We start from the raw sequence: 52,811 nt of genomic DNA on the forward strand, positions 1-52,811 counted from the left end.
TCAAAATTCCTACAGAAGGTTCAAGTGAGATATACAAATAGATGCCCCAGGAGCTACTCTCATAGCTTCACCAGGAGACTGACTGAGACGAAGACAGCTCATGATCAAAGATTGACTCAAGCCTTTAGAGTGGTTTTTGAACACATGGTTTTCACTGGGAGTTTGTGGCCTGTTTCTAAAGGATTTGTGAAAGGCAACGAGGAAAATCTGGACTACTATCAGTACGGGCTATACAAGAGGATCCATATCTTCCCTGAAAAGTGTTAATATATCAAAAAATCAGAATAATTGAAAAACCACTTCTCAGAAGAGCTCTGAGCTGTAACTGAAGCTCTAATGTACACACTTACCCCTGCTCTGCTTGCTTATGGTCTCACAGCAATCTGCGCTCTAAGAATGGTGATGACAGACTTACGCTCTGAACTCTGGAGATGCTGCATGCACAAGCAGCTTGGGAAAAGCGCTTTATACATGATCCAAGGCAGGTTCCTCTTAGCAGCTCCATTTTCACCAGGGTATCACATACGAAGGAATGGTGCAGTAAGCCCTGGGAGAGCTCTGGTCCCTGCTCTATTACATTCTCAGTAGCTATGAATTCAATCTCATCTCAGCTGCTCTCCTCTGTGCAAAAGAAATGGTACTTCATTACTGTCAGGAACAAAATGCTTAAATGCTGTAAGTAATCCACAGAAAATCTTTGATAGTGTACGCTTGCTTTGTTACAGATCTCTAAAAGATGCTTCATGCTAAACTTAAACATATGGCTGTGCTTTGCAAAAATCCACTTCAGTCACAAGGCTGAACCTCGATATCCATCAAAGGCATGCAGTTTAACAGTCTTGCCTTAGCTTTATGACACTGTATGTTCATATACAGTCATACAGGCTTTAGATTTGTAATGGTCTGCTAAACATCACTGCATACTCCTAACTGCAGTCTGTCTTCAAAGCAAATAAATTCTTTCTTTTGCCGGAGAACAATGGAGTCAAAGCCTTTACATTTCAAACTTTAATTCTCTCCAAAGCTTTCCCCAGATATGTTCCCTCTTCCAATTATGCTTTTGATAAAATACTTCTGTCCCTATACAAGGTCCCAAGGAATATGAGAAATCAGAATTTATAACTCTCAACCCTCTCTATCCAAGGTTCACTGTGGCTGCTTACGCTGCACTGTGGAATGCTTTCCCATTATTTATTTATTTATTTTCACTCCCATGTCAGATGCTGAACACAATTTGACTCCTAGCGCATTAATCACGTCAGCCTGCTTGTTATTCATATAGGTTACTGGGCAGAGTTATAATCATTTCAGCCAAGTAATTACAAAACTTCCATTTTCCTACCTGTGCCCTAGCTATGTGTTGATCCAGCCGGCATTCCTGCTCGGTCAGACAGGTGGGTCTGTAGGAGGCAAATTAATTTAATTGCAAGGGTTGCCAGAAACAGCAGAGGTATATTTTAAATCCCATGACTCTTGGCTGTTTTATGACTATTTTGAAGCGCATGGCTGTGATCACGATGACTCTGTCTACTGTCCTTTTTAAACATCTTCTCCTTTGACTAATTTGATTAGCCTCATTCTTGGCTGGCTTTCCATCAATAAAGCCCCATTCAAAAGATGGCCCCACCGCTTTTGCAGAATGCAGCCTAAAAGAGAACATTAACAAAAGGAAATGTAATATACAATGGAAAATTAAACAATGTTTACTTTACTCTTAATACTCTTTACTCATGTAACTCCTCCAATCGTTTACTAATGCTTGGTCTGTTTTAAACTACCTTTCCTCCAAAGACAGCTTGAGCAACAGTGAGTTCTCCTCATATTCAACTATTTTGAGACTAATTATAAGCAAAAGTTATGAGAGAACGTAGCTCTAGCAACAGAGCTGCACCTTCTTACACAAGGTCAAGTCTTTTGTACTATAAGACAAAGTCTGGTGTAGTTAAAGAACGACACAAAGCAAAGATATACTCCATAAAACATTAATATTTTAATGAAAAATCTTAGCTTCATGTTTCTATCCAAAGACACTCAAAACTAGTTTTTCTCCCCCCTTAATTTTGACCTATAATGGGACCAGTTTGGATAATTTTTTTTGTATTTTAGAACATTTTTTTTTTAAAGATTAAACAACCAGGCTAGCAAAAAGGTACCCAATACATACTTTTCTTATATCAAACAAGCTAGTATTTCAATACAATGTAACTATACAGAATATATACATTACACATATGATCACAAAGCAAACACTACAGGCTCAGAACAGATTTGAAAAAACATGATATTCACATTGATTACAATAACTCTAAAAATGATTGTAACGTTGAAACGGCACTTAGTTTACAAAAAAAGTCACAAAAATATATATAGCCACCAAGAACTATGGTTCCTGAAAAATACTAATAGCCAGATAGTATTATATAAAATGTGAAGTGTATTTAAACATCGTATACATTAAAAAACAAAACCAAAACCAAAAAACAATTCTGTTAAGTCAATAAACATGCCAAGTAATCTAGCTGTGGCCAGCATCAACAAGAGAAGCTGTACTGTGGATGAGATGACGACTGGATATACGGCTGGTGACCGGAGACTGGCACAGTTAAGGGGGTTTCACTGTTACTAAAATGCACAAAGAAGCCCAACAATAATTTATTTCACATTTTTCCTCCAGCTTTACTCTTTCCCTCTTCAGGGTTTCACCACAGGGCAGCACCTAGAGCGAAGGCACTGCAGGAACAGGGCAAAGAAGCTGTCCAAGAAATTTGTGTAGCCAGGGCTATAAGTCAGAATATCAAAAGCATGCATCAGCGAAATGAATGGTTAAACAAAATCACTCCTCTGGGGACTTCAGCAACCCTCAGGAAGACTGTAGGTACAGTAGCCACACAGGCTGGCAGCACCAGAAACTAATTCGGCTCTCCTTTTTTTTTTTTTTTTTTTAGTGCAACCAGATTTGTAGTTGAGACCTGTGGGGCACTGAATTACTGTGACAGCACACGTTGAGTTAACAAAAACCCAGAGCAGTTAAGTACTGTTGCATTAAAAAAATTTCACATTTGTTTTTTCATGGTACATTTCCTCAAATACTTTGAACCGACTCTCCTCACTAGGGACCTCTGATGTGGCTGAGGCGCAGTCTGGCCTTGAACCCTCTTATCTGTCATCAAGATGCTATGGAATTTATTATGTCCGTAATTGGAGATGAGAACCCTCCGAAGCTGGGTTTCACCTTGTACGCAAAATTCGAACTTAATCGAGCTGAATGAAAATTAGCTATTTTCCTTATTCTGATGGTGTGGAAGTTGCAATGGATCTAGGAGCAACAGGCGCTCCTACATCTGCATTTTCTCCATCCCTGCAGGGTGCACAAAGCTCCCGTTCTATTTGCATATAAAATGCTTCATGGTGCGTCTCAGAGAGAGACTGGCAATAGTCTCAGTGCTCTTATGTCCTGGGGCTGGAGGGGAAAGCCAGCAACCAAGAAGCAACTGAAGCCCTCATATAAAAACTTTAAACCATAGCTTAAAAACAATAAAATTTTATCCCGTAAGGGACATATAGGGATCATAGTCTTATAAAATATATTTTACTGCATTGGCAGCTAGTACTTTTTAAAAAAGTTTAAATTCACACCTTTTAGACTCAAGAAACATGTGAACCCAGAACCATTTTCAATAACCTAGTCTACTAATCTCTCAGTATGAGAGACTTGACTACACTATCTGCGAGCCTGACAACTGAACTCAAACTGTAGCAAGACAGACAAACCATCAGCAACACACATCTTTTTTTAATGTGGTGTAAGAAAAGTGACAAGCAGTTCTGACAGGGAGCTTAATTTGCTGAATGTGAAGGCATCCCCATGGATTTCCAGGGGAGTTGTGCTATATGTCTGCATCAAAAAAACAAAACAAACCCTTACGATTTGGCCAAATCTCCCACACAGCTAAAACAGCACTTCTTTTTTCTTCCACTTATTGTGGGGAAAGAGATAGCTTCTGAATGTTATCCCCTCTTCTGAAACACCACATTCAGTCAGAGAAAAAAAAAAACCACTTTCCCCTGCTTTCCCGTTGTTCTCATCAGACATACTGCACAATATGCAAGGGAGAAAGACCCCAATCAGACTCCAAGAACCCGGGACCCCAGCATACGGCAGAATCTTGCTAGTTCTGTGGTAGTGAAGGCACTCTACTTGCAAAATAAATGGGTGAGGAAAGGATTTTCCACTGAGTGCAAAGAATGGCACTGCATAGAAGGATACACAGAAGTAAAACACATTTGCGTCACTTGTGAATGAATGTGGAGACAACTCACTGGGGCAGAAACTGCCGCAATGGGTCTTACGTGTGGCTATTTGGAAGAAATTCTCGACCACTTAGAAGGGAAAGGAAGATGGTGAAGGGATCGGAGCATCTCGCGATACACGCTGGGAGAGCTGGGACTGTTTTGAACAGAAGGCTTGGGGGACCCTACCAACGTGTCTAACTAATGGATAGGAGGATGAAAAGAAGATGGAGCCAGACTTTTCTCAGTGGGCACAAGCTGAAGTACAAGAAATTCCATTTAAACACGAGAACATTTTTAAGGTAACGGTGGTCAAACAGTGGAATAGACTGCCCAGAGAAATCATGGAGTCTCCATCTCTGGAGATATTCAGAACCTGACTGGACAAGGTCCTGAGCAACCTGTCCTTGCTGACTGCTGCTTGAGCAGGGGGTCTGGACCAGACGATCTCTAGAGGTCCCTTCCAATCTTCCAATCTCAACTATTCTGTGATCCCAGTCACGCACACCTATAAATGCAAACCAAATAACTTAGGGTAGGTTTTTTTTGAGGGTGAGGGTAGGTGGGAGGGGGTGATATGAAAATGCAGTCCAGGGTTCAAAATGCTCTGATAATGTATTGAAAGAACCTTTAGGATTAATCCCAAGTGCAGTTTAAGGCAAGTTTCTTCTAGTTTAGTTAGATATCTATCTCACTCAAATTGGAATCCAAGTATTAGCAACAGAGCTTGTTTTATGATGTTTTATGTTTTTACATCTCTCCTGTGAAGAACACCAGCATTCCAAAGAACTGAACACTTCCAACAAGTTAGGGAGGAGAAATAAAAGGGTATTTGTATTTAATTTGTGGTAAGTTCTATGGAGAAAAGAGATATTAACAAGAAACAATTACAAACAGGAAAGTTAACAAATAAGCCTAACCCTAAAAAAAACAAACAAATAAACCCTCTAAGAACTCTACTGCCCCTGCAGTGAAATGAGACTGAAAAGTGAGAAAAAAAATTCAGATGTTACACAGAGATTACGGGGCTGAAAAGATAATGTGTAACACTGCAATGAAAAACAAAACCCAAGACTTGTCTTGTACCAAGGTGTTAACAGTTAATGATACTCATTTCTTCTCAAGGAAGAACAGATTAGAGCTACAAAGTTGTTTTTTGTTGTTCTTTTTTTTTTTTTTTTAACTTTTTAAATTTCTCTTTGGTATTCAGAAGGCAGTTTGCCTTCTGACACAAAATTTTAAGTCTTTTAAAAATGCAATATCCAGATATGTCTGTTCTGTATTTGCACATCTCCTCACCAACAAATTTCTTAGCAAAGTATCTAATGGGTGAAAATTATCATATTCTAATAGAAGATTATGCCCATCTACATCTGACCTTTGAATATTACACCTGTACATTCTGAAACTGTATTTCTGTGTAAGTACTTTTTGCTACAAGAATCACAAAGGATTCTTATATACCTGGAAAGACAAATAACACTTATCACAAAAAAGAAAACCCTATATTTGAGTTCAGTGTCATAGCCCTATAAGTCAAGAGAAAACTCAGAAAAAGGCATCTCCTTGTCTCACTGGCTTTTCAGTTACAGAAATCAGAAGTGGAAGAGAACTGGTCTTTAAGTTCAGCCCATCAAAAAGACACTGGACTGACTCACAGTACAGTATCCCTAAAAAACAATTTCTCTTTCAAGCCCTTTTAAGACGTACAAAAGGTAGACAGCAAGACTGAATTGTAGCAGAGAACTTCTTTGCAGCATGTTTATAAAACACCCTTCGAATCTGGTGGAGAAACTTCACTCCAGTAACTTGGAAAGGACTGAAATCCTGACTGTTTTCCCTCTATTTAACTAGTAAGTTTTGTACCTAAAACACAGCAGAGAAGAATTGTTAAAGTCACTGAAACCCTTTAAGCTCTTTCCAAAGGGCAATAAGCTTTTTTCTTTACAAAAGCTGGCTATTAGTAGAAACAACTCAGACCTACAGAGTATCAGAGCCACCTAAGCTAACTGAATACAAATTGATCTTGCAATATAATATGACTTTAGTGTCTTCTGTTTCTTCAAGAGCAACCTTTCTCTATCGGTTTCATTTCCTCCTCGTGTTTGCATAAAGCAAATCCAGATAGAAAACAGTAATTTAAAATCAAGATTCAAAACTAAGGGAGTATATCATGCCTTTGGAATACTAAGATCACGTAATACCTACTCTCTCAGCATGTCATCTGTAGGCTATAGGCATTTGGCATCAAACATCGAGTTAACTTCAGAAGCAGTTAAAAAAATCAAAAACCTCCTAATGTATTTCCTAATTCAGCTTTCAAAGCAGTACTATAGCCAAAACAGCCTCAACAAACAAGAATCACTGCTCTGAAAATCCCACACCCTAAATTTGAAGCTTTTTCTAAATATGGAAAAAATGAAATTGCAAATCTTTCAATTTATTGCTTACTTGAGCTGTGTATGTAGCTGGAGTAATGGCCTTTAATAAACTGAGTTGGCAAGGATTTAAAATGTTTTGAAACAGGAACAATTCATCACCACTATATAGGCTTTCTGTAAACAACCCCCTGTTGGGTTAGAAAGTTGGCCTCTGAAGAGAATAAATTGCTTGTTTTGTCCAAAAACAGACTAATAAAAATCTCAGAAACTATACATGCATATGTATAAACAAAAAATGTGCAATAATGCACAAAAGAGCTCATTTTTTTCCCCATCTGTAAACTCCCTCTAGTTAGCTTTTGGAGATCAGTAAAAATACAGTATTTATGACAGGGGGAAGTGACCAGAACTGCAAACAATCTGGCCAAGATTTAAGAATTTCACTTCGGGAAAACCTTCATTTTCATGCATGGTTTCCCTTCTACAGAAAGATACAGTCATGAGATATTTATCAGGCTTGTGTGGATATACACTTCTCTATCCTCCTCAGTTCATTATGCATCACTAGAATTTTCCTGGCCATAGTATGTCCATGCCTAACCTTAGACAGGCAAATCCAGACAGGCTATTTGATCAAGCAGTTTCTAAAAGGACTGGAATATAAGAAGTAGGAATACCTGGCATGATATCACTTGGTTTGTCAAAACTGATTTATCTGAGATGAAAAGGGACAATGTGTTTTTAAAAAGTGTGTGACTGTTAGTTTCAAAAATGCTTACCATTTCCGAGAAAAGGGTTACAGTAAGCGCTTTGAAAAACAGCAGGCACAGTGATAGGAAGTGTCATTTTTTATGCAGAAGATTAAAGCATCCACTCAAAACTAGTCAAAGATGTTCAATAATGATTTCCAATGCATCCTTTTGTTTGTCATTTTAAAAAGGTTTCCTCTGATTTCTTTCCCTTAACCAGAGGGTCTGCAGAAGCAAGAGAAACTTAATGAGCTGTTCTAACTGTGGAAGAAGAAATAGTTAAAGTGATCTGAATCAGTTGTTCTTCTTTAGAAGTGTATCACAGCTTCCATGATGTTCTGACAAGATCTTTTTGTGCATTCAGTCTTAAATATTTTCACAGAAGTGATCATTCAGTCATGAAAAATAATGTAACATCTGTTGCAGTTTTCTGTTTAAAGCGTAGCTTACAAAGTAAAAAAGGGAAAATCTCCCCAATTTTGTTTAAAAAAAATTAAATTAAAATGTACAGGACCAAACACAGGCACTTTCCAAAGAACAAAAATTAAACCAAACCATGAATTATTCAATAGTAATAGATGACAGCTCCGGTTTCGGAGGGTCACCTGCGGTTGCCTCAGCAGTGGCGTTAGTCTTTGGCTGCTCTGGCACATCTTCTTCCTTCTCTGCCAACCCACCCAGAGACCCCAAGGGGAAAGTGCTTTCACAATTCTGAGTTGACGAGACCTGTGAAATGACAGGCATTTGGACAGAAGAGTTGCTTTCAAAGCCATGCTCCCCTAGCTCATACTGCCCGAGGGTCTCTTCTTGTTCCTGGTTTAAGTAGTCCGGTACTAGGAAGTCACTAGAAGAGGGGCAAAGGACAGAAGAGAAATGTCACTTCTCACACAAACATTGGAGGTATCAGTTTCTTTGCATCAGTTACATCACACAAGCTACATACTGCATTTAATAGAGACCAAATACTCATTTCACACTGTTCTAAGATCATCACAGCATACTTCACTGGTTCTCATTAAAGCACACAGAAAATTTTATTCAACACCATCTATTTTGCATTGTTGTGCATCTGTATTTCCTACACGGTAACTTCTTATTTAGGTTGTATCACCTTGATGAGAATGAAAGTTAATGACTGGAACATCATATGGCACTAAAAAGATCACTGAAAAAAGGGAGCACTCAACCTTTAAAAATAGAAACAAAAATGAGTTCAGCACTGGCAAAGATGTGGGCCTTTTCCACCCCTGAGATAAGATCCACCCAAGAAACAGCAGTAGCGCTCAGAGTGGCCAGGCTGTAAACAAAAGCTTGAGGCAAGGAAGCATAGGTTCTGCTGCAAGTACAAGGAGGCTGCCAACTACAGTGGTGTTTTGTGACGTGGACACCTCATACTAGTGTGAAAAGAAATGAACTTCATTTCCTTCCCTGATCCACACCATTTTAGTTCTTTCTGGACAACAGTTCCCAAGCTTACTCTTACCAACTGTTGGTTGAGTGTATCCAAAGATAATCGACCAAACTCTTAAGTAGTATTTGCAGAGCATGAGCAGTAAGGACAATAAATTTTCTTTTCAAATGTTCAACACTAGAAATGTAAGTTTATCCCGAAGCAAGGTATTTTTTATATCTATATATGCATTTGTATGCTTTGCTTCCTTTTTGTAATCCATTTAAAAGCAGTAAACTTATTTCAGTGGCAGCAGCATTCACTGCTTCAAATCCAAATTAACAATCAACTATGCTAACTTGAGTGTTTGTAAATTCAAACTAAAGGCAGGCCTATAGACAACTAAAAATCATGTACTTCTCATCTGTTTGATGGCAGCAATAAAGTGCTTACCACAATCATGGCATCATCCCTTAAGAGTTTTCACTCTAGTTTTGGCGCAAGCCCTAAGAACAAGAACTGTGTAAACCCACAGAGTCAAAGCACTTGTACTTTTAAACAACACTGTGCTGGAAAAACACTGACTGGCTTTCCTGGTTTGTTTTGTAATTCTTTCATCTTCACATCACTTCTAAGATAACCAAATAGGAAAAAAATGCTGAAATGTTTTGTAGTAGAAAAAGCATAATGTTTGGAAATCATGAGGGATAGCCTTGTAGATGCTGTAACATTTACAATACATTTCCTTTGCGCTTCTGAAGACAGATGACTCACACACAAAGCTGCACCTTCTCTATAAATTTAAGGGCTATCTTGATCCAATTCCCTCATCCACTCTCGTGTTTTGCTATATCAAATTCCAATGGTTACAAACATTTATTTAAATAGGAGAGCACAATGCTAGCCTGGTATCACAGAACACACGTAGCACCTTTTAATAGTCCTTAGTGAAGTGCATTTATGAAACATGCCAAGTCTTCTGGGCCCTGATAAACAACAAATATATAATTGGCTTTTACTATTTCAAGACATCACACCCTGTTATTCCGTTCATTTAGCAATATGTTACCTAGAAAATGAAAAATATAAGAGACGGTATGGAGTCATGCAATCTTTCCACAATACCTACCATCAAACGAATACTTAAAATGAAGTCACAAGTCTATTTCTTACGTAAACAAACAGGCTGTGTACAAGACTTTGCATATTACATCATTTACAGAACTCCACAGATAGCAAAGTATAAAATACTGTGGCTTAACACCATTAACCTGTCCATAGATACTACTGAAAAGAGACATTAAGTAGCCTAGAAGCAGCTTCTGCATATCACTGGATTCTTCAATGCCCTCCCATAGAGTTTATACACTGTAAAACAGATCAGATATAACAGATAGTAGTGCAAGAAATAATTTGACTGGAATTAGCTGACAACCTGATGAGAAGCACAGCAGGCTGCCCTGAAAGCAGGAAAAGATGATTTAGGAAAAAAAGGAAAAAGAAAAAAAAAAAAAAAAAAAGCAAGTTTCCCTGTTAGGTTTTTGCTGTGCACCTCACCTGCTCTGGAAGTAGTTTGCTAGCTCTGACGCTTCATGGTTCAAGCTCCTCAGGTGAACGATTAAATTTCCAGAGTTGGTGAACATGGCGCCACATGTTTTGCACTCGTAAATCCGAGGCTTGCGGATAATATGCCGGGAAACCCGCATGTGGTGTTTATATTCCCCGAAGGAAGTGAAAGTGGCACTACATATCTGGCACCGGAAACAGCGTTTACCTTCGTGCTTCAGGCGATGCATCTTTAGCGAGTAAGCTCGGGTGAACTTTTTCCCACAGCGGTCACACTGAAATGGTTTAATGCCTGCAGAAGAGAGAGCAAAAAATGTTCACCTTTTGTAATGAGAGGTCACCGGCAAAATCCTTCCAGATTTCTAACAGCAAAAGGACAGCAACTGTGGCCAGTCACAAAGTAGTACTGATTTAGGAAGAAACACTCTGGTTAACTTTAAAATGACAAAACAATTAGCACATAGCTGCAATTTCTCGGAACCAGTTGCCAATATATTTCATAATACTGTAACCTGTCTTTAACGGTTACATTTCTTCTTTTTCACAGCTTAAAATGAACATAAACTTCCATGGTCTGAACTATGGCTAAGATCCTGAGCCGTAGCCAAAAAGTATCTGATGCAGCAGTCACCTCAAACCATCTTTGAACTCCTTTGATCTTGGGAGATTCTTGTGCCAGACTGGTTCCCAACAATGCAATTATCAGACTACCCTTAATTGCAACGTCTTTTTCTTGCTGCCTCTGGCCTCAGAGAAGTGTTCTGGCAGGGGGGACTTTGTGCACAGGGATGCCCCTGTAACGGTGATAAAAGGGTAAAGTAGCAGCCTTTATATTGTGTGGGAACCCTTATATACAAGAATTTTCAACAACTTTGCATGATAGAGAACTCTCTAAGATGGTTTAAGTTCATGCCTCACTTTTTTTTTCTTGTTTTAATTTAGACATTCTGATACTAGTTCACTTTTCACTTAGTATAGGCACTAATACAACCCTAAGCCATGAGCTCTGCAACATGCTGCTGTGCCAGAGAGTATGTAATCACACCCAAACAGAATTATTACAACGTAAGACTGAATCACCAAAAAGTTAAGTTTAATAAAAAGTCTGAACTCCAGAAAGTGTAGAAATCCAAACGTGAGGTCAAGAATCTGGAATATGGAGCTCTATTCATAATAGGGCTGTCAAGGAATAAAAAAGGTTGTTTCAAAGGGCTGAATGTGCATCAGTCCAGGCTGTTAATTCCACCGGTCTTTCACCCTGCTTTCCTTATGTTCAAAGTGGGAGCTGAACTTTTAATTGGGGCTTTTATACAGAGAAAGCTGTAGTTAAGGTTACACTGAAACTCCCTGTTAAGCATGTGAAAACAAGTTAATATTCTAGAATATCGTCTTGTGGAGCTAAAACTTTTCATGCTTTTATACTGTTCAAGGGCATCTATTTTCTCAGATAGTTTGAGGAAAATCTCTTCGGCCCTTTTGCTTATGTGAAAACACTTTTAATGCTTCCAAGGTCTGAGAGCTTCTTTCGCACACTAATTACTCTAAAACAGCTATTCAAATCTTTTCCAGCTTTGCGCAGGGGCTGCCAATTGACAGGTCAGCCAGAGATGCTTTGCTGAAGCAGTCTGCTGTCAATTATGACTTTAGCAACCTTCTTCAGATAATTTCACAACTGATATGCTCACACAGTTTGCTTTTTAAATATTAAATGCATATTATTACTGCTAGCCTAAACACAGTCTGGTCATTTTGCCTGAAGGCATTTGACAAATAACTACCAACAGTGAAAAGACTATGCCTTGACATTTGTGGTTGCTCTGCCCTAAAATGGTACAGCACCTGAGTGCAGGTAAGTGTCAATCTCAAACTAGGAGATGCTAAACTGTTTAGTGCAATAGCCCTTTGATATTCCTTTCATTCACTAAAACATCAATGTTCTTGATGGATACCGCTGAAAAGTCTTGAAAAATACTGATAGCAAAGACATTAAGTGTTCATACAAAAAGAATGCAACTGTTTGAGGATCAAAACTCAGAGGAGACATCCATATGCTACCTGCTACTACTATCTGTAGTAACTATATTGATTATCAAACCAATTCAATTGTCCTGCAATCCTTCCAAAAGTTCTGAGATCCAAAAGCATATGACATTCCTTCAATGCAAAGACATGAGATGGTTCATATTTTTAATGGCTGCAAGTCTCCTCTACAACACAGCAGACAATTATGACACCTAAGAGGAAAAATTTCAATCTACGTCACTGCTTTAGTATAATAAAAAAGCCAAGTACACTTTGAGATTTCACCTCAAATCTTTATAATGAGAATAACTTATTCTGATGACTTTCAGGCAATCAGATTTTTTTCAGTCCACACAAATGCTAATTATCCATGAGTGCAGCTATCAGTCAGATCAGATGTATCAAAACACGCATTCAATGAGACATACCTCTCTACCCAATCTTTCTGAAATCAATTCTCTAGCAGCTGGCAGGTGATTGAAAAAGAATTGCATTACTGTATTTGCTGCACAGAGAGCAAACCTCTGTGAGTCTGCAAATTAGCGATTCTTGCAAGCAGTAATATTTCTTACCTGAGTGGATAAGCATGTGTTGTTTTAAGTTCTGAATGCGAGTGAACCGGACCCCGCAGGTTGGACACTGAAAAGGTCTATCTGGACCATTTGGGCTGGGTCTCTCTGTGCTGCTGGTAGAAGGAGCAATGTAGAGTTGGTAGGGATACTGAACGTTCTCCAAACTACAAAGAAAAAATTCACTGATTTATAAGCAAGCTACAGAAAAAAGTAAGAACCCTTGTCCATGGAAATCTGAACCTTGAACATTTGAGAAGGAAAAAAAAAATTGTCCTTTTGTATTTCTGTGGAGATGGCTATTTACATCGGAAATCTCTTCCTCTATAGGTACATGTCTGACCTGCATCTTAAGTTTTATATTCACTGACTTTGGAAATCTGAACAGACACAGAATAACTTCTGTTTCTTTAGGCAACAGGTCTCAACAACAGCTGCAAACTGGATATAATTTTCCAGGCATGGGCATTTTATCACGCATATCGATGATTTACAAGAAGCCAACAGTCCCTGAGGAAGAATTTAAAGAACTGAGTAAATTGGAAAGAAAAGGATTATTTTGCAGTTTCAGTAATATTTACAAAGGAAATTAAAGCCGATTCATTTTTCATTTCAATTCAAGTTCCATGAACAAACATTAGTATCTACAATTACATATTTCTAAGTTTAAAATATTCATCTAATTAACCAATACGTGCTCCCTGTCTGATTCAATCAGCTCTATCAGAATAACTCAAGCGTGGTACTTAAAAAAAAAGAAAAAGCACACAGACTATATTAAAGGAACAATTTAACTTTCAAAGTAATTCATTTAAAACTGACTAATTGCTCCCACATAGCCTCTAGCTGCAAACTGTGTGTTATAACACAAGTCCTCTGGCAAGACACTTGGTTCACCAAAGGGCATAGAGAAATAGAAACAAATTGGCTGGTACAAACAGGATAACAATAGGAGTTTGTATTTACCTGGGATTCCCCTTTCCTGAGCTTTAAGGTCTCTATTTTCTGTCAAATAGACATTTCAGCTTGCTCACAGCCTGGTGGCAGATCAGACGTCACTGGCAGCAGGGATCTGCTCTGACCCTGAATCTTCCCTGCTGGTGACAGCCAGCATGGCCAGAACAATGCAATTTTACTCAACTCTAATGTCTTAAATGCGTGGTGAATAAAGAACAATGTCTCCCATTGAAGACAGGCAGAAGGTCTCCCTAGCTGAACTAATCCTTTGGGTGGTACTTCCATCTCGAGCCCACATCACTGGTTTCTAGACTCAGTTGAATTTGTGGACTTGTAACACATACAGGAACCAAGTGTGCAGTTTGCACAACTACATCTGCCTAGCTGCCACACAAAAATCCACAAGATCTAGACCTAGGATCCCTTCTTTAAAATCAACACCCTAACTGTATTTACTCTGGAAATAAGTGTCAATACAACCGCGAGAAACGGGTATCTGAATTCTGAGTACAAATGAGGGGTCCCAGCAGCAAAAGTTCCAGTTGTAAAATTTGTCTGGTGAGAGAGAGCATCAAGCATCTCTTGACATACACAAGATAAGAGCTTGTTGTGGAGTTTGGTAACAGTCTGTAAAACCAATGAGGATTTTTGGCCTTGCATGGAACTGGAGTAATATTCGCTCTGAAACTCGGTACCGGGGATTTTTACAGAATTTTCTCCACACGTGAGGAGAATATTACCCCAAAAGCTATATCTTATCCACAATAATGGAAAAACTGGTACCAGGGAGCACAAACCAGACACACCAGGTCACCTCATGTACGGCGAGGGCTGAGTAGGCCCCGCGAATGGGCCGAGCCATCTGGGCAGGCCCGGGCTGCACATACACAGCACATTTCTGCTCTAACACAGACTGCCCATCCTGTTGTTACAAGCCTCCTGAGAGCTGGACTATTTTTTTGAAAACTGGACAAGCAATTTCATTGTCCTTCACTTCTTTTTATACACAGCTGCGTCCAAAAGAGCTGTGGAAAAGACAGATACTGGCAAACTTGTTGATCTCTGCTCAAGGGAATATTTAAAAGAGGGAAGTTGCCAGCTCATACCCTGGGCCTGACAGAATACAGTTCACTGCCACTTAGGGGTCCAAAAAAGATGCCTCACCACATGCATTTGCAATAAAGGAGGTTATTTTCAGGCACAGGTTCTGATTCATCTAGCCAAATTTCTGCCATAAGCACTGGCACTCCTGCTCCTCTTTGTGAGCAGATCACTAGCTAAAGAACAGATTTTACTCAGATGTGGAAACACTAGTTTTATCTCCAGAGTTGGTATGACCATACGCTTTCCAGTTTACCTATGGAAGCTCTATCAGCACAGACTGACAGATCTGTTATCCCCCCAAAAAACAAAACAAAACAAACCAACAAAAAAAGCAACATTGCAAAAAAAGCATAAGGCACATAAGTCCAGCTGTCATAATAGCCTAATAATCAAATAGCCAAACTGATTCGGGCCCAAGATGGACAACTTTCCCCCCATCTGATGTTTAACAAATATCATGCAATTTGGCTAAGGGGTAAATCCCTTCAAAAAAGGTTTCCTTGTGCTCAGCTGATTGGAGAACTCCTAATTAATATTTACACAGCTATGTGCCAACAGAAGTGACAGTCGTGATGCACAGGGCTGATGAAGGGATCACTGGATGGGAAGCAAGAACTCTTGCTCTTAAATGTACATACAAGTATACACATGTAGTGTGCTCAAATAAGAATTACGTTTTGTTCTTTGCAACAATATTTAATCTGCTTTACAGAGAACTTCATCTTCTAGTGACGTGTTTCTCGGGTCCTTCCTCCCTCATTCCGGCCAAACAGGCTTGTAAAGAGGCAAAAGTACATTGTGCTCCTAGAGCTTTCTAGGGAGATACTCAAACACTGCAGAAATTAGGAGCCACTGCTCTCCCTTTGTTTCCAGCTTTCTCGGGCTAGCTCATCCTCAAAGCCTGTACCAGTGCCAGCTTCTCTGCCACTGAAACAGAAACGAGATGTGCTATGGCGACAATCTTCCTAGAAGAAATTTAAAATAAAGGTTTAGTTTTCTATTTAAAAACTTCTTAATGAGAAAGGCTGGTTAAAGCAGATAAAAGGCTCTCCAGCTACCAGTGACTGGCACGTCTTTTTCCGTTCTTACATTGCAAGCAGGCTGAAATACCTACCGGTGACAAAACAGTGGACCTTAGCACAATGAAGAAATCACATTTAAAACACAATCATATTTTCTCTACCCTGCTTCTTTTTCCTCATATATACTCAATTTTCCATGACTTTCAATTTGCGATAATGTGGCATTTAACAGCTGAGATTTATCTAACATCTGAGAGAATTCCTGTAACAGCTGTGTTAAAAGATAGGTTTAGAATGTTTTAGCTGTAACGCTAAAAGATACGACCTGCAAGTTTTTCTTCTTTTCAGCAACAGATTATATACATACTCAACAATGTAGAACTAAACACTGACAAATGTAAATGCTGGAATGCTCAGTGAGCCTAAAAATGTCCTCTATTTGTAAATAACAAGTGCTTTAGAAAAATGGGAGTTCTCATTATAATGGATCTCAGAGATCTCTTATAATTGAGCCTTTGCAACTCCTTTGTAAATGCAGCCACAAACTGATATAGAGACTAACTGTTAAATCAGCCAAGGCTGTGTTGGGCGTCTTTATTAGAGAATTGTGTTACAACCCAAAAGTGAAATATCCGAGAAAGAACGTAACAGACATCACTGTGAAACAGTAGTTTTAATATTTACCAGATTCCTGCGTGTCTATTAAACTGACTACGACTGCATGTGACCTGCTGTTTAAAAAACACTGATTATGGAGGAGGACCAATTCATTATGTTCGTTATTTAACAAAGAAAATCAAGAGATAAAACATCCTAAAGTCTGAAATATTTACAAGTGTTTCCACAGTGATAAGGACATTGCATTGGAAGACCTTTAGATAGACCAATCTTTTGCTTTGTTTTATGAAAATAAAATACATACAAACTCAAATATGTATATTTCAATATAAACTTGCATTGTCTAATCACAACTGATTTTGACATTGTAAGAATCTCCACTCATAAAACAATGTACAACCTGGACTTAAACGTAAAGGTCCATTAAAAAGCTAACAAACAGCAAGTGAGGAAGTTTTTCTCCATTTGTATGTTTTGTTGATCACGTTTTCATTTGAATCAGCTAGAGTTACATGTTTGATTATATTAAGAATTCTGTAGTATCTCATTTTATGCACCCAAAACTGTGCACCCGAATTGCTGCACAGCGAATGTATTTATCTGTTACACAGGCTGTATTTATCTGTTGATATGCCCATCCTGTGCTTGAAATGGGAATTCAGGAGCCCCTTGCTTGAAGGGCTGGCACTGCATTTCACACGTGCATATGAAAGAAAACTTCTTATGACTTTGAAAGCCTCATTTTACCCATTTAACTGATTCACAGATTAAGTAAAGTCTTGGAACTTTCATTTGAATTTATAAAATAAATCACTTGGCAGAAAATTTTAATTCTGTAGTCTAAAATTTTCATAAATTCCCATAACTATTAGTTCCCTTACTGTTATATAAACAATGTGCAAACTCTAGTTCATTTTGCTGATGGTTCTGTTATCCTGAGACTAATTAATTTCAAAACTTGAGCATAAGCTAAGGCAAATATTCTTTCTTTTTCAGCATGAAAGAGACCTTTTTGCAGAATTTTTCAGTGTGTTAAAAGGATTTTCTGTATATTGAATTTTCTGTGCAGTTTGGGTGAAAATCTTTAATTTTATGGGAAAATTCTGAAATAATCCACTGCTGAAAATATGTATGCCACTTGATTTTAGAATTATAGCTTTAAAAAAGGAAGGGATTAGTTCTAATGCAACATGTGCTCCTACTACCAATTCAAACCCAAAGTGCTGGTTATTATTTTTACACTAAGATTTTCTAGCAGATGGATAAAATCTTCTCTGTCATACACAAAATCTTTTATAGGCAGTTATTTTCCCTTCAAATTTAATCCTACAATGGGACAGGTTTCAGATGGAAATGGCAGGAAAGATTTTATGAGCTATGAAAACGCAGCTCTTCATAGTTATCTCTACAGGGAGTTTCACTTGACACAGTTTCTGGAACAACTCCCAAAGATTCACACTTCTTCCTCAGACCCACTTGTCTAACAAAACACTATGCAAAAGCTACCTTGTCAATACTTTAAAACTTTTCCTGAGGAACAGAATAGCTATCTATACACCATACTTGACACATACCACAAAAGCAAAGAAATAAAAGTCAAACCGATTGAGTGCACCCTTGTAAGCACCTTGCAGATACGTTGCTTTGCTCCAACAGAACTACTATATAGCTTGGAGCAAACAGACCCATCTGAGCTCTGCCTTCCTTGCCAGCCTTCCCTTTCAAGGGATTCCCGTAATAAAACACTCATCTCAACACAGCAAAAGGCTACTACATGTTTACAATTATCAACACACAGCGTCTTGGTGAAAAGCTACATAGAAAGTTTGGGAGAAAAGATATAAGGCTGCTCTGTGGCTTACGACAACAGTAATGTCAGGGGAAGCCACAACCAGGTATCTCATCTTATTGCTTTTGTGGCTTTACGTCAGCTTCAGCACGCATGCAACCACACCTGTTTCACAACAAAGGCTTTTTTTTTAATTTATGAATAAAGAGCAGTGATGAAGAAACAGTAAAAACATGAGTATCTTTCTTCACCAGTGTAGCCTGGAAATAAGACAGGAAATGAAAAGCAACAAGTAAGCAAATTCTGACTTTCATCACCTACATTCTTCTAAAGCATCTGATCCTTCAGGCACTGATTGTACTTTGATCAACACAGAGAATTATACGTACAAACAGCTAAACATTCTGGGATTAAGGCTGGGTAGGTTAATTACAACATACCACTTGCTGCAGAACAGTTTGCACACTACATTGGTACATACCGATCATCATCATCTGCATGAGCGTTAGTGCCAGAGGTACTCTGGAGTGTGGGTAATCCCTCCGTAACCCCCTCATCTATTGAGCCTAGGCAAAGAAAAAAGGGCAACTTAATGCAAATACGTGTTCAAAAAGGGTTTGGGGGGGGCAGGTAAATACACATACAGCTTGCTTTCCCAAATCTCGGAGAGACACTGCTTCCTGGGTGATGAGATATTAAAATTGTCTTGGGAAAATCATTTAGAAAACCCAGAAGCAACGTGTTCCAACTCAATTTCTCCTCTGCACCGATTATCTAGTAAACGGACAACTCAATAAAGGGCAAATATTTGGCACACCTAGAAAATGAAAAGAATCTATGTTAAATGCAGCCAGAGTTTATAAAACACATCCAGTACTAACACCGCAAAGCAGAAATGTTACTTTCACCTAAAGCGTGTATTTCATCAAATTTCAAGACTTCATGAGCAATACAGTTCAGTTCTTCTACTTTACATGGCTTTTGTGTTCCAAATCTTCCACATACGTATCTATTCAATTGATAACGCCTTCATTTATTGATAAGATGCTGAGATGGGAAGAGCCCCCTGAGAAATTACAAATGCAACACAAAGGAGCCTAAACATCTGTCTGTGCGAGAGATGTATACACAAAACCATTGAGAAATTTTGTTCAGAGCACCAACATTTAGACAAGTGGGTTTCAGAAACAGAATCTAAGGTAAATGCAGCACTAAACCAAACCTTTACGACTTCATTCACCTGATGTGTCTGTTGCTCAGACAGGCCTCTCTCACCACCACTTGGAGTCTGGCATTCAAACCTCGTTTAGGCAAACTAAGCAAGGACATTTGGGCCTGATGTCACCATAACATAGAGGGAATTTGGCAGCATAGCACTCAAACATTTCTAAGAACTTGTAGATTCCTCCCCCAAGCATACCCGTTGATAAAAACCATCCTCTGGTTTGGTTACGTGCACCCATTTAGATAAACCGTGTTTTGTTCTCCTGTAAGCTGCGTGCAGGAAGCAGACTGGATCTCCTCACGTTCCTCCTATTCCTCTGACAATGTCTATGCGTGCAATGGGAGATAAGAAAACTAAATGACTGAACTCCACCAAATTTCGAAAGGATCATGGCTGTGGTCATTCCTCTCCAAAACAGAGGTTCCCACACGTATGATCAATAACGTGAAATAACTTGGGAGCGATGCAGAAGAAATTCCATCTTGCCTCCTCTTCCCTCTGTTGAGACAGAATACTAAGCACTGCTCAAACTTTTCTGAAGCCAAGCAGCCTTTGGGTCTCTACCACTGAATCCCTACGAGATGACAACAGACAGGGGAAGGAGATTTCGCTCTCTGCACCTACGTTCTGAGAATGAGCACAGCTTAGGACAGTGCTCGGAGCTGCTCTTGCTGCTAGGGTAGACGTAGCTCCAAGACAGAGGTACATGAGCAGTCTGAATTCGGGAAGCCTTCTCTAAAGCACGCTAGGAAAATAAAGCATCATTAGGTCTACAATGACAAGTGTCAGACAAAATGGAAAACTGAAAAGAAACAAAAGGATGGAAAGAGAAGCAGAAAACATGTTTATTTTATCAAAAAGAATGAGAGTACTGTCTCCAAAAAAGGCTCTCCTCCCTATAAAGGACAGAGTGTTCTACAAAACCTTACTGAAGTAAAAGATTATTGTCTTAAAGTACCCAGTGTTATGGCACCAGTGATGGGAGGAAACGAGCATCTCTAGCAGTTTCAAAATAACACTAATAGAATCAAAAATTTTAATTTTGCCATGAACGGACAAACTACGGTTGGGAAATTTGCAACTATGCAATCCGCGAAGTTACAACAGTTAATCCCATTTTGATTTATCCTTCTTTCTCATGCTACGCTTAACTGAAAGTCTACCAAAAAATAATCCCAATTGCTCCTCGGTTTAATTTTATGCCTTAACCTCTCAAATGGAAACTGTGTTAATAACTTATGAAAATATCTTCTCATACATAGCTATTGTTGTTACTGTAATGACTTATTTATCGAGGCCCTGCTTCACGTCTTCTTCTGTATTATAAAGTGCCTCCAAATATAATAAATTGCAAATGAATGATTCTGAAATTGTCCAAAGAGTGAAGAAGAGCTTTTTGCAATATCAGAAATAAAGGCAAGAATGCTTTTATACAAATGCACTATAAAACACTGAGATAAATATATGCAATTATACAAGGAAAATATCTTCAGGAAAGAGAAAGCTGTACTTCAACATATCTTTCTGCCTTCATTTGCTGTTCCTATATTACTGCATGAAGAAACACATCTTTGGGAGGTAAAAAGTGCTCTCTGAGCTACAAAGCATGTCTTATCATATATTTGGTACATAGGAACTGTGCAAAAAATGAGAGCATTGTTTCCCTTTATAGGAAAATCTGAATAAAAACTATTATCAGGATAGTTAATAATGTTATGCAAAGACCACCACGTATTAATTCAAACATATTCAAGGACAAAGAACAGATTTGCACTTTGAGGATTTGGGGCTGGCTAGTATACTGTTTTTCTCTACGTAGCCCTTTAAGGAAGAACATGCTGTACTGATATCCTCAATAACAGACATTTCAAGTTTAAACATTATCATCACTAAGATCCTCTGCTCCATGCTGTACAAATGGTCAGCTCCGTGACCTTCGTGGTACAAAAACTAGAATAGGAACTAGAAAATGGAAGATTTTCCAGCAAATGTCATGCAGCTTCCAAACAGAAACCTCTTGAAGATGGATGTGCAAAGCTGCTCGTCAACAGAAATCATTTCACAGCTGAGGAAACTGGCTAAAGCAATCTTCAGCAAGAGGAAGATGCAGCAAGGTGCCTGGGTATTACAGCATGTTTCAAAAGGAGATTTTATAGCATTGTGGCACCTCTCTTCCTACAACCGATTTCTAATCTCACATTCTCAGGTCCCAATTCATTCAAACTCGTTCTGTGTAGTTCTGCTGACATTTCAAACTCCAAGAGACACCCTCTGAAAACTTCTGTAGATAGTATGCTACTCATTTGCAATCTAGTTCATTCATTTGATCTGCTTGGATATGATATTTATAGTTGGTAAAATTCCCTACTTTCACGCTTGATACGCTGTTTGTAACTTTCCCTAATCATTATTTGTACTGGTTCCGTTTTATCTGTGATGGTACAATTACGTTGATGTAATAATTTGCATCTCCGATCACTTGGCCCTGGCAAGGTGTTCCCTAAGTTCCTACTAAAATGAGTTAAAATCTGAGTCAAACTAAACCTGCTTGAACAAGGATCACTTTTCCTGGAAACTGCCCAGCAAGCAAACTGTTGCTTTTAATCTGTGCACTATTTTGGCAAACTACATCCAAAGATTTAGAGGTCCTTAAGTTAAGTCTGCTCCTCAGAAAAGGCAAACGGCATTGCCTTTGGTAAATAAAACATTTTCATTTGGAAAAAGAATTAGTGACATATGATATCAACACATGAACTCTACAAACTGACAAACAGAAACAACATCGCGTCTTTAAGGGACTGGACAAAGGGAAGATACGTTCATTTCTTTTTAGTAAGTATTACCCGAGATACTTTAACAACACAGACCATATCTACTGCAAACTTAGAATGGCCAGAGCCACTTTCTGCAGAGAAGAACGTGATACACTGAGCAAAGAAAAAAAGATTATGCAGGCTACTAGGCTACATTTATTTACTTTGTTTTAGTTTATTTACTTAATTAACTGACGTAGCCTTTCATGTATACATTACGTGAATGAAGCAGACCAGCACATTCTTCATTCTTATGGTTTTCAAATAAAACAGGCTTGATTAAAAATCTCTCAGTAAACAAACTCTACCGAACACAGGTCAAGCCACTTAACTGAAGGCAAAATAGCTGACTAGGGCAAAATTTTGGTAATTAAACTAGAAATACTGCAAATTGCTGGCCTTCTGACTTACTAAAAGCCACTCAATACATTATGTGCAAAGAGAAAAAAACAACCTTTAAATATTAGCTATTAATAAGTAACAGCCTGCTAGAAAAACCCAAAACTGGCTTCAAATTGTCCTTTACGGAAAAAGGTTTCTCTCAGCAATTGGCAGCATTTGAAGAAGCAACTTGAGAACCAAGCCCCACAGAAATGGAAAGATTCTCAGTATTATGACTGTGTGGTTTTGCCTTCGTCTGGGACATTAAGATGACAGTGTTCCACCACTTATTTTGCAAATCTTCTTACAAAGGCTCTCTGTCATGGTTATACAAGATTTTATGTCTGATGCAAAGTACCATTCTGTCCCTCTGTGGCTACAAGCCATAACTCTTTCAGATTTGGTGTTACAGTGTAACTGAGATCGTGCCTTTTGACACTACTGAAAACAGAATTATTTTCCCCAGTCAAGCAACCAGAGGTAAAAAGGGGCTATCAATCTCTTCTGAATAATCAGGAGGTCTACCAGCAGGCCTACCTTCCTTAGTTGCGTTCCAGTTATTTAAAGAGCTAACTCCCGTCCCTTCACCAGGGTTTATATATAACATTTCATTAAACAGGAAAAAAGAAAAGCAGTTCCACAAAAATAAAACACAAACACATTTCCTCCAGTAAAATCACAAGTGCACACGCATGTATTTGTACATCTACAACCCCAGAAACGGCCATACCTATAGAGGAAGATTGTGGGCTGATCAGGAGATCTTCCTGAACTTGCTCGCTTCCTGGGACCGTCTGCTGATCGCTCAGGGAGCTCTGGGACGCGCTAACAGGCTGCGATACCTCCTCATGAACCTCCTCATCACTTAACCTCTCCACTTTGACACGCACGTCTTCCTCGATCACGAGGGGCGAGCTGGCTTTCGTGCTCTCACACGTCACGTAGTCTGCAATTCTTCGGTTGGCCTCCGAGGGCCCGGGCATTTCCAAAGTCCTAGAGTTCTCCACCTGCTTCACCTTCTCAGACTGAAGCCTTCGATCAATTCCAAAAGGAAAAGTCCAGGGAAAAGCTAAGGAGGAGTCTACAGGCTGATTTCTGGACTCCGGGTAAGAAGTTGAAGGATTCAGCACTTGGGGGGAACTTGTTTGGGTGTTACACTTGAGGGGGCTCTCAGGAGACATAACGATGTAGCTTTTGCGCTTTCTTCGTGACTCTCGGCACACGGGAATGGTTCTTTCCACCACGCTGCACTCAGAAGACACCGGAGAAAGGCTGCCGTCTCGCGAAGTGAAATTGCAGTTTGCACTGTTCTCCTGGCCTGCGTCTAGCACCTTCTCCTGCTGGCTGTTGGGCGTATTCCATAAGATGCTCGACTTCATGAACTCGGAGCACGTGCTGGCAACGCTGAACATTTGCATATAGCTGGCTGCGGCCAACACGTCAATAATGTTTTCTGTATTGATGGACAGCGTTGCCGTGTAAGCGTATTCCAGAAGAGGTATAAAACCAGTCACTGTCACATGGTGCAGGTCTAACACGCTCTTGCTCTCGTCTTCTGCTTGGCCGACGAGTTTGGATCGGAAGAAGTCGCTGCAGGCTGCCAAAACCACCTTGTGCGCCCTGAAGATTTTGTCCTGGACGCGAATGGTGATATCACAGAAATGTCCGTCGTTGCGAAGCATGTTCAGCTTTCCAAGCATCTCCTGACTGTGAGCAGGGGAATTATGAGTGAATGTTTTAACACCCATTTTTTCACCTTTCTGCTAGCGTTCCTTCCACATACGAGAGATCACAGGTATCCTGAAACAAAGAGAAGAGCTGTCATTTTCATCTCGGAAAGCAAAAGTGAAGTGGCTTCACTTCAGACCCTGCTTGAAGAAAATGCAGCGGAATCCTCTAGGGCCTGGTTTATTATTTTATTTTTTAGGATCCAGACTGTGCAATGGATTAACTATACAAAAATGCAATTACTCAGTTGTAATTTTCAAAAATGCAGACCAAATTGTTTGCAGTCTATCACTAATATCATCTCCCACATTTCTGCTATTGTCCACTCAGAACAAATTTCCAACACAGTTTAGAGAAAAACAAGTGCCTGTAGCACTACAAAGAAAGCATTTTTGAAACCATCATCTGTGTAAGAAACCTCTATTTTTTCTTTTCTGGGCTCAGGAAACTATTGCTCATGGCTCTTAAGCCTGAGGGACTTTGTCGAATGATTCTTTTAAGTGGAATAGACGTTTTCTTGGATCCACTTATGAGCGTGCAGGAGCAGGCAAATATCCCAGGGAAGGCATTTAATACCAGAAGTTTTAGAGAAACTACAACATGAATTTTCAGAGGGCAGAGTTCAAGCTAGTAAACACAAAATAATAGTTGCCAATAGCTCTGCTTTACTGCTGTAGGGCAGGTACTGATTGCCTAAAGCTGCTTTTAATAAATAATTTTGGACTAGGACGAGAAGTTATTGAAAATCTCTTCAAAAACACAGTGGATTACAAACCTCAAAGTGAAGTTTGGATTTAAATCAAATAGACACAAATTGATTTTATACATGTGATAAATAATGCAAGTAGTGCAACTTTTTCTTACAAAAAATACACACTGCCTTCTCGGGGACCAATTCTCTTCTATGTGTAGGAACAAATGCATGTTTTCTGTGCAAGGTCCTGAAGGACTAGAGGGGACCGTACGTCCCACAGTGTCTGGCAGCTGTAAAGACCATCTCCAAAAGAAAAAATATATAAAATTGGTTCCTGTGTTTGCTCAAATTGTTTCTGAATTATTTCACCATAGAGGGAAAATAAGCTGTAATGTTACACCTTCTGAGGGCCCCCCAAGCTTCCATGTAAAGTCTTCCGTGTTCTACATGACTCACGTAATTAACATGATACAGAAACATCATCTGGTAAAGTTGGTGGTTAAACATCAATAACATAACTGGATCTGATTATTTCCTGGAGTCAGTTAGCTTCTTCACATCATCCTTTGCCTCTTCCTTACACATACACAGAACCATACCACTCTTGCAAATTGTGCATGTGAAGCTTCCCAGATACAGAGCTCACCGTAGTTTGGAACAACTTCCCACCAGTCTCACAAGTCTTAGCACGTATTTAAATGGCAGCTGTCAGAGCCTACCCTGTTCTACAGACACTTGCACTCGGCTTCTTCTTGTCCTCTGATTTCACTTTTGATACTGCAAACCCTTTCACACTGGAAAAACATTTATGCTAGAGAAGAGACTAAGACTTAATACACATAAAGGCTGAGTGAAACTATAAGTCCATTTGGATTTAAAATGAAATTTCACACTACTGCAGAAGAAGAAGTTAAGCACAAGCAAAACACTCCTCTTCAGCGAAAGAAAACATATCGACCTCAAGAGGCATCTGAAGATCCAGACTGTTTGTTCTCCAGCACGAATCAAATGAAAAGCATATTTAATTGATCTCAGACCAAAACTCTGCAGTAAAATCTTGTAACAGCATATTCTAAAATGGCCTTAGGATAGCCTTCCTGCTGAATTCCCAGTAGCTGCAGCAATTCCTCGGCACATCAGAAGCCCAGAACCCCTGTTCAGGAACTGGCTGCAAAAAGATGAATACATGCACATGGACTATCAATAGCATATCTGGTATTTAGAAATACCACCGATACATAATGGTAAACAAAGAGAAAAACCTAGGCAAGCGATACTCCCAATACTTATACGCCCAGAAGACTAATCACAATCATCCTTCTCCATTCATCTGAGTGAGTAATGCTCACAATCCCTCCCGTCTCCGAGAGATCTCTCCTGCTCACCTCCTTCAAACCCTCTTTTGAAGCACTGCTTGTCCTGCTTCCCCCTTCCTGCCTGCCTCTCCCCTCTTCTGGCTTCCTTTCCCCTTTCCCTTTCATCTTCTACTTCCTTGACCTTGATCTGGTTACAGAATTTAAAATAAAATAGCGGAAGGCAGCGCAATAAATTTAAATGAATTTATTACACGAGCGGAGCGCCTGCCATGAACGTGGGACCTTGTTTTGTTGAGTCACTTCCATAACATGACTTTGCCCCGTTCCTCGGACACACCGCCGTGCAAACAAGTGGCTCCTACACAGGCTGAAGGATGTACGCATATGCATGTTACTTTCAGTAAAATCGGAAGAGCTGGGCTGGGGAGGGGAAACAATGCCAGTTATTTATAGTTAGTAAGGTAGTAAAAATGTCAAATATTTTTAGAAGATAATTTGAACAGCATGAAAGTATTTTTTCACATGAAAAGATGGGGATGCTAAAGCTCAGACAGGTCCTAAGGCATTCAATTCTCTTTTTTAAACTTTTAGTGGCACAGGGCACTTTTATAGCTGCAGTAAATCCTAGTGATGAAAGAGAGTAAAGGACCGAGGCATTACAACTCCACCTCAAGTCTTTGGATTGTCAACATTTCAAAATTACTTTTTTTTAAGCTTATTTTCAATTATTAGATATAATCGATAGAAATAATTATTAGATTTACCCCGACAATAACCCAATTATTAGATATACCCCGACAGCAGTTGTTAGATGCTCAGGTATGGGGTACTACATTCAGGAGTGATTAAGAACCAAAGGCAAACTAAACGCACGGTACATCAGGAGCATTTGGGGTCTGGAGATCAAGGTGTGCATGTAAAGTAAGTGATAAATGGGTTGGAGCTGGAAAAGTTGCCTTCAGCTTTAAGCCAAACACCATCAGTGGTTCCGTAAGCAGGTCCTGGGTTGGTGTCAAAGAAATGGGGACCAGCTTTTCCCTCCCAGCTGCTGGCAGCACGACTCCTCTCTCCCATCCCTAGGCACACACGTCCACCTTGCCCTGTCCCACGCTACAGAAAAGTATTTTAGAGTTCAAGAGAAACAGAAGGAAATTTAAAGATACTTTCAGAAGTTGTTAAAATATTCTCAGCGGGACACTTCAGCATGCATCAGAGTTGTTTTTAACTTCGCCTCAGACGCTTGCAGCTCGAGCGAATGGTTTTTCCAGCGTACATTCCCACACTGGAAACGTGTGGGAATTCACAACCTTGCCAAGGCGCTGATCCCAGGACAAGGTGAGAAGTCAGACAAGAGCACTTCAGGACTCCCAGGGAATTTTCTCCACTCCTAGGCAAAAGCAGTTTGAAGACAAGTGCTACAGAACCAAAGACTTTGTACAATTAGTTTGAACATTAATTCAGGTCTGGGTGTTTTTAAGCCTACAAGCACTAATGTAGACCTGACCTTTAAGTAGTCAGAGCAACTTAGCTCATTCTTACTGTGTCAAGGCTAACAAAAAACAAGTTTTACCAAGTTATCAATTCACATACACTGTTTTGTGACAATGATTAAACATATGGCAAGCTTCTGTGCTTAGAAGCAGTAAATATGAAATTCTATGCTATACCCTGTAAGTGGAAAAGAAATGGTAATGGTTGAAAAATTTGGCTTATGTGACCTGCCAGTTCCACATACGCAAAAGTTGCTTCTTCACCTCCTGACTAGCACTATGACTCAAATCAGTGTTTTTAAAACATAGTACTTAGAATGGTCTTGGTTTTTCTTTGAACAAGTCAGCAAAGCACACTCAAAGAACTGTTCGCATTCAGTTTCTGACCTGGCCACATCATTTTACAACTCATTTTTAGCACCATAAAGCTACCACCCCACCTTTAAACTCTGCGTCCTGACCTGAGGACACTGACAAAATATCAAGACAACTTCTCTGAATATTAAAACCAACTGACTTCAGGCATGTAAATGCCATGTTGGCTCCAGTGCCAAAATGCACAGGGAATTCCCACCCTCCTGCTTCCCAGCCCCTCATTCCTTGAACTTTGAAGCCATGGTGTAAACGGGATCACTACAGCTACCTTTGGGGAAATTTACTCATAACCCAGACCGCTTCTTGGCCACTGATTACAGCACCACCTCATATGCAGCGGCAGCAGCCTGGGGATCTTCTGTGGGGAGAAATGTGTAAACTGGAAAGTCTCCAATGGCTGAACTAGGAGCACTGCCCAACTACACCCTTACCTAAAATATTAGGCTGCTAACATAACTTTCACAACACACCTCATCTCTATTTCTTCTGTGTTCAAGAGGTAGCAATTGGCTGCTCTGAGACACAGAGGTACAAAACCAGGATCTGCCAACATCCCACTCCGCTGCACAGGTACCAGCACCCCATCCTCCCTCAAAGTGTCTCACTGGTTAGTATAATTAAGCTTATAATTGAGTTAGAACAACTGCTCTGAGTGTGTACTTAACTTCCAAGTTTGCTGTTTCTATTTCAGCCTTGAAACACTTGTGTATCTAAACACACATCTGTTTCCCCCAACAACACCAGCTGGCCTATTAAAAGGTACGATCTCCCACTACAAATCTTGCCTTGCTTCATTTGACAAAACTGCTGGCTGGAGCTCACAAACCGTTCCCATTTCAAATGAATCAACAGTGCTTTCTAAACTTTGTTTAAAACAGTATTTTCAGTCAGCAAACCTAGTTTGAACTCAGCCTGCCATCGCCAAGCCTAGCGGTATTTATGAGAAGAGAAGGCAAACACAAGGTTCCTTTGCTCAAAATTACGTCAATGCACAGCATTCACTTTGGTGTCCTGGAATCTGTGGAATGCAAACCTGTAACCTTTAGCTGCAGTGGGTGAGCAGGCCAGGGAAATGAACCATCCAGAGAAGCATGCAGTGGTTCTGAACTCCAATTTCCTCTAGGATAGCATACTTCAAATTGTAAGCGCACAAAGAAGCTAGTGTTAAATTAGTTACTTCATAAACACACCGGTTGTGTTAAAACATGAAATAAATGCTGAGCTGCAGTCTATAAATGGAGTCTGAGGGGATACTGCTAGCCTGCAAAAGCCGTGACAGCATCCAGGCCTGGGGCTGACCAGGCCCTTGGTCTCTGGGCCTGGCACCAGGCCTTTATCCCCCAAACCCTTCCCACTTGACTACCCCAAGACACTGAAATTCCTCAGGCATCCTCTTCCTCCCAGCTTCATAGAAGAGGACGATTTTGAGGTGTTTTCCTTTGTAAGGAGTCTGTGGGAAGCTTCTGTTCTTGGACAGGGCTCTCCGGCAGGTTTGGCAGGCCTCCTGGAGGAGCGCTGTGTGCATAGCCCTGCTTCAGAGCAGAGAATTGCTGACAGTGAGGTACAAAACTCTGGTAAAGCTCCACCTGGGAGCTTTAATTGTAGAGTAATTCCACATTCAAAGCTAAAGCCTAGAAATGCTGCAATCCATCTATTTATTGTTAGCAGTAATATTCCCTTTCACAGCAGAACACAGACGAAAGTATGTTTTTCTTTTTGTACACTCTCCACAAGTACTGCACTTGATAATGCCATTACTTTCGTAAAAAAGTGGGTTTGGCTCACCACTTTTGACAACCTCATACACCAGAGGTTTTGAGGCCATTGACTCCATCTACAATTACTGTCGTGTATAAAAAGCATTTCTTAGCTTCTCTGTATTCACAGAGAAGTTTACACCTATATATTGCCACTTCATCTTTTTTTCCTTTTTTTTTTTTTTTTGAAGGCATCCTTTCCAAAGATGCTATGGTGGCAAGTTGCTTCCCAGTCACCTCTTCCTCTGAAAAAAGCCCAGCAGAGACTTTCCAAAGGAAGACCTTCCCAAATTTCAACTACATACCACCAGGCGCTGGTGCAGAGGGAGGCAGGAAGTATTTCAGAAGTCGCATTCATAGAGGTGGACTAAAACACCAGCAGTCAACAGCTGCTTCAAACATTTAAGTGCACACAAATAATTCTACGTTGATTCAAGCCTGTGTAAACAGCCTACATAATTTTCAGATTAAAGATGAACTCCACGCACCCAGGCCTGTTTAACACTTGTGAAAGCCACATTATGGCAATGAACACTACCACCAACCCCACGTCTTCAACAAATCAGTAAGGATCCAGCTAAGCTCCTCACAAATCCTGTAACATCTGAGTCTTACAAAGCCTAAGTACCAAGGCTGCAACCCCATCACAATAATTTGCTGAAAAGATTTGCACATCTGGAAATCCTGAGCTGTGCTAGGACTTGATAACTTTACTTGCTTGGCACCAACCAAGGTACGTCTCTTCAGTACAGGATATTGAGATGCAGGTGCAAAAGCACTCATTATTCCTTTACTCTAAGTTCACTTACAGACTAGAAATAGTATTTATCTGCAAAGCACAAGGAGGAAAAGCACCTGATAGCTCCTCTACCCAAATAATTACTTGGAAACATGAAGTGCCCACAAAATATGTTTCATATTCCTAGCACATCCCTTAAGTTTTCTCAAAATTATAAGAATGGAAAAGCCGTAACTGTAACATGCCACGAGAACAGAGAAGTTGTCTGAGGGCATGGCAAAATCTCTGATGGCAGTTACAGCACTGACTCACATTATCACTGCTATTGAAAACATTAATCTTTAACGTGGATAGGAAAAAAACAACACAGATGACAGAAAAGTAGATTTGCGTGACACAAAGCTGGTAGGTGCATTTTAATTCTCAGAGCTGCTGAAAGCATTGAGACCAGTGCTGCGGTGCCAGAAACAGCAGTTTATTCTACAAAACAGTTTTTATTGTAAATTGAGATGGTAGGTCAGTTGCAACAGAACAGTTCTGAGAGGATAAAATTAGAAAACATTTACATATACATTTTGAAGGAAAGTTGAGCGCATAATTTTTGAAGTAACAACAGACGCCTTTCCCCTCACTTGTGACAGCAGAGTACAGACTATCTTAGGTTTGCATGACTAGAACTTCAGCTTCGAGTTCAACTTAAGAGGGTGCTGATACTCCTCCTCTGTAAGATGCCACGGCTCCCACTCATTTATCACCCTTGCAGTTTATCATTCAAAACCCAGGTACTGTTTTTGGCAACCATGCTTTAATTGCTGTTGTTTCTAATCCATCCAATTTACTCTTGAGGTACACTACCAAACAAGAGGGAAAATGAGCAAAACATCCACCTCTTCAGGATTTCAGTTTTAACTGTTTATACAGGCATCAAGGTGTAAGCTTTGATCAGAAACCAGTGCTGCTGCCAAATGCACTGAACTTGAGCTCTGGAACATGCGTTTTACTCTGTGGTGAGGAGATTGATACACAACTTGTATGAAGCTAACAAAAGGACTCACATTTCTGTGCAAATTGCTACAAATAATTTTAAAAAAATTCTCAGCTCTCTCCTCAGTTTTTGACAATGCAAGCCCAAGGCCTGCTCACCAAAATCTTTCGCCACCCTTATTCAGCACCTGGTAGTGGGTTCCAAAGTTTTGGTTGAGCAGGGCATGCTCCTGCCATGTTCTGTCAATGTCAATGTCCACGCTCTGTCAAAGCTCCAGGAGCCTGTCCCTTAACTGCCACTGCTCCCAGAAGCGTCCCCTTAGCACAGCTGTCTTGACTCAGAGCTGATCTGAACAGAACTGAAGGGGCCTGCGAGAGAAGCCAAAGCATCTTGTTAGGGACCCGGGTAACACCGTCTTACCAAACCTCCCCATGAGGCGGGATGGGAAAGGCACTGCTTTTGCAATCTACCTCTGCTCGTTCCTGTTACATGGTTTCAGCCTTGTTCTCCAAAAGATGTGCTGTTTGCTCTTCTGTTTCTTCCTCGGTTTTGCAGAAGTTACTTTTTTTTTTTTTTTTACACCCTGGATATTTAACAACTAAACAGCACAATACCTCCTGTTAAAGCAATACAAACCAAGAATAAAGGGGATATATTTACTTGGTTCCACACATTTCAGTTATACTGGTTCTAAACAATGCTCCAAGTAAAAAGCATACAGAAGCCAGAATGAGAGGACCAAAGTCTTCCTCATGCTACAAGACTGCCTCTGCCTGTAAAAGCAGCATGTTTGCTGGATACGTGAAAAAAGCAACGTTTACTGTAATGAAAAACAAGGGAACACGTCTATTGCTTAAATCCCAAGTAATTTAGAATATTCAAAACAACATAAAACAACATCACAGAGCTGCTGTTCTTGTAACACGAGGTCTTGACAAAGAAAAGGCTATAAACCATTAGTTAAACCATAATTTTTTAGGAGTTGCTTTTTCTACGCATACTGTGAAGCACTGTATGTCTTAATTTTTTTTCCTCTAGATCATTCATTTGCAAAGTCAAGAAGTCGAATGCAAAAATTCAGCAGTCCTATTCCAACAGTGTGGCAGGAGATATTAGATAAAGGCAGTCTGGATGCAGGCTGACAGAAAGAACTACTACAGCCTAAGCAGGAGCCTACATTAGAGCCCAGCACATGGCTAAGGACGGAAATGCAAATACCCAAACGAAGGTGGATCGGTGGATAAAAGTGCCACTATAAACCTTTGAAAATTTCCCAGTGATGAAATGGAACACGACATGGAACTTACCAGTTTGGGCTGACACATCCTCCAGCGTCTCCTTTGCAGACTGTACTTGCTCGGAAGCCACAAACATGTCCTGAAACTCAAAGGAGCTCTATTCCAACCCCTGCATCTGGCAGAATTAAGAAGTCATCTGTCTGGATGTAACAGATTACAGATGCCAAGGCCACCCTCATTAAGCTTACCAGCAGCCACACACTTGCAACAGACTCTTGTGGAGCTCTGTCTTGTCATTTCCTCGTGAAAGTGACACTCCTAGATTTATTCGTGTCCTTTATCATCCCGTGTATGTGGCCTACAGAAGCAGCCTACAAGACTTCCTCCTGACCGATCTCAAGTTGGCAAGAGGATTTAGTCTTACTGTAAGCCTTTCTTTTTATTTCTACAGAGACACTCTGCTCGTGGCTCGGGCAAAGAGAAAAATGAGTTTTGGTCTCTGCAGCTGACAAACTTACGTCTACTGTGAGGCAGCTTCACAGCAGATAATAATTTCCCCATTTATCTGTGAATTGGTTAACTGTGGAAGGTGTCACTGAGTTGGACTTCAAGTCACATACAGTGAAATGCAACCTGCTAAATGGTTTCGGTCCCATTGGCTTTGGGCAATGAAAATGGATCTGCACAGCACTGCAAACGGCCGTGGCCAAGAGCAGACCCTTCTGACTGATGGGAGAAGCTGCGAGCTGACAGAAGTTTGTAACCAAAACAGCCTGGGAACCACTGACAGGCAATTGAGAGCTCTGTATGTGGGCACTCACTGTGCTAGATTACTACAGCAAGATTAAAGCATAGCTACAACTCCTAGTCTAGATAAAACTTGAAGATTAAAGATCACGTTGTAGGTGTGTAAAACATGTTACCACTCCTTTCATTAGAAGTCGATCTAAAAATGTTTCCATTAGGCACCGCTCTGTGATTACAAGCATGCAATCTGATATTTTAGTTTTCAAGAAAAGGTGCTAGTGTACTAGGAGAAGAGGCAAGACTGTTCAAAGATTGTCTTATTGCGTGGCACGCACCTGCCAGAAGGCTTGGCAACATTACCACGGTGTTAATTCAATCTCTCAAATATTTAGTGCCAAAGCTCCGGTTATTTAAAAACATAAAGATGTTTTCATCTCTCAAAGATCAGCAGTGATATATGATTAGGTGTTTGTATACAACTGCAGAACCTGGCTAAATGAAAACAATATGAGGAAAAGAAGAACGGAAAATAAGAAACCAAACAGAAAATGAGACACCACCTGTGTTTACTGAAGCTGAAGCATGTCACACTAACTCGATAATGTATTTTTCAGAAAAAAAAACAAATGCCACGTAAGATGAGGACTACATTAAAATGTTTGAGTAACGTGACATGCAGAATTATTAGCGAAAACAAGGAGATGAATAGACAAACTACAAGTCAGCTAAGGAGCTGGTTAAAAAGAAGTAATTTGCGTATTGAAATGACAGGTTGAAGAATTTACCTGTGAAGTGCCGTAAGGACTTGTTTTAGCAATAATCTCCAAGTGTTTCCGTAGAGACACTGGCTCAAAAAAATGCTGATGAAAAGGCTAAGATGTATCATCAGCACAAAGCGTAAAAACAAATGACTTAACTGGAGTCCTAGGAACAGAAGGAAATTCACTGGAAATCCAGCAGTATGAAATTAAAAACCCACCATTATATACTAGGGACCTACTAATAGAGTCGAGCTATAATCTGGAAGCTAATTAGTTAGAAGTGACTTTGGAGAAAGATCTCCATAGCATTTAATTAAATTGAGCAGCTAACTGAAAGGCCCACAGAATAACCAGACTACTTTAATATCTCATCTTTTGGTCAGGTGTTTGTCAGGATCTATTTTAGCCTCCCGAAAGGTTCTCAAGAGGATTTTTGGTGCGTTCTTCTTCCCTGCATGTCTGCTCCTTACCTCGCCTGTAAAGTAAACTATGCTTGGGTCTTCTCAGAGCATTTGACTAAGCCAGACGACATTTCAGACAGCAACATGCACTAGCTAGAACCAACAGGGCATCCATTAAGTGCACTGATCAGCAAGACAGTGCTTAATCTCAGGATCTAATTGAAAGAGGAGATTACAATAATCAGGACAGTACTGGAGCGTGCGCCACACATGAGTCGTTGGTCTGACGCCACTGAGTATTTTTTACGCAAGACCTAGAAGATGAGATGTGCCTTAAAACATTTACAGATACGTGGAGAAGATAGATGTTTTCTTAAAGGACTCCGCACCTTTCGACATCACTGAAGCTTGCTGGCTGCAACAAATCGCACACCTGATGCACCAGCTGAGCTCTTAAACATGCACCCGGCGGGAGTGGAGAGCAGCAACTCGCAGAATTTTGGTGCAGAACGGGTGAAGAGCCTTGGGAACGGAGCCCGGTACAACACGCTGGCTGCTCCATCCCTAACAACACGCAAGCAACTCCACACATTTTCATAACCTGTGTTGGTTTTTTCTTTTTTTTTTTTTTCCCCCAGTCTTGTCTTCCCGAGCCACGACAGTTTTTCAAGTTTTGGTGTGATCATTTGAAGTCAGCTCTTTCAGAGAACAGAATGTTACCATTCACTACTTCAAAGGACCCAGATTTAACTTGTTGCCTTTTTGAAGCTGCAGTGCAAAGTATAAACTTTATGTGCCTAATATAGCTTTCACATGGTTGAATAAGCAAACTCGATAAATGCCACTTTCCCCAGCCTCCAGCACTTTGAACTTTTCATTGTAGGAATCTCACGTTAGTGCTCCATATAACACATAAAAGTCAATTTTCAGGCTGTACTTAAAACTGAGGCTCATTTAACAACACGAGCAGTAACAGCTAAGAGGTCTTGCTATATATGCAATTATATTTATTTTCTTAATAAAAATTAATGTGCAAACTTCATTAGACGGAATGTATTGTGATATATCACAGATTCATTGCCCTGTAACTGTTTTTTCCACCAGTTCTCTGAGAAAGCCCATGACCAAACTCCTACATTGCCAGTTTAACAGCCGTTTGCCCTGAAAGCACGTGCTGGAGATGCTCGTACCACCAGCATATGAGCAAACCTGTTTGTTTTGTTCTGTTTGGTTTTTTCCTAGAATAAAGCAACAAACGAATTTGCAGTACCGTCATGCGGGCAAGCCCCAGAACATAATGAGATTATCCTGAGCGGACTGATGTTACACCCCTGAGGCACGCATTCAAATTCAACCACTCTTTCCACAATAGCGTCATTTTAATGCGCTCTGAACACTTTCTTCAAAGTTTTCCCCCGCGCTAACTCCGATCCAGTTTGTCCCCGGCTTCCCAGTGTAGACAAGCCACTGCACGACCTCTTCCCATGCTGCGTAACAAAGCACAAGGCTTCGTCTTCCCTGTCTTGGCGAGGAGCACGAACCAAGACCCAGACACGCCGGTACCTGCGGCCTCGCTGACCTGCGGAGGTCGAGCACTTCTGAGGGTATCGGGCAGGAAGCACTGGGTTCAGCAATTCTTCCGACCGAGCTGCGGGAATACTACTACAGTAGCAGAAAAAATTCAAGTCAAACATTAAATTCTACTAAATACTGTAAATTGCCCCAAAAAATCCATAGAGCGCTTTTATTTGTCACATGGCAGCAACCTTCTAGTCTGAACTAATTCCAGAAAGGTAATTTTTCTTGTTGTACCACGGCTACCCACAGCACTGCAGTCCTTGCTCTCAGAAGCTCTGCAAGCATCTCAACAAACTTTGGAACAACGTACATCAGAGTGTCTGCTCACCCCAATCTCCCTCCCAAATTACTAACAGAAGCCCCAAGCCCTTTTTGGGGGTGCCACGGGAAAGAAGCGGGAAGAAAAACGGCATAGGATGTGTATCCTCGTGCTAAAATATTCTACTATATTCAAAGATTTTCTTGGTAGCTCTACTGCATTGGATCCATGGAAGAGTCAAAAGGTAAACCAAAAATCTCTGCTTCCTCACACACGCGTACGCCTATTTACAGAACACTGCCAAATCTTACTACATGTCTTTGAGGAGAAGAGAGGGCACACGAGGCATGTTTCAGACAGAAGAGAGTCGATTTCAGAGATCACTTTAACTGATGGCAGGTTGAAAACCACCCTTGGAAAGTAAACCATCTCTTCTGTTCCTCCAGGACAAAACCTGGGTGCGTTACGCCCCGAGAGCCGCCAGCAGCAACAGAATTTCGGGAGCTGAGGAATCCCTCCTCTCCCCACCCCGGTGCTGTCACCCCCGAGCACTGCCTCCTACCTGACTGTGTGCGAGGCTTTAATTTTTGTCACTTGCAAATGACAAAGCTGTCGCCTCATTTTGCAGAAACAAACGACTGTAACTGCACATCACAATCATTAGGTTTGTGACAGCCAAATTTGGCTAAGTGCTAGTTTTTACTGGTTCAGCACAAAGCTTACCTGTCAACTGATTTGTTGTTTGAAGTACTCAGTTTTATTACAATAAATGACAGCTTTCCTTCTCCGACTTTAATTTCGGATTAACAAGGAAGCATTACACCTTAATGAAATACACATTAACCGTAATAAATTAATTTTTCTGAAGCAGAATGCAAATCTCAACCCTCCCCGAAGCACGCTAGCCCTGCTCCTGCCAGAAGTACAAGAAGCCAGCGCTGACAAGCAACGCCACAGAAAACCTGCGGAAAGAGCAAAGGGGAGAGAGATCAAGGCACAGCCACACGTCGGGCACAATCTCGAGAAGCAAAAAAGGCATCGCCGATCCAGACGGCGTGGCCCAGGGCCAGCTAGTCGGGGTGTCACAGACATGGCAACAAGCAGCCGCCTTTCAGACGGAAGCGGCTATAAAGAATCCCCAACAAGTTGGAGCAAGGCAGGAATGCGGTTGTGTCATCGCCCTCTTAGCACTGTGTGTACCCTTTATTTTCCTAATGACTCAATTATGCAGGTAAAATTAAATGCCTAAAAGGAGTTCTTCCTGGCCCCGAAAACTCAAAATCCTGGTGTTTACCCACAAAGCTGCTGTCAGGTGAGCAGCGGCAACGCCGGCTCTCTCGCTTTCTTGCCTTGTATGGCCAAACCTGGGCTGGAAGAACCAGCCGCATGATTCAGGCTGGGAATAACGAGTTTTGTGGATTTTGTTTTATTTTTTTTTAAGCCTCTAGCATCTTTATTAACATCTCACAGAAACCTCTTGGAGTATGTCTTTCTTAACGTGGGTATATAGCTACTAAAAAAAAGCGACAACAACAAAACAAACAACAAAAGCTGAAAGACAACTGCAGAAACTGCTGGACCCGCAGCGCTCTAACACCACATAAATATCCGTCCCTAACATGGGACCAACGCTCACCATAACCACCAGGCATCTCCAGGGCTCCTGGGTCTCTGTAGGACACATCTTAACGCTTCCAAAACCCAGCAACAGACTCAGCTGTGGCAAGTACCCACCATAAATTCACTTTTTCCATAAGGTACTCTGGGTAATGCCCAAATGCACTATACCATCTGTAGTTACACTTATAAACCAACATCTTCTCGACTATCCCCACCTGTATCTCCAGCAAAACAGCTCTCGGCACAATGATGATGTTCAGTTGTACTTCTGAACACAAAACACTACACACATTTGTAACATTATCACAGATGAGCTACAAAATACCCTTTATGAGAAAGCCTCTTACTGCTCTGGAAAAAGCTGCCTTTATTCAACCTCCTTGGGTAGATCAGGCAAACAAATGTTGCGGTCGAATCACCTCAAAAACAACGTAGCAGACCTCAAAGGAAAAAAAAAAAAAAAAAAAAGGTGATGTAGAACAGCCTCCGCAGACAGAGGTACCAAACAGCCTGGGACAATTCAGCTGGGGGGGGGAACAAAGAGAAAACTGAGAACAGAGATCTATACAATTGCAAATGAGAAGGTGACTGGCAAAAAAGATTCTTTATTCTTTCTCCTGCTACAAAAACTAGGCGGCACTCAATGAAATTACCATGCACCGGGTTTAAAAAAAAAACGCAACAGGAAATCTGTTTTCGCACAGTTTGTGGAATTCATTGCACAGCACACTGCAGAAGCTGGAGGTATAAACTGCTCGAAAGGTTTAGGCAAATCCACAGATGACGGGTCCGAGAGGCACAAGTAAACAGATTGTCTGCACGCACCCTCTAGCTCAGGCCGTCTCTAAATCCTCCGCCGCTGGTAGAGGCGCTGAGGGACGCTTACTGCGTCACCTACGTCTGCTCTGCTACTTTCCCCCTAATGATTTACTTCTGGCCACTGCCACCGACCACACGCCGAGCTCCACGCGTTCTGCAGCCCTTATTATCCCAGCCCTCCCGCACTCTGATAAACCTGTTTGTCTGAAATAATTATTTCCCCGGCTCTAAATTGGAATATATTAAAAACACGCCGTCTACAAATAAAGCGTGCTTTAAGTCGCTTCCTTAAATTGATTAAATGGAAATAAAGAACTAAATTAAATTCCCAGCCTCCACAACTCCTCCCTCCCCATCACACACGTGAATGCCATTTTACCAGGTTTGCAGCTCGCTCCCTGCCACCACCATTTCATTTGTGCGCCTTCTGCAAAGCAGCACCAGACATTTGTTTTCATCCCGTGGAACCATTAGAAGAATCAATGTGACCTCCGAAGGAAGTTAAGAGGAATGGACTCCTGCGTTTACTTAGCAGTACGTACACAACTATTTAATTAGATCTATTTGCTAAAAACTGCATCTTTCAAGGCAACAGCAGCAACCGCAAAGCGAGGAGCTTCGCCTTCCTACATAAACCAGTTTTCAGGGCTTTTTTGCTGCTTAATACTGCTGGAAGAGCAACGGCCCCTACCAAAGCGCTGCTACAGGTGAAGGCACATTTCCCACCCAGCTCCGTTCCTTTGTCAGAGCACCAAGTAACTGAGCTGCTGCCCCTTTTCAGCCACACAACTCCAAGACTGATGTCATGTTTCCAGCGACAGACTCAACGCGCTCCGCGACCGTAGCATTTAATTTCGGAGTCAGCACTTGACACGTTGAAGTATTTGGAATTCCTGAAGTCTGGCTGTCTGCGCAGTTGCATAATTTGAGCAGGGATAACCTACTTCTAACCAGACAAGAGAGATGGACGTCAACAGACAATCCCTTCTACGTCAAGGGACATCTCCTTCCTCGTCACGTACCCGCAAAAGCATTGCTCGCTGATTTGCCAGTTGGGTTTTCTTCTTGTTTAAGCAGGGAATTACGACGCCAAAAGAAAAAAGTGAAGTTACACATATCACCACATCTTGTTACAGAAACAAACATCCCCAAAGATCGTTGAAAAATGAAGTTTATCAGATGCAACAGACAGCACCACTGAAGCACCGGATGAGAAGGAACCAACACGAGGGCAAAGGACCCGAGGTTTCCTTATCAGTGACAGGTGAGTGGTGTTTGTGCAACCTCACCTTATGGCAGACATCACACAGCTATTAAGGACACAAAAAGAAAGAGCCTCCTTCAAATGGGTCACGGGACAGAACCAAAAATAATGCTGGGCCACTTGTTCAGCTTCACACGCAGCTGACCAGACCCTCGGAGCAGCACACATCTGCAACAGACACCACAGAACGAAGCCACCCCTTTTAGAAGCTGCCAGAGTTTATGATTAACCTCCTGTTGCAACAAACATGGCAAGGATTCAGTTTCACTTGCCGACTACTTCTGTTACGTATTACAGAAGAAACACATAAAGGCTCTCGCCCCCCCAAAGCTCCCACTCACAAAGAGAAGAATTCTCTCACCCCGTAAACAAAACCAGTGGGAAAGCTCCTGGGTGGGAAAGCAAGCGCGAGCCTCCCCTCCTCGCGAGCTAGCATCCGTGCAGCATCCACCTGGGGAGGTGGAAGGAGGGCGAGAAATTCCCTTCCCCTGGAAAGGGACCGCTCGGAGTGTTCGCACCAATTAAAGCTTCAGATTAAAACCAGCTGTTTAAATAGAAGGAGTCCCTCGGGAGACGCACTTACAGCATTATAGCCAGTTTCTGGTATAAACAGCTTTACATCAATGGGAGTATTTACGTTGGTAGAGCCGCATCTCGGCCCGCAGGTTAACGCTTGTTCAGCTCCATCTTCTTAAACAGGAGCACTTAAACCCAGGCAAGGTCTCCAAGCGCATCACACCCCGGAGCCGCGTTACGCGCGGACGTCGCGCTGCGCGAAGAGAGCTCAATGGCAGAAGAAAGGCGCAGCGCACCTGGGGTGCCCTGCAAGACTCCGGGACGCCAGTCTGTGAGCCTCCAAAGTAAAGCCATCCCTCCCCGGTGCCACCTCGCAAGGTAGTACCACGAGCGTGACCTGCACGTGGTAAACAACGCGCCACCTGGTCTGCCAAACGTGCAGCTCGAAACCAGGAGGCACCTCGGGGGGGGGCAACTCCTCCACCTAAATAAAGGCTAAGAGTACCTGGCACCCAAAGGGCAAGTGAAATTAAAATTAAAAAACAAGGAAAAAGGGAAAGCGCCATGCCAGGCAGGAGAAGCACAGAGAAAAGGCAGGGGCAAACACCTAGGTGGGAACGCGGAGAAATTTCCCACGTGGGTAGGGCAAACCTAGGACGTCACGCGAGGAGAATAATGAAAGCAGGAGACTTCTAGAAACATGCGAGAAAGATTCTGAGCTGGATGAGAACGGGAGGCTGACAAGATCAGGAAACTTCCAAATTACAGGTATGGCTGGAAAAGAGAAATCCAATGAATTTCAGACCAGTGGTTTCCAGCTTGGGATCTGCAGGCACCCGGGCAGCACACAGACTGCTTCCAAGCGGCCTCTGGGAGAGTAAACGGAAAAGAAAACCCCCGGCAGCCATGAAGCGCAGGGTAAGAAGAGGTGACCCTGCTGGCACGTGTAGCGAGGAGGTACCACGCTCCCGGGGGCAGGCGCCAAAACAGCTGCCGCCGGGTGTCTGCGGGGACACAGGAGACATGGAAGGACACGCAGGGGAAACCTGCTGCCTGGGAGCGCGTAGGAGAAACGCCTGCACCCTGAAAGCTACCTGCAAAATGCCGCCCATTCCTCTCCTGGCGTGTGCAAACGGGCACGACACGGGATGTGCCAGCAGCTTTCGGTAGACAGGCGACGCGATGCCCGTTGCACAAGGCCCTGGAGACAGACCCTCCCTCACCAGCAGGTATAACGAGCTCGGCAGAGATGGCAGAGCCGTCTCTCAGCTTCGGTGGGAGATACGTGCCTGCCTATTGGGGTGGAAAGCCTCAGCAGCTTTCTGCAGGCAGCAAGAAGCCTCCTGGGGTGCCCGCGCTTAAGCGGGCTGCGGCGGTCAAGCATGGAGGCATTCCCCAGCACAACCTGCGTACGGAAAAAGCATAAAGGCATTTGGGAAGGCAGCGGTGCCCTGCTCGGGGCGCGCACGCCTATAGGCAAGGAGGCGACAGCTCTGGCGAGCCGGGAGCGCGGCGCGTACCCCCCCAGCTCCCGCGTGTGCCGGTGTTTGTGTGCCCGTGGGGTTTATGTTTGCGTGGGGCAGGCCGCAGCCAAAATAACCTGGGACACGCGGAGGGGGAGGCAGGCGAGAGCCGCACCGAGACCCTGGTGGGTGGGCAGCGGGGTGCTGCGGGGGGGGGGGGGGGGGGGTAATGACAGGGCCGGGGGCTCTGCCTCGCAGCCTGGGGACTCCCCTTCCTCCATAAACACACACGGGGGAGGAAGAAATAAATAAATAAACAAACAAACAAACAAATAAATAAATAAAAGCAGCGGCAGGAGGCACAACTTCCCCAGCTGCTGCTTGCCCCGGGGGGGGTCTTACAGGCCTGGAGGGGGCTTTGGCAGGGCTGGGGGGGGGGGGGGAACATGGGGGGCTCTGACAGACCTGTGGGGGGGACGGGAGGGGTCTAAGGGGAGCACAAGGGGATCCCACAGGCCGGCGGGGGGGGGCACAGGGGGCTCTGAAAGGCCTGGGGGGGGACAGAGGGGCTCTGAGGCGACTGGGGGGGGGGGCAAAAGGGCTCTGAGGGGACTGGGGGGGGGCAGAGGGGCTCTGAGGGGACTGGGGGGGGGCAGAGGGGCTCTGAGGGGACTGGGGGGGGCAGAGGGGCTCTGAGGGGACTGGGGGGGGCAGAGGGGCTCTGAGGGGACTGGGGGGGTCTAGGAGACTCTGTCAGGCCCGGGGGGGACACAGCCAGGTCCAGGCCAGGCGCTGCACCCCCCCCCCCCTTCATTCTCCCCCCCCGTCCCCACGCGGCGCTGCGGGGGGGCGCTGCCGGGGGCGGACCCGCGGTGCAGCAGCCAAAGCCCTCCCCCGGCGCCCGTTGGTTCCCCCCCCCCCCCACCTCCGTTCACCCCCCCGCCCCCATCCCCGTTCCCCCCCCCCGTTACCTGCGGGGCCCGGGAGGAGGCCGAGCCCCCTACCGCGCCTGGGCCATGGCGGGGCGGCGGCGGCAGGAGGAGGAGGAGGAGGAGGAGGAGGGGGAGGAGGAGGAGGGGGGGGGGGGCGGGAGGAAGGCGCCGCCGCCGCCGCCTCCCCCTCAGGCGTGGGGGGGGGGGGGGGGAGCGAGGAGGGGGGGGGGGCGGCGGCGCGCGCGGGCTCGGCGCGAGGAGGGAGGGAGGGGGAGGAGGGGGCGCGGGGCGCAGGGCGCCGTGTTTGTGTCCCACAGTGCTCCGCGCGGGGCGGGGCCGGGGGCGGGGCCGGGGGCGGGGCTACGGGATGGGGGCGGGGCTACGGGAGGAGATGGGGGGGGGGAAGGAGAGGGCGCAGGCGCGGGGAGGGGAGGGGGGAGCGGGGAGCGGGCGCCCGGTGCGGGCGCAGATGGGGCCATGCACGCGGGACACCCCCGGTGCAAGCACCCCCCCCCCTGGGACCGCGCACCCCAAACACCGCAGTGTGTGCATGCACAGACCGGGGCTGTGCACACGGGGACCCCCTGGTGTGTGCCCCCCCCCCCCTTGGATGGTGCACGCAGGGCAGCCCAGTGCGTGCATGCAGCAGGACCGTGCACAGCAGGCGCACCGGTTGCATGCATGCGCAGAGCGGGACTGTGCACATGGGACCCCCCAGGGGGTGCACCCCTCTGGGTCGTGCACGTGGGACGCCTCAGTGGGTGCATGGACCAGGACCTTGCACACGGGACTGCAAGGTGCGTGCGTGCACTGACTGGGACCGTGTACACCGGATACTCACGTTCATGCATGCATGAACAGCAGGGTGCACACAGGACGCCCCCTGTGCATGCATCCCCCCGGGACTGGGCACCCCAGGCACACCAGTGCGTGCATGCACAGACTGGGACTGTGCACATGGGACACCCCAGTGAGTGCACCCCCCAGACCAGGCACACCAGGCACGCCAGTGAATGCAAGGACCAGGACTGTGCACACAGGACACCCCAGTGTGTGCACGCACAGACTGGGACTGTGCACACAGGACCCTCTGGTGTGTGCACCCCTCTGGATCGTGCACACAGGACACCCCAGTGCATGCATGGAGCAGGACCGTGCACATGCAAAACCTCAGTGCGTGCGCACATGGACCAGCTCCATGCCAAAAGGACTGTGCACACCAGACACCTGTGTGTGCACCCTCAGACCATGCACACCCCTGTCCATGCACCCCCCAGGACCAGGCCCCGTTCCCAGCGGGTGCCCCCCATGCAGCTGCTCCAGCACACGAAGCGCAGCCACGCGCGGGAGCAGAATCCTCCCGTTTACATCTACCCCAATGGAGCTGGGAGTTAACGAGTCTCGAGTTAATCCGCTCCCGTAATTTGGTCCAAATCTGCACTAACTTGGGGTAAGCGCGGTTTAATTTGAGGTGATTAGTGCGGCCATTTTCTCCGTGGTTGCTTTATTTATTTATTTATTTATTGCAATAAGTGCTCAGTAAATTGAGGCAGGAAACAGATTGAAGGGCCACCATCCAAGAACGTTAATCAGCGGTAAAATATTTAAAAGCGGCCCCTGGAAAACGGCATGCTGCTCCCTAAATAAAAAAAAAAAAAAAAAAAAAAAAAAAAAAAAAGACACCAAACTCCTCGTGCTAGAGTGAAAACCCTGGGACCGTTTTTTTTGCTGGTTTCTTGCAAAACCAGGGGGAGAGCGGAACCCCTGCAGGCTCTGGGATCCTGCTCTCTGCTGCTTCATTCTCCTTTTGCTTCCTCTGGCTTTGCATTCACAGGGAGCTGCAGGGTAAACCTGGTGCACTGCTCTTTTGCAATTTATTTTGGTGAAAAGCAGGAGCAAAACGGCACCAATTTGGGCAAATTGCACGTGTGTGCGCACAGGTTGCTGCCACCTTTTTCAGCTGATGAATAAGACATAATTTGCAAGGCGAGGAAGAATCTGGTCCTGTCTACCTGTGGTTTAATAAAGATTAATAAAAATCAGGGCTACCATCCCTGTCCCTCCAAATGCTACCCCAAAAAGTGCAGAGCTGAGGGCATTTCGTGGTGACACTGCTGCAGACCAAGCGGGTTTAGTGGACGTGCAGCCGATGCCGTTTCCTGAAGGCGCTTGATCTGATTTGCCTTTTCTTGCTGGCGGCAGAAACGGGTGCCGCGCGTTGTGGCATCGCTTCGAAACGCTGATTTGGGTTAATTTTGTGTGCAAAGCCCCAGGTTCATGCAGCGGAGGTGATGGTGGGTCGCTGCCCTTGCTTCTGTCCTGCCCAAGCCTGGCCTCGAGCAAGCCGTGGGCTTGGCAGGTGAGGGGCCAGCTCCGAACACCCAAATTCACGTCGGGAAGATTCAGCGTGGTGCTCACGGTGCCGCAGCAAAATCACCAAACCCTACAAGTATCGCCCTTCAATCAACAGCTGCTGAACCTGCTGCGTGCATCCAAGACATAAAGCTACGCGATGAAACAACGCATTGACTTTATTTCTTTTAGTAATTAATTCTTTACATTGCTGAGCACCCGGCGAGCAAAGTGCGTCGCCCCAGGGGCTGGGTGAGTGCACGACAGCACACCTAATGTCACCCCAGCGAGATTTCCCCCAGAAAGCACCAAAAGCAAGGAGGGTGAGCAAGGGGGACTTTTGGGTGCATGCTCACCCAGCTGTGACAGCAGCACCAGTGCTGCCAAAACGGCTCAGCCCAGACTGAAAATAAATAAAATAAAACAAAATAAATAAAATAAAATGCAAACAAAAAAATGACCACCTAAATTTTATATCGTCCCGTTTCTCCTTTTCCCATGCAACCTCCCAGATCCCGGCTGTGCTCTCCGCTTGCCCCGTTAGGTTTCCAATTAGCAGCAGGGCATTGGGTGTGGGAATCGTGTGGGTCTGGCAGTCAGCAGGCTCTGCAGAGCATTGGAGGCTCCTTGCATGGGACGCTCGTGGGTTTGGGCTTCAGCTGCCAGTAAATCCTGGGCTGCCTCCGTGCTGGACCAAGGCAGCCCAGAGCACGACTGGGATGCACGAGCAATAGAAGGTGGGGCTCAAGGTGCTGAAAGGCACCCACAGCGTTACCCAAAATCCTTACGACCCCAAATCCTTTTTAGAAAACTGCATGAAGGCTCTGTGGAAATCCACTCCGGGGATCACACTTAATAAATGAAATATTCCGAGATGTGTAAAAGATCAAAGTCACAGCTTTCCCGTAAGAGGCGACTTGCTCTTAAGCACATTTTCCAACATTGTGAGCTCGAGTCGTTGACACAGATGGAAAAACATTGACATGAAACCCGAGTAATTCGGTGGTAAATCTGCTCCTCATCTACCGAGAGCGAGCCCAAGCTCGTTTATTGCTTGGGACCGTAACTTGGCTGGGCTGGCTGCAGGTCCGCAGGTACAAACACCAGCGGGGAAATTAAGAGAAACCTCTGACAGCATCGTGATGGCTCCTGGCCTCCACCTGCAGCTTGTACACAAGATGCAAACTCCTGATGCCTTGCCTCATTTAACAGGTGAGATCTGAGCGTTTTGGAAAACGTTAGAGGCTTAAAGCCTGCAGCAAGAGCGGTGTCGGCAGCGCCGGCAGCTCCTAGGGCAGCTCAGCCGTCCGGGACAGCTTCCCTTTGAGGCAGCTCTGCTTTTCCTGCTGCCAAAACCTCCAGGACTGGGAACGTGTTTGACCTTCAGGGTTTGCAGGTCCAGCTCCGGTGTGCCGGCTGCACGCACAGGAATTGTCCCACCAGGAAGCTGCCCACGTGCTCGCGCCTCTCCTGATTGCCTCTGCTGCAAAAAAAAAAAAAAAAGTGCAGCTCGTGCAGATTTCCTCGCTGCTTCCGTCTGTTTTGCACCAGGGGGTCTCAAAGCCCCGGTGGGACTTGCTGTTGGCCACACGGCTTCCCTACCCCGACCAGGATGCAGAGGGCACTGATGCAGGATGAATTGGAGATGTGCTTAACGATGCTCAGCTGCTCTCTGGGGTCTGGTCTCTTGCTTGGATCCTTGAATCTTTCCCCTCCTGGCTTGCTCACCGCCTGCAAGCTCCCAGAACGGGCGATCCCTGGCTCAGGGCTGTTTCACCCCCTTGCTGCAGCCTGTAGGTGACTTCTCCCTTTGCTTCAGCAGCCCTAGGAGCAGATCCCGTGCCCTTATGAGTCTGCTTTTCTGCTCCATGCAGGATGCTCCCTGTAGCACAGAAACCAAACGACACCTTCCCAGCGCCCTGCGCAGCTTCCTTGCATTGCTCCCACCCTCAAGGAACCGCTGCCTTGTCCTTGCTTGGCACCAGTGTGCAGGAACCGTCCCCTCCTCGCTCCTGCCTGCTGCGCTCCCTGGGGCTCAGTTAACCACCCAAACCCTGCCGGGCACTTTGGCAACCCCCAGTTTTCTCCCGGTGCCCCCTCCTTTTGTGCAAGTGCAGCTTTGGGGCTCATCCTGTGAAGGACGCGATGCGCTCGAGGCTGCCGGCGGCTGCAGGGAAGGTAGCTCTGTCATCAGGGGCCAGCTGCAAGCCCCCCACGGGGTTTGGCTGTGCCAGCCTCAAAGCCTCAGCTGTCCTTGTCGTGCAGGATCAGGCCCGGAGCTGGCACCTGAAAGGAAAACAGCGGGAGGTCAGGGGAAGAGCCTGGAAATGAGCTGAGCCTGGGCGAGCGCTGCGGAGCAGGATGGGGAGGAGGGGACGTGGTGCCAAGGGCTGCAGCTGTGGGGGCATTGGGGCAGGGTTTGGGGGTTTTGTCCTCTCTGGACCCGGGATCCTGTCTTCAAGGTGTGCTGAATTGCAGCAGCCCCTCTGAAATGCTGTCAGCCAGCACCTTTGGGAATCAGGCAGCTTGCTTGGGCGACTGAGTATGAATTTGTCAGGCATCCGCATGGAGAAAGAGATCTAGAAGAGCAGAGGGGCTGAAAGACCAGGATATGTCAGCTGAGCTGGAAATAACGGCCTAAACCAGACGTAACGGTCCTAGGACACGCCAGGAAAGATGTTTCCGTCAGAAGTGAGGAAGGATTCATGGCTGGAGCACCAGGTGCTGGCGTGACCTTGCTGGGACACAGTGGCTGCTTCTGCCCAGGGACAATAAATCCAGCCCTGCGCGGAGCCTCCTGGGGCACGAGGAGGGCACCTCGTGCCATGAGCCTGGCTGGCTAAATTCAGCAAAACAAGGCTGAAAGAGCGTGCAGCTCCTGCCTGCTAACAGGGGAAGGAGAGGTTTAAACTGGGGAGAGAGGAAAGCAAAAGGAAAAAGGAAACCAAGGATCAGCATGAGCATAAGAGCACGCAGGGAGCAGCTATCCGGGAGTAATTCGGGTTGGGGAACCCAGCCCTTGCAGGGACGAGGTTCAGGAACACGAGCAAACACCCTTTCAGCAGGTACTTGTGATGTCTGTGCCTGTGGCACAGAACCCCCTTCCCATCCTGCATCCTCTGAGCGACGCTGGTTTTAAAGACGTCAGGGATGCCAGAGCCTGGCTTCTATCACCCCCTCGACAGCTGGGCTGTGTTTCTCCATCAATCACGATCCTATTCAGAAACTCCCCTCTCCTGCTGCCCAAACAGCTCTTTTGTGCCATACTCCTCCAGCACGACGTGGCAGGGTGCTGCACGCAAGTGAAGTGCCCTGCATCCACGTGGATGAAGCCAGTGGGGGCTGCACCGTGCCCAAAATGCTGCTGGATTTGGGGTGGAGCAGCAACAGCTGGGCTGACCCTAATCATTTCCCCCAGTAAGGCCACAGAAGCATGTTTCTGCCCACCAGTCCCCACTCTTTTTGGGGTGCCATCATGGACACGGTGACTGGGAAGCTCCAGTAAGTTTTATTTTCTGATGCCCCCATTCCTTTTTAACTTCGTAACACCCAAATTGTAACGATGCTCGGCTATGATTAATTAGGGGCTTTTTCCTACCCGTTAATATTCTGAAGCCTTTGGCATTGGAAATCCCAATTATTTGACTCGAAGCCAACGATGGCAACAAGGCAAAAAGGTGGGGGACAAGACGGGGCAGGAGCTGGAAAACGGGACCCAGCTGTACGGGGGCCAAGGGAAGGCACCCGAAGTGAGTGTCCCACAGAGTTATAAATAGGGTGTCACGCGTCCTGTGCCCAGGGCTGCAGTGACACTGCCCAGGGCCAGATATCGCTGCCCACACAGTCCGACAAAATAGCTGGAAGGTCTGCGCCGCCACGTGCCAGGTTTCAGCAACCCTGCGTTTCAGAGGACAGCACTGCACATAGAGGAACAGCGCCGAGGTCTCACTGCAATATAAAAAGGGAAGGAGCCAGCAACCCTCCTGTTTTAGCCCGAGGCTCTGTTTCCTCCCGGTAAGCAGCAGAATTGGCTGCGTGTACATAAGCGCAGAGAGGAGGTGGCTGCTCATAGCAGGCTGCAAAACAGAGGACGATTCAAACTTCTGGGGAAGCGTTCTTGCTCCCTGGGTTTTGTCAGCTCCGTCACATGATGTTTTGGTTCAGCATCTTAGAGCTGAATTAACTGTTTATTTAAAACAGAATAAGCTACTGGAAAGGGAGATTTAAATATTGCTTTTGGGACAGAGACAGAAAACATCCTGCGAAAAGCATTAAAAAAAAATACAAAAAGGTGATTGGCAGGAAATCCTTTATTGAAGAGGTAAAGGCAGAGTCACAAACATACTTGTTCTCAAGGTCAAAAACAAAGAAAAAAAGATAAAATCAGACAACAGTATTTTTTTTCCCCTTGCAACCGAAGTCCCGAGCTCACTTCTGTCGGATTTGTTCCGCTTGCAAAGCTCGCCCTGATTTGCACACCCCGGGGGAGCGAGCCCCCAGCTGTGTAACACGGGGGCCGCACGCGGAGCGAGACCTCCCCTCTCTGGCACCGCTGCGGGTTTCGGAGCGGGGACGTGGGAGCAGCATGATAAAACACAGACAGTCTTTTTTTTTTTTTCCCCTTTTTCTTCTCATTTCCAGACAGCTACTGTACAAAACAAAAAATTTATAATAAATACCTAACACGAGAGGCTCAGTACATTGCTACAATCCTTCACTGAAGGGAAACATATATATACACATATATATCCTAATATATAACCTCTTTGACTTAATCAGCGTAAAGGCTACGTGTTTCTACGGGAAGGCAGGACGGGAACAGCACGTGCCAGACACCACACCTCACCCAGACCCCGCACCCCAGCCCCAGGCAGGGCCCTATCAGCATCCTGGCTGGAAAAGCAAGGGAAAGATCAAAACTGGGTGCGTTTTGATCAAAACTGGGTGCATTTTGATCAAAACCTGGTGCATTTTCTGCAAGGAGCCTCCTGCCCTTGCACAGATGAGCACCTTCAGCTGCGGTTGCTCCTTTGACGTCCCGGGGAGGTGCCAGGGGAAAAAGGGCACAGTGCGGGATTTGCCTGCAGCAGGGAGGGTTTTTTGCATAGGGGAAGCTCTGGCTAAGAGGCTGCACAGCTCATATGAGAAACTGGAAGAGGCCCTTGGCGTGCAAGACTCCTGTGCAGGGCTGATAAATATGGACGTTTTCCTTGGCACCGTCTCAGGCTGAAATTTCTGACCCATCCTAAATGGATGCTGGTTACAACGCTGGAGAGGAAACACATGCTCGCCTTTGAGCTGAAACCCTCTCAGATGCAAAGGGGAAAAGAAAATAACCCAGCAAGGCTACATGACTTTAGCATCCAGCTATTTGTTAGAGTGAGAGGCCTTAAATTCCTGGAGATTAATTAGCAGACAGAGAACATTGCCCGAAGGTAGGTCTGAACTGCAGCCCAAGCAGCTCTGCATCCAAACTCCGCAGCTGGCCTTTGTTTTTTCTTTTCTAAAAAAGAGCCAAGCCAAAACCCTCAGCCCTCTGCTCCCTGGTTATACGCCCCTTGGCTTTGAAAGGGGTCAGCCACCGAAGGGGTGAACGTCCCTGCTCTTCAAACCTAGGTTAGGGGATGGGCTTCTGGCCCCGGTCCCATCCTGCACGGTGGGCACAGCACCAGGAAGGGTTTCATGCCAGCTTAGAGATGAACCCCCTGCTCCAAACCCAGAGGTCCACGTCAACTACAAAATCCTCAGCCCTCCCCCTGCTACCGCAGAGCTTCAGCACAGCGTCACATCTCCACACCACGAATAACACCGGAGCCTCCTCGCAGACAAGGCAGGCTGTCTGCTTGGAAAGGGGGCAGAAAGAATTTCTCCCAAAGGCACGGTTTGCAAGGTGGACCTGCCATTTGGTCACCTCCAAGCTGGTGAAAATATCTTATCACCCCCCAGCCCTTCTTGCAGAAGCACCCTCTCATTTTGCAGCAGTGTTTCCTGTGCTCAGAGCAGCTCCTGGACAAAAAGCAGCTCCACGAGGCCGCTTCGTTTTGCAGATGGGGAAAGACAGATGTAGCAAATCCAAGTCCTTCTGCTGCTGCCAGCCAGCAGGAGCAAAGCCGGGTGTTTTTGCTGCGGGGACGTGCTGCTCTCCTCAATTCAGGTTGGGGTTTCCAGCCCTTTTCTCCCACTCCCCTCTGCCATGGGAAAAAGGCAGACAGGAGAGGCCATTCCCCCTGGGAATTCACGGGGGGAGATGCATGCCTGGCCATCCGCAGGGAAGCAGCAAGGGGCACACAGAGAGGAGCCTCTGGACGCTGAGACATCCACTCACGGCATGATGTCCATGACAAAACATTTGCAGATTCCAGCCCAGCTCCCAAGGCAGCGGCTGCTGCCAACACATGTCCAGCGAGAGGCGACTGCTTCAAAAGGGGAAAGTTCAGCGAGTGAGCAGCATCTGCGCCGCGGCCAGACAGCGTCCGGGCTGGGAGAGGGGGCCCAGCCGGTCCCTGCTGGGCAGGAGGAGCTCCAGCCCTGCGAGGCTCCGTTTTAGACCTTCCAGTCCCAAATTAAGCGGGGCTGGAGCCAAACGCTGGATCTGAGCATCCTCACGCACCCCAGGCTTGGGAAATCAGGGTTGAGCAGTGGCACCGGTTGCTGCGGTGGGGTGGGAGAGGCTGGGTCTCACTCGGCACCTGCGGGTCCTGGGGATGTTTGGGAAGGGGGGTTGCAGTGTTGGAGGTGATAAATCCGGCAGGAAGCGTGACGATCTCATAGCCCGGCCTCCCACCTAACGCATGCCCTCAGCTCGGTCCTGCTGCAAGCCAGATGCTTATCTTTGCAACTAAAAGCACAGCTGATAAAGTGAGCATGCAGCGCACAGAGCCAAGGAAGACAAGAGAGGGGA

The 52,811-nt window shown here is 44.4% G+C and overlaps 1 protein-coding gene across 7 annotated transcripts; it reads right to left on the bottom strand.

Moving 5' to 3' along the window:
* Positions 1 to 1,522: 1,522 nt before the first annotated feature.
* Positions 1,523 to 43,896, bottom strand: ZBTB44 (zinc finger and BTB domain containing 44). Of its 7 annotated transcripts, none has more exons than XM_035555609.2 (7): positions 43,598 to 43,658; positions 23,607 to 24,676; positions 18,939 to 19,023; positions 12,971 to 13,134; positions 10,368 to 10,668; positions 8,147 to 8,264; positions 1,523 to 4,798 (listed from the first exon to the last, which is right to left on the bottom strand). In XM_035555609.2, exons 2-7 carry the CDS (start codon positions 24,622 to 24,624, stop codon positions 4,772 to 4,774), a joined length of 1,713 nt encoding a protein of 570 aa, XP_035411502.1. In that variant the 5' UTR covers positions 24,625 to 24,676; positions 43,598 to 43,658; the 3' UTR covers positions 1,523 to 4,771. The 7 variants fall into 7 exon arrangements, with proteins under 7 accessions (XP_035411502.1, XP_050570956.1, XP_050570953.1 ...); XM_050714999.1 differs by lacking the exon at positions 43,598 to 43,658 and adding an exon at positions 33,268 to 33,613; XM_050714996.1 differs by having other exon boundaries at positions 1,523 to 8,264; positions 43,598 to 43,896.
* Positions 43,897 to 52,811: the final 8,915 nt, after the last annotated feature.

The sequence above is a fragment of the Cygnus atratus genome, chromosome 22 (assembly GCF_013377495.2).
Source record: "Cygnus atratus isolate AKBS03 ecotype Queensland, Australia chromosome 22, CAtr_DNAZoo_HiC_assembly, whole genome shotgun sequence".
Taxonomy (NCBI): Eukaryota; Metazoa; Chordata; class Aves; order Anseriformes; family Anatidae; genus Cygnus; species Cygnus atratus.

Bases quoted from the DNA above. Each gene is read 5' to 3' on its own strand.
- ZBTB44 (XM_050714996.1), bottom strand. From the start codon at position 24,624: ATGGGTGTTAAAACATTCACTCATAATTCCCCTGCTCACAGTCAGGAG. The intron at 19,024-23,606 runs GTATGGCCGTTT...TTCTTTGCCTAG, and splicing joins CCCACAATCTTCCTCTATAG to GCTCAATAGATGAGGGGGTT. The intron at 8,265-10,367 runs GTGAGGTGCACA...CCCCTCTTCTAG, and splicing joins GCAAACTACTTCCAGAGCAG to TGACTTCCTAGTACCGGACT.